Source organism: Erithacus rubecula, assembly GCF_903797595.1.
Source record: "Erithacus rubecula genome assembly, chromosome: 15".
Taxonomy (NCBI): domain Eukaryota; kingdom Metazoa; phylum Chordata; class Aves; order Passeriformes; family Muscicapidae; genus Erithacus; species Erithacus rubecula.
The window spans coordinates 9,121,434-9,193,522 of NC_136667.1; the positions used below are offsets into that span (position 1 = coordinate 9,121,434).

General features: G+C 38.2%; 1 long non-coding RNA gene across 1 annotated transcript; it reads left to right on the top strand.

Moving 5' to 3' along the window:
- The first annotated feature begins 24,329 nt into the window (after nucleotides 1-24,329).
- Nucleotides 24,330-29,300, top strand: LOC306808224. Its single transcript, XR_013775927.1, has 4 exons — nucleotides 24,330-24,383; nucleotides 28,007-28,170; nucleotides 28,350-28,472; nucleotides 28,997-29,300. It is a non-coding gene; the product is annotated as an uncharacterized lncRNA (long non-coding RNA).
- Nucleotides 29,301-72,089: the final 42,789 nt, after the last annotated feature.

Here is a 72,089-nt window from a genome sequence, read left to right on the forward strand (position 1 = left end):
GATTGTGATGGGAAGATACATTTGATAGCAGACAAGGGCTTCATCTTCAGTCTGAAATTTAAGGCATATTTTTTCTAAGAGATCTAACAAGTCTTTTGGTCCATAAAGGAGGGCAACCCTCCATGTCTGCACAGTACTACTTGATTTTAAGCAGGATAGCTTATTTGGAAATGTACAGCGGCCAAATGAATAGAAATTAGGTTTATACGAGAATTTTAAAATGTTTTAAGGCAGAGTTACTTTTTCAAATCCTGAACAAGTCTTCAGCTCTTAATTCTGTTTTCCAGGGTCTTCAATTGTTAAAGATGGCAGTTCTCATTAAAATTTTTCAAACCATTGACCATTAGTGTCTGAAATTAACAAAATGCAGTATTCATGGGTAGCTTCAACATTATATGCCAAGCTTCAGTTTAAAAATGCCTTTTGGAAACAAAATTATGCTTTTACATAACATTATTTACTCTTTTAGTATTCAAAATACTATTTTTACCATTTAGTGATAGCAAAGTAGTAATTTACTTTAAAGAGAGACTATGCCAGCTATCATAATCTTTTAATTAAAACTTAATGATTCCTAATGCAGAAAATTATTTTTTGGCATTATTTTACTGACTACAAATACCTAACATTTATATGTTGAAGGTCAGTGAACAACTCTGTGTACAGTGAGCACACACACATAGTCTATAGCTGGAGACCTTTTTGAAAATCTTTTGAGTCATCTCTGGATAAAATACATTTTCTCAAACCTTCCCACATCTTTTGGAAGAGTTTGAAAGCCCACTAAAGTACTGTGCCCAGATTTACCCAAAGAGAAGAGAGGATTATCCAAACTGCTGCACAAAGATTTTCTTTCCTTCTTATATAATGCAAGCATAAAGTGGGAATCTTTGAAGGCTTATGTATGGAAAAGGACAGTGATCCTATCTGTCTGTACACTGGAATAGCCACTGTTTACACACTTTTAAAAAAATTTTATTTTCACAGATAAGAGATACCTTCTTCTTTGTGGGGGCTTGGTTTGCTCTTTAAAGCCTCATCTCTTTCAGCTGGAGAAATCCCGAGTCCTTTGCAGGGGGAAATTGCCATTTTTTTTGTCAAGCAGAAGTGCATGTGACATAACATTTAGCACCTGCTTTAAAGTATCCTGGCAAACTTCTCAATGATTTACTGTGAGGTTAATGTCCCATGTTGTGGCTGCTGGGGCTTGGGTTTTGCCCCAGGCTGCCACAACAAGCCTGGATAAAACGTTCTGTATGGATCAGCTTTTCCTGGCTGCTTCAGGCAGACATCAGCCACAAGGTCCTTGGATGCAAGCAGTGCCTAAAGCTTAGGCTATCAGCTCTTTTGTGAGATTCATCTTTGCTTGCCCGACCTTCTTAGCCAGCTAAGAGAAAAAAGCTGCACAGAGGTTCTGCAGGCAGCTTTATTTCTACAAAGGGGTCTGGCAGCAGTCCGAGTACATAAGATATTAAAGGGGCTTTTATAGGGTTAGGGGGCCTTAGAAAATGAACCAATAATATCAAGGATTGAAAACTGTCTAACTACTTAAAGGTTTTAGGTGAGAAGTGACCAATTACTTAAAGGATTGAGAAAAGGACCAATTAAAGCACAAAGAGAACACGGGGGTCTGCAGAGGGGCTGAAAATATTTCTAGCATTAGTCATTCTATGGAAGCAATTTCTTATCTAAGGAATGGATTTCCAGGGAAGCCCTGTCAGGGTATTCAGTACTTCCACACCATGTTGAGTTGGACAATAGGCAGCTGTGGCTTTTATGTGATTCTCAGTTTGCTTGTATTTCTTCCACCTTTTTCTTTAGTTTTTGTCATTAGCTATGGCACTCATCCTAAATCAATAGTCATCCAGTGTTCTCTGGAGCAGATTGTGCTGAGGTGTTGTCTGCATGTTTGAAGTGCATTTTTGATGCTCTCTGGTGGTGAAGTTGCTTCTCAGTGGTCCCAGGAACAAATCTATGTCTAGAGTACTCTAGAGTCCCAGCACTGTTGGCTGTTCTTATTTTACAAGTGTGAGAGGGATTGGAGTGAGAAGATGAGGAGATAAAGCATTCATTGCCCCAGATGTTTGCCCCTTGCCTATGCAAGGTGTACTGCTGTCACTGGCTGGGTCAGGCTGTGCTGGGGGAGGCTCCTCTGCATCTCAGTCTAATCTCTGGCTGGTTAAACTGGTGGGCTGGAGAAGCTGACAAGAATTTAAACAGTAACAAATGACAGCTGCAGTTGCACAGCTGGTAAATGAGAGGCTTGCCTGTTCCCAGCCTGCTGTAGGTTCTTAAATAGAGAGAATCACTGATTTTGAGGTCTTTTTATTTCATTTTCTTGTTTGAATAGATCAAGATAATGGGATAGTCTGGCTGGCTTTGTTATCACAGAGTGAAGTTAATGGTGACAAAAATAGGTGAAGAATGGTCTGAAGATTTTCCTGACACCCAGGAGATATTACTAGCCCTTGCTGTAACCCTTGCCACTGTAACCCGACTTTCCTATTTTAAAACTGGAATAGGAATCTGTGAATATACAGCACTTCCTTTTCTGGTTGTATGGACACATACTAGTCCTGAGAGGCTGAAACATTTCCTGCTACATTTCATTGCTTCTGACATTTACCTTTGTTGTCTAAAAGTAGGGCTTGTTGTGTGCTGTGAAATGTGATCTGTGCAGTTGGTGGGATTATTCTCTGTGAAGAGGTTACAGGAGCGTTCTGAGATATTTTCTGCTAGAAATGTAAGGGTTTAGTAAAAAGATGTGTGCTTCTTGGAATTACTGCTTAGATACAACCTCTTGCATGGATACAGTTTCAGTAGCAGAAATACTTACACCAGTTTTTCCCAGCTCAGAAGTGGCTTCATAGTTTGGGATGTCCTTCACCCATCAAATTGAGCTTTACAAGACTAAGTTTCAAAATAAAGTGCCAAGTCCAGCTTTTTGAAAAGAACCCAGAATGTGTAGAGTTTTTTTCTGGAGCTGTCAAAAGGGATAAGATTGTTTGGTCAGAGTTATTATCTGGTAGTTTTATTCTATTTGGCTGTTGTGCTGGGTTTAGGGTAATTAATGATTTTTTACTATTACATTAGGGCACCCAGAAGCTGAGATGATTTTCTGTGATCTTTAGATTAAAATAAATAACTAAATAAAATATGTTTTGCTATCTTATTTGGAAATTTTTAAATTGATATTAATTGTAAAGTATAGGAATTTTTTATTTTTTTTTGTTACTTAGGGTGTTATTTTATTGGTTTTGAAAATGCATATCCTTCATAAATGTTGTTGGAGAAATGCTAAATTATTATTGTTGTGCAGCAGAAGTATTAAAGTTTTCTTTTTTCTATTATTTTATAAGCATGTAAAAACCTCCACACTTAGCCAACTGTGCTGCTTAGGTAAATTAAAGACTGACTAACATATATAACATCAAACTCTGAAGCACGACAAAAGAAAATTTACTAGCAATCTTGCCTTGACATGGTTTACCTGCCAGAAAAAAAATCCTTTCTGAGTTTCATCCCACACAAAGATTTATTTTTCTACTTAGGAGTCTGTACTTATTGTAAATAGAGCATTCAGTAGCTCTGCTCAGGATTTCAGCTTTATGTAGGTGTCAGACTGGTTTGTCATGGATTTTGTTTTTAATGCTGGATGCATTTTGCTGGGTTTTGCTTCCAGCTTTCTCTACTGGGCTGACACCTCCCTGTTGATAAGTCAGGTATTGTTCTAGGTGGGACAGAGGGGGTTCTGAAAAGAAAAAAGAGTGAACCACAACCCAAAGTAGTCTGGTGCACTCAAATACAGAATAGACTTGGATTGGATTCCCTGTTCTCATCAATAATTACTCTTCCTAATGTTCCATTTCCAGTAGGAGAGATTGTGAAGGCTACCCCCATAATAATAGCCCTGTGCCTGGGAACCAACTGGAGTGTGTGAAACAGCAGGAACTGGAGCCAGAGGCCTGAGTTGGTAACTTGGGAGCAATTAATCCCTGCTCTCTGTGCCCAAACATTTTAGCCAGAGAAAGTTTTACAACTGACTTTAACTTAAACAAAAACATCACAGCAAAGCCTTTTAGTTAAATAACAGATTTCTAACAGCAGCATCATTTCATTCTCACTAACCTCTAGCTTTACCTATTGCCAATGTGGCAGCATGGTGCTGCACAATGCAACATAAAATCATTTCCTGGTGACATGCAGGGCTTTTCAGACCCCTCTGTTTAATGTCAGGTGTAGGAAAATTCACGTGCTCAAGTTTTGAACCTCTGAAACCTGCCAGAACCAGAAATATGAGATCAGTGCCTCTTGTGACAGCTATGTTTGCACTCTTGATGAAGGACTCTATTGAAAAGAGATGGAGATTGTCACACTACTCTGGGAACATTTGTTTTTTCTTTTGATTCCTGCAGATTAGAGCAAAGATGTTGAATTAATATTCTTCTATACTCTTCCACTATTTATGTTGCATGCAGGTTTAAACTCTAGCTACTCAAGCTTCAGAATGGTTTTTTTGTGAAAGATTTCATATCTTTATTTTGGGGGTAGTCAAGCAACAATTGATTTTTAAACAGCTGAAAAAATTTTGGAAAAAATACCAATGAATTTTTAAATAGAATATTCAACTGCATTAAGTTTTGGTTTTGTAAGAAAATAAATATAAAGATGGGTATAAAATAACAGAAAATTGAAACAATAAAAAGAGAAATAATAATTTATTTATTTTTAGAAATTATTTTTCAGATGGGATTTTCAAGATTTTTAAGATGAAAAAAAAAAAAAAAATTTTTAATGAATATGAATTTACAGCTGCTTTGGATTTGTCAGTATGTATTTTGTAATGGGATAACTGGACCAACAAAGAAGTTAAAACTAGCAACTTGACTGAGCAAAATTATTCAATTTTTCTGAAATTTCTGAACTTTTCCTGTTTTCCAATAGACTATTTATTTACAAATATTTATACAGATCCTGTCTGAATTTTATAACATTGCATACATAACACAGAAATTATTTCTGTAATCTCCCAGTTATTATCAAGAAAGTAAACTGATAAACACACTCATGAACACTGCTCAACACAGGAACTTGGCTTTGAAATAAAGGCAAAGAGTATTCACCCTCTGTTGTGTTCATTTCTTATACATGTGTGGCATATTAATATATGGGATGTCATGGAAATTTAGAGTTCTGAAACTTCTCTTGAAGTACAAGGACTGTACTGAAATGTTTTGGTTGTTTACACTTTCAAAGCTATTTTCACAGTTCAGAACTTATTTTTATCCAAATTGTTGTTTAGGTTTACCTGTTTTTTGGAAGCCTTGGGGGGGTGGTAACAGTCCAATGCTCAGTGTACTTGGTGTGTGTGAATAGCAGCATCTGCTCTGGAGAAGACTATATATAACATGCAATTTCACATTCCCATTTGTGGAAAGATGTTGACTCTTCCTGTCTTTTTACTTGACTCACAGCCAGTTGATTGAATGAAAAAGCACTTGATAAAACCTTTTCAGTTTATACTTCTGCTTGTTGGAAATACTGAAGTGAGTGCTAGCTTTAAAGTCTTGAATTTAATGAAAAGCTATTGCTCAAAGCACCTTGTTTTGAGCATCATTAGTTTTTCATAATTTTTTACACAATCTTTGGTCTTTTTAATACATTATGACTAAGCAGTCAGGCTCCAGTTGAAGTGGAATAATCCAGTATACAGTTGAAATGTGCTGCCTAAAAGGAATCAAGATAGTTGTGTCAAGTATTCTGAGCTGAAATAAAACTAGGATCACTGCCCAAAGGACTTGGCTAGTCCAAACATACCACAAATTAGTCATGATGGCAATATCTACCAGCTGTATTTATTTAAAAGCAGGACAAAGCTTATGCATAATTTCACCAGGTATCTGTCTTGCCCAGTGTCCTGTTTCTGGCAGCAGCCAGAGTGAATGACTAGGAGAAAAGTACCCAACAGAGCAAACATACTGTGATGTCTCACTAAATATTTTCTCAGCCTCCAACACTTCTGAGTGAAAGTATTTTCTATGCCAGAGGGTAGTGACATTGTACTCAATAGCTCTAGGAGCCTGCTCTTTCATGAGATTGTCCCGATTTCCCTTGAGCTCAGATCCATTTTCAGCATCGTTATCTTCTGCAGTAAGGCTTGCAAAATCAAATCCCTTATGAACTTTGTGTTTGCCTTTCCCTTCTGGTTTTTGTCTGAAGTTCCTAAACTTTTTTCTTTTTTTGATGGACATTGAAATCTCTACACCATTAATGATTTTGCAGACTTCTTTCTCAGCTTTCTCTGTCCTTTCCTCTCTGACAGGTTTAGCAGCTGTTCCTAACTTTGCCCATTGCTGTCATACTTTCCTGAGCTGCTTCTAGATCTTCTATATCATTTGTGAAATGCTAAGCGAGTGAGAGGGGACCAGAATTACACATATTATATAATTTTGTAATGTAATTTTTCATTTTAACTTCCAGACCCACTTTCTGAGTGGGCATGTTTAACTATGCAGTCCTCATTCTACACATGATCTTTGACCTGTTTTCCTGCATATGTCTTGCTTGATTTTTATGCATTTCTTCCCTTGCCATTTGAATGTGGCCTTAATGGAGCTCTTCAGTCAGCCCTCATTTTCACTGCACTTAAAGACAAGTAAATAAGGTGTTTTTATTATTTTCATTTTTGAGGCTGACTCAAAGACCCTATGTACCAGAGTGTAGCACGTACATAAGACTGAGTTGGAAGTTCATAACCCTGGATTCCATGCTTTTAGTGGTTTGCCAAATGCAGTCTTACATCCATATAACACTTAGACTGGACCTAATCTACAGTTTATTTCTCATATGTATCAGATAAGTTTTCCCTGAATGTATTTATTTTCATGAACATGTAGAAATGCATTTCTTTAAGTGTATCCTAAATGTGAATAACCACAGGATAGAGCATCACTTTTTTGTTTCTTTTTTTTTTTCTTCTTCTTCTTGTATACCTTTGTACTGATTAGGTTTTGGGAACATTTCTGCATTCTGTTATGCTGTCCTCTAGCTTCTATCTTCCCTGAGTTAAGAAAGTAGGTAACTGTTGTGTTCTTTACAGGCAAATGGGATTCTATGACCTACCTCTGCTACAGAGATTTAAAGACATATTCTTCAGCTCTGAGCATATTCTTTAAAGAAAAATCTAAATGCTAGTGTTTTATTAATGACATCCTCCTACATTGCCTGGGTAAGCTGGTCTTCTAAAGCATTACATTAGCACTCAGCAGCTTATTTTTTGAAAATGAACTCCCTTTGAGTTTCTCAGAAACAGTCATTTGTCAATGATTTGGATTTAATTTTTGACTATTTGCATATTAGCTTTTCTGACTCAAGTGAAAGTAGGAAGCACTGCTTGTCATACCTAAAAGCCTCATCTCAGCAAAAATCTCCCACTGGAATTCTAGAACAAAGGATTTCTAAAAAAGACTGCTGTGCCCTGGGGTGACTGAGTGCTTATCTGCTGCTAACCTCCCCCCCATCCCCCCCAAATTATAAATCAACAGAAGAGACTATATTAGACTGTTCTATACTTTACATTTAATTTAACTCTATTCCTGGCATTTCCATTGGAGAATTTGAGGCTTCATTTCCACTGTCTAATCAGAGTGATTGAAGAGTGAACTTTTTTAGTCTTCACACAGTCCAAGTGCTCATGTAAAGATCTTACTCTGAACATGTGGGTACAGGTACAGGGCCTGCATACAGAACCTTCACCTGAAAACATCTGGAGACAGGGTCTTGAAAATGTCCCTATACTGGAGATTTTCTTTTCCTCATTCAGCACTGGAGGCACTGAATTCACAGCTTTGTAACACTGTAATGCTGCACATTTGGGGTATGATTTGAGTCAGGTTGAGTAAGAGCATTGAAATAAGTATTGCAGCACTTAGAGAGGCAAAACAGAAACAAAATGTCATTGGTGATATTCCTCTTCATGCATTTTGTTAGCTAAGGTCTCATTTTTCCTGAAAGCAGGCCCTTTCTTTAAGGAAACATCTTTTGTCTTGTGGAGTAAGAGTTAGTGATTGCTGTTAGAGCCCAGATAAAATCTGCTATTGAATATGCTGTGTGAAGTAGCCAAATCTTAGTCCTGCCGTGATAGAATGATTACAATTCCATAAAGGCAGCTTTCTCCTTGAATTGATGCAGATAGCAAAAGTCAGTTCAGTCTCTCAGAGTTTGGGGATTTTTGTGGTTTTTGTTTTTTGGCCAAGGTAAAATTCAGATGAGCAATGTCTAAATTCTTTCTATGTGAATTGCTATTATCTCAATTAAAGTCTCAGCTTTAGAAAGGGAAGTCAGTAGGAATACTCACATTTCAAAATAATCCTGCTTCAGTCATTTCCCAGATAGGTTAGGGAATGCTCAGTACCTTGTCAGCTGGCTCCTGTTGATTCCTAAAATGCTTACAGTCTAGAACGTTTCACCACAAAGGATCAATTCATAAATGAAGTAGTGCCCACACTTGAATTTAGAATTCTTCTTAGCAATGTTTTGGTTGCAGTGGGTGCATCAGCTCTGATGAGCTCAGATTATATGAGAGCAGAGAAGGTGACCTTGAAGGTCAGCTATGCCTTTGCTTCCAGGAGAGATCCAGTTACATGTGTTGGACATGTTGCCTCTAGTACTTCCTTTGCATGGCACTGTGCTGACTTTCCCCATGGAATTTCAGCATCCAGGCAGCTGTCCAGGCTCCCTGTGTGCTCAGGGTGACTCACTGCATCTGTCTGCACTGACATGGGACTGGGCATGACCAGCTGAACTTTTAGTTCATTACATTAGATTTGCATTGTCATCAGTCAGACTTTTTGTACTTGTTCTGGTGGAAGCAAATTAAGAAAAACTATATTTCTTATTTCAGCTGCAGTGTGTGACAGTGATTCCTCAAGTCTGTGGGGTCACGGAGGTGCTTTTGTTGTTTTTATGTTTTTCCTTCACTGATACAAATTACCCAGTGGAGAAGTTAGACCTGTTCATTAGACCCAAGGCTGGGTTTTTGGCCAGTTTGCTTTGCATGTGTCTCTGTGATAATAAAGCCTCTGTAATAATTAGACAATCAAGAATCAGGGTCCTACAAATATGAATTTATAAATTATCTGATGTATAAATTATACTAATAAGCCCATCTTCTTTATGGGCTTTAACATTTGTTTTAAAAACGTAGAATGTAGTCTCTCCTGAAACAGAGAATTTGCTTTACATTATGATTTGGGAATGCTTGCACTTCTATTTAGAGAATACTCTTGACTTGAAACTGAAACACAGAGGCTGAAAGTGCTGGCCCAGAAAGGGAAATGAGGCAAAAGATGCCTAGAGATCCAACTGCTTTGTTGTAGGTTAACAATTATAAAACTTCTGACAAATGTGTAAAGTTATATTCAGGGATATTTCTTTCTTTAATAGGCATTGCTCCATTGAGGAGACAATTGTATTGGTCTCCTCCATTTATTTTGTTCTGTTTCAGCATTCTCAATAGCTTAGAGTGTATGCATTTATTTCACTTTTTCTTATTGGAGATGACATGAATATTAGCTTAATCCAGCAATTTGTAACATTTTAAGGCACAGAAATCCACTGAATCAATCACTTTGTATGTATATCGCAGCATCAGGCCTGTAAAAGAAAAATGTAAAATTCTAGAATCTGCCTGATGCAAATCAATTTTAACACTAAGAAGAAAGTTAATTTTTCTTCCCTGGAAACAATCTCACAACATTTAGAACACTTCTACTTGAAAATAAAAAGAGAAAAAAGATCATCTTAAAATCCCATGCTGATGTATGAATTTCCCTCTGTGTGAAATCATTTTAATTTGGCCTAATGTGGTTTTGTGTAGCAGTACAATCAGATGTAGCAGTAGCTTCACATGTAGCAGTAGCTGCCTCAGTGTTTCTTATTGATATTGTAGTGAAATTAAATACCACCACTTAAAACATTGCAGGTTCTGGGCTGGAATTTATTTCTTAACATTCAACCAGGTTGGTGAACCTCATTAAATGAAATCCTTGGCAATTAAATTGTCAGAGCAACAACTTGTTCCACAGTGTCCAAATGACTGAAGGGGCGTTTGGACACTGGAACTGATTAAAATGTTGGGATTAGTTTGCTACATTAATTTGTGGAGAATACCCAAGTTTGAGTCAGTGACTCTACAATTTAGTACAATGTTATGGATAGTGATGTTACTGTATAGAATCTAACAAGGTTTTCTGTGCTGCTTTAGAGAAAAAAAAAAGCTGGTTATGTTCATTAAGGGTATTTTATGATCTGTGTGACTAAGAAGATATATCAGAGGCATGTCAGTAACTCTGGAATAAAAGCCCTAAGGATAGGCACTACTGATGGGCAGGGAGCACTGACACAAGAGATTGGTGTGCCTCTTTTCCAGGGCTGGTTTCAGGATAATAGGAAGTGTGCTTTAGACAATCTGTTCAGGCTCCATGTCATTGTTTGCTGATGTGCTGGTTTAGCACTAGAAACAACCCACAGAAGTGATTTTCTTCTGAGAGGAGCAGCTAGAGCTTCCTCTGTGTCCAACAAAAAGCTGATCAGTGACCAGTTCTGAGAACTGACAACTTGTTAAACCACTGAGAGAGCTGGACACTCCTCCCTGGATATGCATTATAAAACAAGCCTGGGAAATGCCCCTTCTGCTGCTTTCAGCACAGGCACAAGAAAGGTGCCAGGTGGAGCAGCAGAGCAGGAGAAAGCAGTGACAAGAAACACTGGACCAAATAACTACCTGGGGAAGTGACTTCAGCACTCTTTATGAACCAAGAAGAGTCAAAAGTTTGTGTGTGACACTATCCTGCAGGATAACAGGATTTAGAAGACAAAACTCTTCCATCAGAATGAAGTAATGGAATATTTCTTTTCCTATTTAGGAAATTTTTGAAGATAAATTATCACATTACAAAGTAGAAAGTTTTTAAAAACAAAAATTAGTGTGATAAAAGACCTCCTTAAAAAATTAAAAATTTCCAAGTAAAATATTTGCCTTTGTTTATAGTTTATTATGTTTCTATTCCTTGTCCGAACCATTGGCTTCCTTATGCTGAAAGATGCTAATTTCAGCAGCCTTTTAGAGCATTTCTAAAGCAAATTAATTAGCTGGCTTCTAAATGTCAAAGTTTCTTGCACTTTCAGCATCTAGATAACTTACTGACATTACAGCCCTGAGAGAGAATTAAGCCTATGGGAAGGCAATTGATAAAACAAAGAATATTTGAAGGAGCAAACTATGCTTTCTCCAGGAAAAAAAAAGTATTTGAAAAAAGGCCAATGCATAAATTTAGTCAGTGCTTCCTTGCACTCATGCTGCATACTCAGTTATGTAGCTAGATAATTTCTATCATATGTTACAAAAAGAAATTTCCTCAGAAGTTTGTGTACCATCTGTCTGTTTTAGGAATCACCTGCATTTTTTCTCATGTGAATATTTGAATTTTGATTATAAGGGTAATTACTTGACTAGAAATGAGGAAGGCAAGGAAAAATTGCCAAGTTTTCATTTGAAGCTGCATTATTTCAGTTGACTGAATATTTTTTTGCCTTATTGTGGAAGTTTTCTGTTTTGGGAAACGGGTTGTAAGAGTTTCATTTTCTTCAAATAAAATTTAGAATTTAGTGGTGTTACCAGATATCTGGAAAGGAGCTGACTTTTTCAGTCAATATGGTGCTTTTGGAAGAAAAACAGAACAAATATATCATCCCTGTATCTTGCCTATGTTCCTGATAAAATCTCATATTCTTTTTCAGGAAGAATGATTTCTTCCAGGCAATAAAGGTTTTTCAGTCTGCCTCTCCAGATCAATCTCCCTTGGTGATATTAGGTGGGATGCTGAATTCTATAAGATAAACTTTTCTTCATAGAGAGTGATACTTCAAGTTACTGCTTTGTTTCAGAGAAATGAAGAGTCACCAAATTATCACTTTAGTAATATCTAGCTCAAAGATGCTCCAAATTCTTTATAATACAAGAATAAAAGCTTAAATTAAAATGTGAGATTTTGTATGTTATTGATCTCATATCTCAAGACACAATTGAAAGTATTCCATGAGTGGATGCATTATTTTGAAAAATACTTTACAATTACAAACCAAATTTTCAAAGAAATGTGGTTCATAAATATTTAAATGATGTTACATTTGAGGGAAACAGTAAGTGGCAGCAGTATCTTTGTGTCACATATTTGACATGTGGTAACTGACAAACACACACATCACTCTGCAATTGCTATCCAGCAGAGAATAATTTGATTAAACAGTAGTTTGTCAGGTGTTAGAAAGGGAGGTTGGGGATCATTCACCCCAAATTCATTGGTCCCCCATTATTTTCTGGTTTCAATCACACCCAGTCAGAAACAATCCTGTTTAGGCCTTTGGATTGCAATGGTTTGGGTGTAGTTTCACACATGAGCTCCAGCAAATATGTTTCCTACCCGAGAATGCCTGGAAGGCACTTGGGACAGGGGAAAGGGCTGTACCTCTGAGGTGATTTCTGAGCCCCGCTCTTGATCCTTTCCTTAGGTAGGCAGGGGTCACTAAGGGCTGAAATCCATTCTGCTACTTTGCAGTGGCCAGATGGAGAGACACAAACTCCCTTCCCTGCTATGGAGTTGTTTCATTTTACCCTGTGTGTCTTTTATCAATGCTTTCAAATATGTTGTCTGATTTGATCTGTTTATTTGTATTTCATTATAGGCTCAAGTAAAGAGTTTTTAAAGAAGCTGAATAAGGGGATGTAAAAAATGGAGGGATTGACCAGCCTCTCTCTGTCCTCCTCTAATTGCTGTCTACATCAGAAGGGTAAGGTGATGAACTTGTCTCTTTGGCTGTAAGTTGAAACAAAATTCTATCACCTGTAGTTTTTGCTGCCACATTAACATTAAGTTCTCATGTGGTATAGGTCATTATCCAAAAGGGTGTGGTGTAAAAAATCCTAAACTGAGTGGTGTTACCTTGGTGCACCTTTAGAAAAGTCCTGGTAAAAAGGGGCTGAATTCAGGTGTTGTTATCTGACTTTTTGAAATTCTGCACCAGGTAAAAATTTCCTGAACTCAACTTGTGTTTTTTTGGAGTGAGGGGAGGAAAGGATGTTCATTATATCCTTCCCTGTGAGGGTCTGGCTGTGACTCAGGAAGATAAGAGCCAGGGAACAAATTTCTACAGCAGAACTCACATCTGCAGGTGTTTAAATTTACAGTCCTGGTTTAAGGTTCTTTCATGGGTGTTTTAAGGTCTAAAGTGTGCTAATAATAGGATAAAGTACATATAAATGTAGGTTGTCATCTGTCAGATGTCTCTCTTTTGAGCTTCTTCATCTTTCAGTATTAATAAGTTATCACAATATCTGACCAAATATCTTTTGATTTCTGGCTATTTTTGAACAATATTATATTAAGGCATCTAGGATAGAAGTAGAGCCTAAAAAAGCCTTCTTCCCAGAAAAAAAGAAATCTGAATTTTTAAATTTTTAAGTTAATTAGTATGTATTCAATTATTTAAACTTCTAATTAGTGAAGTTAAATCTTTAGAAATCTTGATTACAGCTGTCAACAATCATTCTGCATGTATATTGACAATTCCAGCTTCTCTCATCTATGTCTATTTTACATTGTATTTTTAACTATGCTGCAGTTCATTGAGTGCTGTGAGCACTCTCCCACAGAGCTCTAATTGCCTGGCTTCTGCAGCTACCATATCAGCTCATCAGTGTTAATGCAGCAGAAAGCAAGCACCCTTGTGTCTCTACAAAGCCAGTTTAAGATATTTCTAGAATATACTTTTGAATTGCTTTTTCTTCATCTTATTTTAGATAACACTTTAACTTAAATAAAACTGCCTGTGGGGCATTGTAGATTGATCAAAAAGGGTTGTATTGTTCTATTCATTTTAATTCATGGTGCTGCAATAAATCATTTTCTGCCTATTTCATTTGCATTTTCCAAGTTCTTAATTTAGTTTCAGCATAGGATTGTCACAAATGGAGGAGTCAGAGATGTGAGCTGAAGAGTGGCAGAACAACATTTATTGAAGTGGTACATATAGCAGAAAGGATTTTGGCTGAAATATGGAATTAGAAGCTTTTAAAATGAAGCTAAGGATTTCAATTTCCTTCCAGACTGTATGAATCAACAGAAATGTAAAATGAGGGCTGCAATGTGGGGTGGAAGATTAGAAGACACATGGTGTGTCAGGTGCATGTTTATTAGTAAGATTTTGACCTGCAGTACTCTGATGAAAATCCTGTGTATCTTCACATAAATGCTCATCTTTAGCCTATGCCCTTGGAAGAGCTCACAGGGAAGATTTCTTATTGTTCTTCATACAGCTTTTCTTCTGAAATGGAGCATAAAAGTTTTCTTTGGTTGTAATTACAGAAAGCAGTTAACTACTTTTCCTCTGCAAAACAGAACAATGATATTCTTTAAATAGGTGCATTTACTGAAGAACTAATATATTAAGCAAGCTGAAGATTTACCTTTTTCTTCTTCCCTTTAATACAAATGTGTAACTTTGCAATCCTGTAATTATGGCTTCTCATTTTTGGCATACAAATTGTTGGCAAATGGTTTTTCATTTGTTCTTTTGTGCTGAAATGTAGAACCTAGAAAATTGTCTTCTTCCTATGTATATACAACATTATTTGATTTCTGGGCATCTTAACTTCTAGCATGTTATCTCTGCAAAAGTATGAACTACTGGAATTTTTTCTCAAAGAAATGGATGAAAGGAAAGATTTCTTAAATTTGGCCTGTTAATTTTTTTAACACATTTTCTAAAGATTTTTTTTTTTTTTTTTTTATATCCTAGGGTTGTTCGTGGGAAGATGTTTTCTGGATGTAGATGTCTAGCTGATAATCACAGACACATCAAGGTTGGAAGACACCTTCAAGATCATCCAGTCCACAGTGAACCCAGCACCCCAATAACCCCCCTAAACCATATCCCCAAGTGACACATCCAGACACCTCCTGAACACTTCAGAGACAGTGACTCCACCACTCCCTGGGACACTGGTTCCAATGACTTGCCACTCCTTCAGTCAGTGAAAAACCTTTTTCTAATAGATACTAGATTAGATATTAGATATTAGATATTAGATATTAGATATTAGAAACTGCTCCCTGGCAAAGGCATTATGCACGAATGTGCCTTCATATGAATCTGGGTCAATTAAAAATTAACAATTTGGACTCAAAATTTGCTGCCAAAATCTTTAACTTAGAATTCAAGGAAACCACACTTAGAAGGGAATTAGGTCAGAAGCAAATGTTTATTTCTATGAAACCTTCAAAAAATTCAGTAGATGTCATGTGACTTAGTCTCCAGGTGAAATGCTAGAAACAGGCATGAAGTTTGTGGGATCTGTTTGGCAAACAGAATCAAAGGTTTGCTGTTCATCAGAAAGAAGCCACAGGTCTGTCTTGTTCAGAGAAAGCAATATTTCAGTGGGGTTGGGTGGTGGAGGATGCTATTTCATATCAGAGTTGCAGTGCTCTGCAATAGTATGCAGCTACAGGGTGTCAAATTTCTGCATTATAAACTGCTAAAATTCTAAAGTTTTCATGAGAATGAGGAACCAGCAGACACTCCCAAGTTCAAGACAAGGCAAGTCTTCTGAATATGGGCAGACAATGACCCATTTTAGCCATGGAAGAACAAATATGCAGAAAGTAATTGTATCAATTATTATTAGATTATTTTGCTAGAAAGACCTTTGTCCTGATGTATAAATAGAAAATAATTCATCAGTTATAATATAATTTGGCAATTTATAGCTGGCAGCCTATAACTTCAGAAGTGTCTGCTGTCTTTTTGTGATGGCTCATTTGCCTTGGCTATGGAATGTGAGATCTCAGAGGTCTGAATTTTTTAAAGCTTGTAAAATGACAAAAATTAAGTTCCTGGTAGCTTTATTTCTTAGTTTTTATGGAGAATATAAATTTATTTCTAATATTAAAATGCCCTAAAGTGGACATAGTTCACTTAATCTATCATTCACAACAAATGTAATAACTAAATATTAGATATTTTTGGTGTTCAAATTATTGCAGAGCTAAAAAATGCAGAATCCATTTTATAAAATGATGAGAAATGTTTATTTTGCTGCATGTCATAGGTCAATTTAGATAGTTTTAGTTCTTAGTAGAGATGTATTGATTTTCATGCTTCCCCTATTAGTTAGAATGACATATACAAGATACCAAGTGTGAATAGCAGCTAAGGTTCATATATCACAGTCCCAATGCCAACAAAGACTATTTTAACACTCAGAAATAATGGAAACAGAATTTAATAAAGGCCAATATTCAAATACCAACTTAATTGAGAAGCACAAAAATGATTGCTTTTTCTCTAAAATGTTTCTTTATTGAAGATGTGTCTGAGTGCAGTTGCTTTGATAGCTTGAGTAGAGATCTATTACCATTCTATTGCCTGCCAATCATGAATTAGACCAAATAATGCTATTTTTTGCTCTCCCCCACCTCTGAGCCCAGCAAACAGACCAGCTTACCCATCTTGTGTTTAAGGATATCTTCTGCAGCTGATCACACAGACAGATGTGCCAGTGAGTCCAATGAGCTAAAGCCCTTCTTGCCTTCTAACTCACTTATTTCAGCAAGAAAAACCTCCAGACTTTGTACTAAAGGAAGAGCTCAAGGTTGGGATATTTTACATAGACTGTCTGACAAAACTGGAAAGATTCAGGATTTCTTTTTTGGACTAGTGTGGGTAAGAGGAACTGCTGGTTTTCAGCTGCTTCCTTTGTGACCATATATACTTTGACTTAAAAAAAATCATTTAGAAGGCCAGTATTTAAGGGCAAATGTAAAATATGTCAAGAGATCCTTTGACATAGTAACTGTATTATTTTATTTTATTTCCTCATTTAATGTGTCTATGCATTTATACGTATGTATCAAAATGCACAGATACATACATATGACTTATATCAGTACTATTCTTTCAGACTGATGCTGATTATCTTTCATGTATCCATTTGCTTTTATGCATCTTGTTATTCAATACTGTAACTCCAAGAGGTCTGAGAGCAAAACATTTTAAAGATTGGCCATGACATAAGCAGGCAATGGGGAGCAGCCAGCTCACTGCATCTCACAGAGTGAGAACTGTTTTAGTCTTAGAAAAATAAAGGTAGGAAAATCCCCTTATTTCCAAAAGAGCACAACAGTTTCAAAGGACAGACAGAGAAATGAGGAGGCTGTTGGTAGTGATTAGGAGGAACAGACAGTGGCTTTTTTCTGGAATTCACAGTCTGCACTGGTGTAGAGGAGCAGCGGGCAGGTGCCATGTGAGTGCTGTGATTTACAGGAACAAAGCAATTGTCCCTTGTGAAACAACACCAGAGATCTACAAGCCTGGTGCCTGTTCTCTCCATCTCCATTTTGTCTGTAGTTGTTAATAGTCCTTGGGCTGTGTATTCAGTCATTGTATTTTCTTTTATTTTCTTAGAAGGTAGGAGTTTTCTGAACATAGTAGACATATGCAGGTGTGCTTTAGGGTCAGGACTGGACATGGGGATAGTAAAGTTAACACTGAAGGCTGGCTGCTGGCAGCATTCCCATTAGGCTCCAGTTCCTTCCTGCTTCTGCATGTGCAGTCTTGCCCTGAAGGGTTACTTTAGGTCAGGACATGGTTAGGAAGACAAGAAGGTGCAGAGTTTGGCTGCCCAGAAACATCTGAAAGCTTCAGAAAAGGATCCCAGAGGTCAGCATGGTTTAACATGATGCTGCAAGGAGCAGGGCCCTTTGTTTGATGGGGATTGCTGTGATTTAGATGATTAGTGGTGGGTAAAGCAGAGGCTGCTAATGCCTGTAACCTGCAACTACTGATCAAGACTGCTTCTGACTGGTGTGTCCCAGTGGGGTCCTGAGCATGTGCATGGGCTGCTTTCAGCACCAGGGCTGTAGATGTCAATGTTGGGGTTAACTTGGAGCTAGACCTCACCTTGTGAACACATGCAAGTGTTTGCTGTTTTCAGGAAGTGCTAATGCAGTGAAGCATTGGCTCTGATGTATTGCTCTTCTGCCCACACACCACACATTTTCTGTGCTCATGTATGATTTACATGGAGTTTTAACACAGTTATACTTAGAGATTAGTAAAATTGCAAATTGAATGTCTCAGTGCTTGCTGGGGTTTTCTTAGTTCAGAGAGAGACATTAATGGCTGGCTTCTTTCTACTCTTGTTTTCTACCTAGTTTACATTAATGTTCTTGTTTACTTAGCTTTTGGATGTTGTAGTATTTCCTCTATGGCAATCTTGTTTACTTAGCTTAGCTTTTGGGTGTTGTAGCCTTTCCTCTATGGCAGTCTCATCTGGGAATCATCTTATTCTTGTCCTTCTCCCCCCACCCCTTTATTTTGTTGGGTTTTGTTTGTTGGGTGCTTGGATTTTGGTTTTTTGGAATGGGCATGAAATGGTTACATTTCAGAATCTACTGCAAACTCCCTTCTTGCTACAGTCTGCTGTAGGAAGGGTTCACACATTAGACTCCTGTTCTTCCATGCTTTGTGTGCTACTGTATTGCTGTGGCTGTTTGTCTTCTAGTTGGTGTTTGTTAGCTTTAGAGTTTGGAGAAGTACAGCACTTGTGGTTTGAACTTTTAGACTGGGAACGTGAGGTCTGCTTTTAGATTCTCAGTCCTATAGTTTCAATGAAAATGCAGCAAACTTGGGAAATCTTCAACTTGCTTTGGGTGTAGAAGAAATACTGAAATGCTTTGAGTGGGTTGTTTGCTGTGAAGTAGGCACTCTAGAATAAAATGGACTTATGAATAATTCATAAGAAAAATTGATTGGTACAGCCCGAGAAAATTTACACTAAAACTTAAACTAAACAAAATCCAGCAATTTTTTTCTTTATTTTTCTTCTGGAATTTCAGTGCTTGTGGAGACAAGAGAACACTGGAAATTGATTGATTGGTTGATTGATTTGATAGTTCCCTGTTATACAGGGAGTGTTTTCTTATGGTGCTCCCATCTGAAATGTGGTAATGTCTTTTAAGTATATGGACTAGCAAAAGTATAAGCTAGTGCTAAGAAAAACAGCCTAGCCAGAATTCCCCAGAAATAGGGATGCTAAGTAGCAAATTGATGCAGGTGAGTCTGGAAGAACATATCAATCCCAACATATAAGTGCTCTTTAAATAAGCAATGAAATTCAGCATTTATGTTTAAGGGAAAAAACAATAAAGAAAAATATATACTTAATAAAGTGTAAGCTTTCTGAAATAAAAAAGTATTTATGAATTTATTTTGAAATTTTTAATCAATCCTAAGTATCTATTGGATTAAGAAAAAGACTCCTGGAAAAAAATGGCCTGGAAGATGTCTAAAACTGTACCATTTTCTCCTTTAAGAGAAAGAAGCAATTTATCTCTTCTCAGAAAACAGACTCCAATTATAGATTTTGTACATGTTACACTCAATATGCAGAAATCTGATCAGATCAAAAGCCTGCTCACAGGGTACACCACTTCAGAATTACTTTGGAACAACAGCTTGCAATCTTTATGTAAATTCAAACGTGTCTCTCTATCTTGTTCTTCCAGTGTTTGGTGTAGCATGAAAAACTGCACACATCGTCTCTTTTGAAGGGAAATGACTGATGCAATTTTAATAAAGGTTACTAACAGAGTCTTGTGAATCAGGTTCTATGAAATAGTAAGAGCTAGGTGGCAAACAATTTTACCTTTCAACACTGCAATTTCTCCTAGCAGAGGAAAATCTGCTTGTGGAGTGTGACCTCTTCCCCATAGTAGTTCAGAAGGCATTAAAATGCTTCTGATTCAGAATTTGAAGATTAGTTTATTATAGCTGATTTCAAATACCAAGTGGAATAAATTACTTTTAAAGCTTCGTAACACATTTTCAATGCCATCCTTGAAACTTGTACCTCCCTTTTGGTTTTGTCCCTCTGGCCTGAAAGTCAGATAGGGCTTGTGGGGGCTCAGGGAAAAATGTGCTGGTCTGAATAGAGGCACTGAGATGAATTTGAAGGTGGGTAGGGGTGAGAAAGTTAAGGAAGGTCTTCTATGAAATCACCCATGGATATGTCCCAGTCCCCCAGTCAGATCAAATTAACTAAAAGGGCAGTATGTGAAAAGTGATGCTTTTTACCTTTTGGTATTACAATTCTTAAATATGTGAATTGTTATCTGGGGTACACAGCAAAACTCCACTGAGTTAGGTGGACTCTCATTTTCAGTTACTAGGAAAAGAGGAAAATTGTCCAACCTGATAAAAAAATTTAGGAAAGATGCGAAAATGGTGGAAAGAAACCACTAATAATAGAACAGAAGTGGATACAGAGGTATCCACTATCCCTACATCCATACAGCATGAGGACTGCAGTATTTCTTTCATTGATCAGATATCTTTTGGGGATGCTATAAAACTATTAATTCTACAGTTTCCCCAAAGGTTGCTGTAATGAATGAGCTCACCCACAGGTGTTTGCTGTGGTTGTTCCATGCTGAGGTGCAGTTCAGGGCACAGCCTGAGCTCTGTGTCACTGAAGGTTCAGTTGCCAGGGAAGAAAAACGTCACTGTGATACAAGGGAGGATGATCTGTGTGACTCAGGGAACACTAAAAGAAGTTTCTTTGAATTTGTTTTCACTCCAGAAATTCTGCAGGAATAAGAAATATTGGTAGGGTGTTTTAGCTTCATGGGAGCTAAAGTACTTGTAGGCCATGTGTGTGAGAGGGTGACTTTGTACATGTCACATACATAGTCCAGAAAAAGCAAAACTGCATCTCCTGTTTGTGCAGTGATCCTTGTGATTTGCATCCTGTGGGCAGCACTTGTTCAGAAGTGGCACTGGTTGGGCTACCAGACATTGCTTATTTGTAGCCACAGGCTGGGTGCTGCTCAGCTGGAAGCCCAGTGCCTGTGGATGTTGCAGTGGGATTTTGGCAAATGCCACTGCACTCACTCTGCGGTCACTACCTGGCTGGTTCATTTGTAACTGCAACCCAGTATGTTCATACTGAATTGCAGTTATCTCTGTGACTATCAAAATGCTATCCCCAACCCTGATTAAAAGTGATTCTACTCTTGCAGAGTGGCAGTCCTGCTGTCAAACTTCTCAATTTACAGAGAGAAGTTTGCATCCCATTGTATAAATTCCATAGGCTTAAATTGCAAAATAATCTAAGTCATTGCTGAGATGTGTTTTTATCCAAGTGCATAGATACTTGGGAGAAATGAAGAGATCTTAATTAATGCAAAATGTTGTATATTCTCAGTAATTATGTTTATAATCTCCTATACCAGCTTGCATTCTTTTTAATTTTTTTCTTTAGGCTTGTCAGGAGGCTTTGAATTTATTTTAATGGTAGTTATTTTCTCAATCCTCTCTAAACCACTATTGTTTGAAGTGTGCTCCTCTCCAGCTTTCTTTCTGAATCATCAATTTATATTTTCATTTTCATCTGGTTTTGACCATTTATGCAGTGCTTTGGGAATTCAGAAGTGTAGCTGAGGAAAAGTGTAATGTAAAAGAAAAACAAATCAGTGTTGCCACTTCAGGCTTCTTTTGTTCTTGTTTGAGTCTCTAATACCTCTGCTCTGATGCTGCTACTAGGAGTGGAAAGTATCATAATCAACGAGAAATCAGGCTCTGAAGCATTCAGGTAGGAACACAACCTAAACAAAAGCTATCACTGAAGCAAGTAAGAAAACCTGCTCTGTGGCATTGGGAATTGTTCCTTTTGTTGTTTGCAGATAATCCCAGCCACTGCATTCATGCCCAGCATCCCCACACTTCTGGACTTGAGCATCCTTTGTCAGCCCTTTCATGATCATCTCTGGGGCTGTCAAAAGGCCAAACGTTTTGTAAAATGTTTGCTACTTTTGTTTTCTTCATTGTCTCCCTTTCCTTTTACCTTCTTTTTCTCTACACTGATTGCAAGTGAAGAAAAAGAAGCAACATGTTTTCTTCTGCAAACATCACTGCAGACAGGAGAGCAAACAGGAGCCTCTTTAGAAAGCTGGTAGGTAAATGATAAACCTTCACGAGGAGCTATTTTGGTACAAAAATGCTTCATAAATAAGCAATATCATAGTGCTCTTTATGCTACAGAAGCCTTTGTGCATTTGTCTTTGCTTCCCATGCAAAGCTGTGCAATGTTTGCTGTAATTCCTGCTGCAGTGCTGGGCATGGCTGGGCCGTGGGAGAACCATCTTCAGTCTCAGTGGCAGCAGGAATCCTCAGCAGAAGCGAGCTGCTTACAGTGCAAATGGCAATCAGCTGCAAAACCTTCTCTTTGGAAAGATAATAAAAATCAATAATGGGCCTTCTAATGTAGAAAGGACAGCAAGAGGCAGACATTTAATTTAGTTAAAAAGTAATCGGAAAAGAAAGAGCCAGACTAAATAACCTGTATAATTAAAGAGTTTAAAGGAACTTCCAACTGGAGTGTGCTGCTTTTATGTGTGTGGGAAGTAGGAAATATATATGTATATATACTGAGCTGAATTTAATTTTCTTCTGGCATTACCATAGCCTTCAGCAAAGAAAGTTCTGCTCTTGACAGTGATGCAAATATTACAGCAATTCAAAGATTATTGTTATTTAGAAAAATCGATGAGTCCTTTAAATGCTCTAAAGACTGAAAGAAACCGGAAAACTCACATAGAAGAAAAAGAAGGCAGAGAATGGGCAATGAATAATACACTTGCTGTGAATTGGTAGAGCAAGAGGAAAAACTGGCAGACAGATTGTGACTTTCTGAAATGTCATTTCTCTTAAACACATTTCTCATTCTTCTAAATATCTCACTGTGAGGCAGTTTTGGACTTGCATGCACCCATGCTTGCAAATAGAAATGAGTAAGAGTCTGGCTCACATCCCCTCCCACAGTAACCACACCATGAGTCTGGGTTGTGAGGAATCAGTGAAATGATGTACCAGTTTTCACTGGTCTCCAAAAACATGGGCAGGGCTTACCCCCACTGTCCACTCTCCATGCTGGGTGTGGGAGCAGCTGCTGGGCACGTACCAGGCTTTGGGTAGCACATTTCCAGTAGGGTGGATGGGCAGGAGCATTTTGCATTTTGATTGGCTGCCATTCATTCATTTGCAATTTTCTGATTAGATGTGGTAAATTAAAGTCTTTCAGAACTCTGCCAGGTTCTCCTGCTGTGGGCTGATCTGTGCCTCCCTTGCTTCCAGCCATGTCCAGCTACTGAGGGCTCACAGCCTTTGCCAGAGAATTCAGAGTTTTGTTGCCTAATAGGGTTAGCATTTTTGCTAGGATATTTCTGAAAGAGATGAAGTCTAGCAAAAACCCTTCCCAGGGAAGATCTTTTAATTTTTGTGTTGTTTCATCATTAGTATGTGAAACAGGTTTTTTTAAATTGTCAGTCTCATACACAAAGCAGAAAGATTAATAAATCTTGAAGAAAGCACCAGGATATAAAGTGCAAAAACATCTAAAAGCAAAACTCAGCTGCTGCTCCACACTAGCAGTGCTTTAGTAACTTGGCTGAGAGTGGAAGATTTCTCAGAAATATGACTATTTTAGTTTTGCAAGCTTTTTCTAATTCCTCCAAATTACAGAGGAACGCTTCTGTTAGAGGGCATCTCTCAGCTGTAGCACTTTAATATAAAGTACTGGTCTTATATTTAATAAACCAAATTCAAGTCTGAGAGAAAGGTTCCCAGGACCATTCCCATGATCCCTTCTGATCACTGATGAGACGGATGGAATTTAGAAGTCGTGACGGTTTGTTCCAGCTTGTCATATTTTGTGTCAGTTTCTCAGGTACTTCTTCTGAACCATCCACAGTGTTTTCTCACTCAATCTGTTCTCACTCAATCTTCATGTTCTTCCTGCCATAATTACAAGCTGTTTATGACAAATTGCTGTGCAAAGTAGCAATTTTTTCATGTTTACCACCACCACTTAGTTCACTGGAGTGACTGTTTGGAGAGGAAAAAGAAAAGTTGAATGAATGTAGACTATACAAAACCCAGCTTTGCCATGACAGCAGATGCTGCTGATGGATTTTAATTTTCAATAGAATCATAGAACTGTTCAGACTGAAAAAGACCTCTAATATCATCAAGTCCAGCTATTAATCCAACACTGCCAAGGCCACCACTAAGTACTACATCTGCATGCTTTTTGAACACATCCAGGGATGGTGATTCCACCATTTCCATGGCAGCCTGCTCCAACACTTAACCACCTTTATGACCCTGCTGTGATTTGCAGTCTCCCTCCATGACATCCTGGTTTGCCCTAGCAGACAGGGCCCCTGTTTCCTCAGTGTGAGGATGCACAAGACTCCTGATGAGGTGAGCCAGTCACTGGTATCCCACTCACTGTGCTGATGCCTTTTTGTCTTGAAATTGAGGCTGTTCTTCTATATGACTCCTGCTATGTGTTGCTCCTGAAGCCAGTGCATGAACATCTCTATCTTCCTGATATCTTTCTCCTCCAGGAGCAGGCTTGTTACCTGCATTGAGATGAGACTGCTGAGCAGTGCTCCTGCTGGTACTCTCAGCCTCCCCTTCCCAAGTTCCTTCAAACTGACAGCCCTGGCTTCAAGCCAGTGTTTCTCCCTCCCAGTTCTCTACAGGCACACTGCTTCCTCCCTTGGAATGGTCTTGCACATTGGGGTTTGATGGAGTGAGCTGGGCTGTTCCCTACCCACTACAGTTTTCAGCATGTCTCTCCTGTGGTTGTGTAATCACTTTATCCTGTGTCCAAGCAACATTCATGTCTCTAGGCATGAAGCTGGGAAACCTTTGGCTTTGTCTGGCTGCATCCACACCTGGCTGTGCAGCTCTGCTCCCATCACGCTGGGCTGTCCTCCCCAAGCACGTTCCTCCTGCTCTGCTCTGCCCAGAACCTCTTTGCCTGGGCAGCCAGCCCTCAGTGCCTTTGATCTGCTGTCAAACACCTCAGCTTTAAAACTAAAGTGTGCAAACAACAGGGCAACCCTAACAATGTGCTGGGGACCCCTTAAAATGCTCTGGGGACCTACTTTTGTAATTGCCTTCATTTCTGCAATATGGTCTTCTGCTCCATAGCAGAGGATTAGGACTTGTATATGCAAATTCCATCCTAACTTTACATTAAAAAAAATTTAGAACAATTTTGGAGCTTTGAATTCCCGGGTTCAAATTGCAATATTTAATTTGAACTGAAGTATGTACTGTGATAGGCTCTGTAATAAGCAAGTGACTGGACTGTTCTGGGTTTCCTTGACAGTCTAGCTGCTCTCACCAGGTGTGTGCTGCAGGCCCAGTTGGGTCCAGCTCTGGGAGTTTCCTGTAATCCTAAAATTGAACCTCTTTTGGTGCCCAGGAATTAGCTAATCCCAGTTTGGAGCATCCTACAGGTTACTTAGACCACTTCATATTTTATAGAGTCCTTAAGAAGGACAGCAAAGAAGGGCTGATTGCACAGCAATGATGAGCAGGAGCCCCCTCTGTTCAGTCCTGTCACACTCCTGTGCTGTGCAGGAAAGATGTGATCAGAGATCCACGGCAAGCAGAATGCATTCACCTTTCCACAGACCTTTATGGTAAAACATTTGTGGAAAAGGCAGGCAGATTGGGACAGAAGTGGGAAAAGGCAGTGTGTCCTGGTTTGGGACAAATTCGGAAGGGAATTTCCGAAGGGTTGTTTTCCTAAAGGACAAGATTCAGTGGCTCTTCGGGAGATAAACCTCTTCCTTCGGGAATTAAACCTCCGGCGAGAAAAGTGGAAAAAACCTGTTTATTTAACAAGTATTTACAAACAGGAAAAAATTAATAATTGTAAACAGTAAAACCTCTCGTCGTTCTGAAGAGATGGCAGATTCAGAAAGGGTCCTTGCCCTGGGTGTAGCTCGGCTTGCTCAATCTCTGTCAGTCCCTCGGCGCTGGGAATGCCGCCCGGCCCCGGTGCCTGCGAGCTCCCGGCGTTTTCCTGGGTTTTCGGTCCAGAGCAGGGCTCATCAATGACAAGAAAAAGAAAAGCCACAGTCCGGGGAACTTCTCTGCCTCCGCTAGCTGAAAAAACTAACTAAAAGCAAAGGAGAGCTCTCTCCTGCTGTCCCTGCTGCAGACAACACAGAGAGTGAGAAGGATGCGGGGGAGCGAGTGCAGTTTCTGCAAACAAACTCCGCGCCTCTTCTCCCCCCTTGTCGCTCTCGGAACCAACCTTAAAGGAGCAGAACGTATTTCTGGGTTAAACAGACGGATGGGGATCCAATTCAGAATCACAGAGTCACCCCAGGACACAGCGGGAGGAGCTTCTTCCAGTGCTAGAAGTGGAAAGAAGTAAAGACTGCAGTGATCATGGAGCATGAGGATGGGTAAATGCAAGGACAGAACAGACCTTTGTGGTGCAGACTTGTGAGCTGGGGAGTGGGCAGGTGCTGCTTCGAGCTGGGAGGGGAAATAGGATTAATTGGATTGAGGGGACTGTGAAAAAAGCAGAAAATCAGCAGCACTGGGTAGTCAGAGGGCTTGTGCAGCAGGGACATATGTTGCTTTGCTCAGTGAGTTAAGAGTAGTGAGAGATGCAGGGAGGGAAGTCAGGGAGCGAGGTGGAAGGGGAAAGCTCCGAACAGATGCATCTCCTTTCCATGGGAAAGGGTTGTGTGGGTGGGGAACAAGCTTGCCTGGATCTGGCGTCTTGGTTCTTATGTTTTGTTGCCAGTCATTTAATTTTAGAAAGAAACATGACTTGGAGGAGAAATTTGACTTGTAGGTTACTCTGCTGGATTTGGGGATTCCTGTTGTGGTTTTGTTTTAGCACCAGACTTGGTAATTCATATCACTGAAGCTTAGAATCCCGGATTGGAAGGGACCTTAAGGGTCATCTTGTCCAACAGCACAGCCCAGATAAGATGGTTCAGTACCTTGTCCAGCCAAATCTGAAGTGTCCAATGGTGGGGAATCCTGCAAACTAGACCTATCATGGATGCTTGTGCGAAATTTCCCTTAATTTCTGTCATTACCTTGCTAGAAAACTGGTACTTCGATTCTTAGTCCACTTAGATACTCTCTAAAATGTAGATTTATTATTAGCTGGGGTTCCAGTGTAGGGATCTAAGCCAAATAATGGAGTTTATATACATTTGAGGACTTAAAAGTGAGTTGCAGTTTTATGCTGACAGCTGTCGTGACTGATATGACTCAGATATGAAGGAATAGTAGTATCAAAAATAGATTGGATTTTGTGCAAACAAGATTTTGATATGGTTTAGCCTGATAGCTGTTTTATAATGAAGTTAAAATAAACGCAGAGTTATCCAAATGTGAATAGGGTTCTTAATACGTACTTTAAGGTAGAGAGGATGAAAGTTCATTTTAGCAGTACTTTAGGTATTGTGTATTTTTATTTTATTATAAATTAAATTATGTAAAAACACCTACAACCTTGGACTTTATTGCCTTTTTATGTACTATACTAAATAAGCAGAATATTTTTATTAGAAATGCTTAGTTTAAAAGGAACCTGAAGGTGAGAGTGGAAGCTGGATATCTTCATTTTAATGGCAGTAAGGAGATTTTGCTCCCTTTATAGTCACAGTGAGAAATTAATTTCTCAGAGTCAATAGACCTGGGATAATTCAGTGAGCAAAAAGGGGCAGAAAATAATTCCTCATATATCTTGGTGAAAGTTTTGGGGTTTTTAATTTGTATTTTTAAAGAAGCCGTTTTTAAAAAACAATGGGAAATAATCCATGTTGTGGGGGCTGCAGAATATTTATAAATGTAACTGCTTTTGTTACCAGGGAACCTGTCTGACTCAGCTAAGCTTAGCATTTCAGCAGCTTGTTCTTTCCTCTCATTCCTGTTGTTCTCCATATGATTTTAGGCACATAATGACCTAATGTACTTTATCAAAGCAGGAAGGGATTGTCATGGATTTCTTTAAGTTTTGATAAGTGTACCAAATTTTTGTATCTTATTTCCTCCGGGATTGCAGGAGGAGGCAAATGCCCTGTGCTTTACTCCAGTGAAAATTACTGATATTTCTGCCGAACTACACCATCAGCTCACACATCAAGGGTATGGATCAAATACATCAGGACAGCAGATGGAGCAAGCAGGACCTTTGCAGAGCTTGGCAGTTTTGGAATATCTCTAATTGTAGATAGCACCTTCCTTGTTGTGTCCTATTTCCAGTCTAAAGCAGAGACATGTCCCAGAGGGCATTTGGCTCAGTTTGATCTGAGCTGCAGTTCAATGCTCATTATCCCCATTCATCGTCTTCTCCAAAGCACAAACAGCCAGCACAATCAATGTTAAATTTCTACTGCTGCCCTTAGCAAAGGTGCTCCTCACATCTTTGGTGAGCAGATTGCAGAGCAGGGATGGGGCTCCATCCACTCTACAACTCTCCATTCTCCTGGATTTGGTCACAGAGCAGTGCCTCCCTCCCAAGAGTAAAGGTACTTGTTGTTCTGCAAATTATTTCATAGCGTCGAAGCTTACACCATGTGATCTGAGTTTTCCTTTTATTGTTGAAACTTCTGTACTATGTATCTCATAAGCCACAGTGGCTTATACTCAATTTATGTGTGTAATAGTAGAAAACTTTTAAAAAATCTTGTTAAGTTTTAGACACTGGTGGTCACAAAGAAAATATTCCATTTTCATTTAAATTCATAACAGTTTTTAGCTGAAAGAGCAGCTAGTTTACAGTTGGTGTCCATAGAAGACTTTTAATTAAAGTTGTATCAATTAAAGTTCAGGGTAAATCTTGAAATACAGCATTGTTCAATTTTCTTATACAGTCAGTAGACCTATAGAAACTGTAGCTAATTCCCTAATGGTCTCTGGTTGTTTCCATAGCAGTGTTCGTCTAATTGTCTATATTTACATCTTTCTTAGCACTACAATAGCTTCAAAAGCGCTTTTTTTTTTTTTTTAAGACACTTTTTAGAGCTACTTTACTTCCCCATTTTGGTTTTAGAAAGCTACAGGAAAGCAGACAGTTGTTTTATTTTGAGTCCAGTTATGCAGCACCTGATCAGAAACTGTAAGAAAGCTTAGAAACCTAAACACTCACCTCTAAATGGAGCTTATTACCTTTTGCTGCTCTGAACTTCATTCCCTTTGAAGAATAACTTTTCCTGTTGTCTTTACCATGCAGCTGCCAATTCTGCATTCTTCAGGCAGCAGCCTCTGTGCTGAATTGCAGAAAATGTGTCTTTGAGGAAGTCTTCCCTGTTGAATCTCTTCTGAAGCTTTTATCCAGGCTTTCTCCAAAACTTAAAAAAATATATCTCATTTTGCTTTAAATTTTGTCTCTCTCTGGCATCCTCCTACAATCATTTCAACTTAATCTGTGCAATTAACCCCATGCAGTAAATCTCTAAATAGAATAGGCTTCTATTCCACAACATTGTAAATATGGAGGAGATTTCCAGAAAATTCTGGTAAGGACTTTACCTTAAAATTTTATTAAACCGTCAAAAAAAAATTGTCTTGCTACCATGTTTTCAGGTCTTGTGCTTTACTTAGAAATACTGAAATTTATAACATGGAGCCTTTGGCTAACAAGCCTCTGCTGTTGGCACAGCCTGTAAAGCCTTTCCAGAAGCTTTCTTCCTCTTGGGTTATTTCCTTACTGAGCTTGCAAGTACAAAAGCAGTGATCTGAGCTAATTTCAAGATTTGGAGATTAATTGATTATTTTGGGTATACAATTCAATGTAGTCTTTAAAAATGCAGCAAGAGGCTTTTTGAATTTATTACTTTTTTTGACTTTTCAGTTGCTTTAAAAGACTGGGCTCCTTCAGACTGAATTCTACACTGAAAATAGCAAAATTTAATTAACACTTGTACTGCTTCTTGTTGCGATGCAAAGATTTAATTGACTCAATCTATTGAAATAAAATAGAGGACAGGTGGTCACCTGAAGCAGCAGATCAAATGACTGGGCTGTGTCCATGAATGGCCTGTCTTGGGAAGATGTAAAAAGAGCTGGAAAATGTGTGTGAGGACTGCCCTGAGGGGTGAGTTGAGAACTCAGCTCAGGCTCTGATATCCAACAGGTTCTCTGGGCTGAGATTGGATGTTTCTGGGGCCAGTATAAAGGAGTTTTAATGGAAAAAGGAGTTTTAAACTGAAAAATCACATTAAATCATATTAAAGTTTTAAGATATTTTGGAAATTTAGAGCATTGAGAAACAGAAAATATGTTCTGTGTGCATATTCTGTATAATTATGAATCTAAGCATTGTCAGTCATGGGCAATTATTTAATTTAATATAGAAAATTGAGCTTATAAACAGTATAACCTGTAGTAATGGCTTCATTACTGGAAGACCTTTTTCTGAAATTAAAGGTTAGTTTTCAAAATTATAGCTCTGCAAAATGACATGTTTCCACTGATATTTTCACTGTGTTATGCCCTGTTGGTATTGGTGACTTGTGTCTATCCTCCCAGCAATCACCACATTAAGCAGGGCATGATGCACAGGGAGAGATGTTAAAAATTAAATAATGAATGCTCTTAAAACTAGAGGACTTTACCAAAGTCTGGTGAAGAATCTGAGATTTTTGTAGTCCACAAATTCCAGCAGGCATTAGCACTTAGGGTGAGGTCCAAACTAATGGTAATATTGGTTTTACTGGTAAAAGTTGATTCCAAATATGGTAAAAATAACTATGAATTTAACATCTTGGTGGTTTATGTGTGATTTACCCCTGAGGCAGAAGGTGCTTGTTCTTTGCCATGTGTTATTGTGATTAATGTGCATCTCTGTAAAACGTTGTGTGTAAAAATGGAGCTGAGAACTTGTTAGGCTTTGTCTTGCCTTGTACTGCACTGAAGCTCCTTGTAACCCTTTGTCTTTATACAATGAGAGAGAAACCTCTTAGCTGCTTGAAATTGGTTTAAACCCCAGTGAAAACAAAGTAAGGGAAAAATAATTTTAAAGGATCAAGTACATACAAAATTCTTGAATTAAACTGGCCAACAGAGGTTGTACTGTATGAAACTACCAGTTTTGGTTACTCTGTTCCTTTAATTTTCTTACATCCAAGCTTGGCTTGTGAAAGAAATTCATGAGAATAATTTTCTTGCCACATGTTAGCCATTTTAAATTGACAGCAACATCAGTGCAATTTATCTTCAGTACACGTTTCCTCATCAGAGTTGTTCTGCTGCTAATAGGTAAAATTAAGTTGTATCCAAAGTATTTTTAAACTGTTCACTAATTTTCAAACCTTTTATATGTAATTAATAGTCATTGTACTATAAGAAACCTTCAAAACTTAGCTTGTGAGTCATGGACCATGGCTGTGCTTGAGGATGCTGAGAAGTAAATAACTCCAATAAACATTTAATTTAGATTTAGTAATTGATACAGAAATGTTTAGGGATGTTAAGCTGTATACTGCAGGAAGGGAAAACTATTAACTGAAGCAATGCAGTTAGTTTAGCAGAAATTAAGATCTGAAATGTGAATATTAATTAAAATTCTGATTTCCAATTCTGAACTAAACTAATTAGGTTCTTATTTAAATGCTTGAAATATTTTCACCATATTATATAACTTGAGTTTTTAAATTCTTTTTTAATAAATATAGTTTTTATAAAAGGAACTTGCTATAATAAAATGCTAGGTTACTAATGTGTAAGAGGGTGGTGGGTATAAAATAAAATGAAATACCTTTCTGCATATTCCACAGTACATTCTGTTGTTTTCTTAAATCCACAAATAGAGCTGAATTTATCTTGAGGCATGAACCCCAGCTTCAGCAAGAAAATACCTGAACCCTGGTTTAATTTTTTGAGGAAATCTATGAGCTTTAGGACTGTTAATAGTTTCTGCTGCTCAGAAGCAAAGGCAGAGGAGAGAATCTTACATGTTTGCAGGATTGGTTGAGAAAGTGAAGTAAAGAGTTATGGAGTGGATTTTTCAGAGCAGGGTCTTAAGAGAAAGAAACAGCAAGCATGTGAAACATTTATTGTGGGCTGTAGGAACATGGAGAGTCAGAAGGCTCAGCAGATATTATCGAGTTGCTTCTGATTTTCCACCACCTTCACTGAATGGAATGACAAGCCAGGGAGCAGGGCAATGGTTGAGGGTGGGAATCTTAAGGTCTTTTAAAGCAAGAAGACAGATTTAGAATGGGTTCCTGACACAGATTTCAAACCTGAAATATGTTTCTGGCTGCTGAAACTCATTCCCCTAACACATCTGTCCCTACTGAGTAGCTGCTGTGAGTAGCTGCTGCTACTCACTTTAATAGACTCTTTGTGCTCATGCAGGATGCATTTCTGGACACAGAAATTAACATTGACTTCCTGAGAAGAGAGAAGTGTCATATAACTCACCTGTCTGATTAACTATGCATTACTCCAGATCTAGCCTCTCCTTTATTTAATGGATCCTAGAATGCAGGTCTGAAAAATTGTCATGCACAACTTCATTTGGTGATGGGTTCTTCATTGTTGGAGGTTCTGTTGATTCCTTCAAGGGCTTCTCCAGGAGTTAGAATCTACACTGATTTATACAAGCTGAGTCTCCCCATGCATATTTGCTTTGAGAGTCATGTCAGTTTTTGAGAGGTGTTACAACTATTAGTACTTAAAACTGGAGTTCATAAGTTATTTATTTTATTTACTTCTCAGCCATTATTCTAACAATGTAGTGTTAAGAGCTGCAGATAAAACAGCAACTGTTATCCCTTGCAATTGTTTTCATATTGTAGATTTAGTGTCCTGCAGAACACTAAGAACTCCTTTTAATTTCTAGAGATTCAGAAAAACATTAAAAACTTATTTCCAGAATTTAGGTAGATGGGCAGCACTTCAGACCTACTACTGGTCAAATAATACATACTAACTATTCCTGATGTTAATAGACCAGAGCCAGAGGGACTCCATTGATCTCAATGAAGTAGTTTAGCTAAAGATGGTCTATGTTCATTAAAATAACAGAAAATCACACAATAGATTTTTTTTCTTGCCTACAGTCACTTGTTACTGCAAGGTGGTTTGTTCTACAAAACTGTGATCCAGACCCTTAATATATCACTGCTCAATGGTCTTGAATCTTGACTTTCAGTTCAAGCTGTTTAAAATATACTCCATGAAATCTAGTTCTTAATTGAAGTTTGCATTTCAAACATTTGCAGAGTTTGTGTGCATTTCTTAATGTCTTTTAATAAATGAGTGCCAGTGCCTTCATACATCTCACACTGGTGCCAACAAAGAGCAGTTATTAGTATTCCATAGCTACACTCAGAAAATATGAAGGGGTGGCTTATAGTTTGTGTGTGGAGTTTTAAATGAAGAAAGAACTCTGTGAATATCAAAGAGAGCTGGAGAGGAATAAAAGAATTTGGAGCTGGAAACAACATCTTTTCTCTTGTGCTCTTCTATTTTTATCATCAATACATGCACATACTGTTTTTGCAGATACATGAAAAACAAGTGTAAAAATGTTATTTCGGGACTATATGAATTTTTGCATTTGCAAATCTTGAATGATCCTCTTCACTGCAGTGTATCTGTTTCTGGATATGTAAAAAGAGATAATTTGCTACATATACAATGTGGAGATAGATGTGAGCCCACAAGCCTTCTGATCTGGATTTTTTATTTGTATGTAGAATATTCAAAGATATTCCTTGAGTTGGTTTTCTCAGGGATGGAGGTTTTTCCCCAGTATAGGAGCAGTTCCAGACAAGGCACACATTTCTGCCTCTTATTCAGGGCTGGCAGAAATGGAAAATTTCCCGACACACAATCCTTTTGGTCCTGTGTTTTCTGAACAATCTGGAAATCTTTGTTAGCTCAAATAACAGTATTTTGATGATGCCTAGTGAAAAATTTTTGTTCTAACATTAGGCTTTTTTGCAAATTTTCACCTTCTACTGGCTTGATGAAAGTAAAGCTACAGGTTTGGGAGCCACACATGATTTTATTGCAGTCCTTACAGCAACCATCACTGTTGGTCCTCGCAGAGAAGCTGCAGTGACAAACAGAGGTGTGTATTCATAGCTCTTTCTTGCTTTTGATATGGATTCCACTAATTTGTACTAAGGTGTGAAAGCACTGAAAGAATACTGATGAAAGGAGTCTGCTTAATTAAATGTAATTGAATTTTATTTGTGCAGAGCAGGCACCACAAGAATGCAAGCAATACCTTCTGAAAAGGTGGGTGACACATTGTGGTTGTGGCACTACTTGATGCAAATAGCAAGGAATGGGAGAACACATTAGGTAAAACACTTCTGGCCTGAAAAACACTTTTCTTTGGTGTGCAGGGCTGGAAGCAGGTACCTATGTCTGATCTCATTTCCTGAATTGGGTGCTGGGCCAAAGAGGTTAAAGTGCAGATTTTGGCAGTTACAGTATCCATACCTGAGAGAAAAATGAGCACGTGTTTCTCTTTCTGCTGGAGGGTGGAATGCTGTCCTAGCTTGAACCTTTCTAAAGTACAAGGAATGTTTCCTGGAAAATGTCAAATACTGTTTTAAATTGTGTTTTGCTTGAAGGAGGCAACTTTTTCTCAGAGGACAAGAAAACCCTGTTTCACTGAGCACTTGGATGTATCAGGAACAGTAATATGCTATATTTAGTGGTGCATCTACCTTGATATAAATATGATGTGTGCAATTGCACATGATAAATCCTGTGCTGGTTCACTGATCAGAATATGCTCTATTTTCTGTGAAGCAAAGGTGGTTTTTCTCCCCGAAGGCCATGGCATGCTCTGGAGGTCTGGGACTGTGTCCTGGTTTTGTCTGGGACAGATTAAATTGTCTTCTCAGTAACTGGTGAGTGAGAGGTTGTGTGGTACTTGGAGTTCAATCACTCTGGACTGCTGACGGGAGTGTGTTCTTGTGTCACCCAAGCACCCTTTTCCCTGAGCTAGGCTTCTTCCTACACACTGAGGGATTTGAGGCAATTTTAAATCCCCTCTGTGTTAGTGCAGCCTAAAGGGGAGCTGATTAGGCTTTGAACATCTGCTGAAATACAGCTCCCACTGCTGTGTGCTCCCAAGCTGAGCTCCTGCTCCTTGCTGGTGCTCTGGGTGGGCTCTGCCTGGCTGTGTGTGAGTGCAGGGAATGTTCCCAGCTGAGCTGCAGCTCCCACCATGCTGGGGTCACTGCCTCATTGCCTCAAAACTGAGCATTTCCTATTTTCCTGCAGCTGAGGCTGTCTGTGGAAATCTGTGTTCTTCCCACAGATACCCCAGGCCTCTAAAATTGACTTTGGCCATTTGGAATTTCCCCTGGACTCTTTCTGGAGCAGTAATCTCCATGTTTTTATAGATGCCACCCAGTGGGCATTTTCTTTTGTGATTGCAATTTTATTAAACTGTTATTGTAATATGATTCAATAATACAGTGGAGACACCATCTATCTACTCAGAAATGTGCCAAATATATTCTGACAGGACCATCACTCAGCAGTGCCCTGGTCACATCCTCTTGTTCAGGCCTTGGTCATCTGGGCCTATTCCATGTCTATTACTTGCAATAGTTCCTGATGTTTTCTGGTATCCTGTTCTGTATGTTAAATCATTGTTTTTTCCTCTTCAAAGTCTGTTCTCCAGCTTCCTTATTGAAAAACCCCTATCTAGGTTATATATTAAATATAAACAAAGATGCCACAATGTAAAAATTCAATTATTCTTCCTCTTTTTGAATTAACCACACAATTCCAGTGAATATTGTTGTGCAATAATTTAAGCAGCCATCAGTAGCTAGTGGGAGAAAACCATAAAACTATAATGAATGGGGTTCCTTGAGCATCTTGAAGTTGAAAATCATCACAACAATCTTTGCTAATAGTGTTATTTTAGGTGCTCAACAAGGCTTGCAAACTTCCTTCCAAGTAGTTCAGTATCTCAAATTGCTTGGACTCCAAAGATTTCACTTCTCATCAGGGCCTGTTTTGCTCTTTTGTTTGATTAAGTTCTGTGTTTGCAAAAGGAGTGACTGCCAATTTTGCTAGTCCTGGAAGTTTTAAAATCATGTTTGTACAGTGTGTCACAGCACTTTGTAAGGCTGAGTTATCTGAAAGTTACAACTTGTCCTTTTTTTTCACAAATAGTGTCTCAGATATTAGAAAATCTGAACTACACCATGAGCTAAATATGCAGAGCCTAAAAGCACTAATGGAAATTTTCCACAGATGCACATTGGTCCTAAAAGTAGACATTTCTGAACTGGAGGTCTGTTTGAATGAAAGGACAGAGGACATCCTGGCTGTATTTAAACAGCTCCTCTTGATAAAGGAAAGTACTGAGAAAAGAAAAGTAGGGGAAAACCAGTTTCAGCATTCAGATTTTTGGATTAAATACATTGCTGTTGATGGCCAGTATGATATAAATGGCATAAAAGTCATTTAAGCAGCCATTGCTGGGTTCTCCAAATCTTTTAGAAAATGAGAGAGGAATGGCAGTGAATTACAGTGATATAAAACCTTGCCTAGCTTTTCTGATGTTTATTTTTTGGAAGAAGAGAAACACAACACCTGTTTTCATTCATTCTACAATGCAATCTCATTGTGCATGCAGGAACAGCATATATGGTGATGTGTGATGATGATACAACTTCACATGCAGTAAAATGCTGGCTAGCCTGGAAAACCATCACAGAAATGTGAAAAAATCTAGCTAGCCAACCAATATGGTATGTCCAAAAGGAGACTTCAAAAAAATCTTCAGAGTTATATTTTGCATATTTTTATCCTTTGTATCTCTGTTTTTCTGTTTTATTTACATTTTATGCAATGTCTCCTATTTTGCTTTCAGCTTATCACAATATTCTTAAGCACAGCTGCTTCATGGTTAGATGGAAGGCTGGAACAAATTTCCCATTGCAGTTTCTTGTGGGTGTCTGTAGTTTGAAATCAGCAAAACCTTCCTCATTCCAGCAGCATTGACTGATTCAATTTCAATGCATCTCTTTTCCATGTATGAACTGTATCACCAATATGCAGAAGGTCAGCTCACTAGAGCAAGGAATATTAATGGTGCATTTCAATTCTTTTTTGTGTTTTGCATCTAAATGACAACACTGCTGTTGATGCATCACTTCACAGTCATATCTAATGTATTTTCTCTGAGTTACATCTAACCTGAAGGCTATTTGTCTCTGTTAGCAAGTATTAAACAATCAGTGGTAGCTTGCTCTGCCCACCTTTCCCTCCCAACTGCAAGTTCATACTAAAAGCATCCTTATTAACTGCAGCACTTAAACTCAGCACTTTAATTCTTGCTGATCAGTGATATTCATATCAAATTTGTGACCAAGCAGCAAAAAATCCAAATGGAACTTCTGTGGTATGCAAAACCCACTCATATTTGAAGAGGGAAACTTCTCTGAAGAGAAGCCAGGAGTTGTCAAAGAGGGAGTGCTGAATGCTCTCTGTCAGCCCAGCACCAGCCCTCTGCTTGAAAAAAATAATTCAAAATAGTGCAGTGCAGTGGAGAGTCTGAGAGAGCTGTAATAGGGAGTTTTCAGTGCCATTCTACAGCACTCTGTAAATCAATTAAAAGTAGAAAGCAGGCTAATCTCTCCATTCTGAAATATCTTGAGGTATTTTTGCCACATCTTTTCCTGACTGTTCTACAGAAAACTGGGTATGACTGTGCCATACAAAAAAGAAAGAGAAAAGAGCCTACAAGTTTTCTCCAGGGGTATTTCAAAGAGCTAATCCTAGTATCAGATTGAAAAAGCTCTGCTCTACAATTTGAATGTTTTGAAATGTAAATTGAATCATTGAAATAATTTAACTTTATCTGATTACTAATATTATAATAAGGAATTTGAGAAAATTGACAATTAAATTTCTTTACACCTTTCTTTCAGAATAGCTTTTACTCTCAGAATATGTGTTTCTTTAAATATCCTTAATTATCAATAATAAAATGTGGACTTTCCTGAACATTACAGATTGCCTCAATAGCTGTGGAATAGTGGTAGCTGTTGCATTGTTTTGCAATGAAAAAGTGGCCCATAGTTTTATTGCAAGTAGTTAGTTTAAAGAAAAAACACTTGTATTACCAAAACTCCTGCTATTTTGTCTTGGGTCTCTATAGATTTTTTTTAATCTCTTCAATCATTTTCATTTACTTCTTTAGCAAAAATACATGTCCCAATGGCTTAGAACATATTTTTTTGTTCTTCACTTCCTACATTGTAGCTTCTGTCCTTTTGTTTTATCAGTTTGTTTTTCTTGTATCTCACATTTTTTTATTGAAAAAGAATACATCTTTGTAATGAGTTATACCTTCTTTCACTAGCAACCCTGTGCTCACTCCAACTTTCACATTTAAAGACAATTAATCTGCTTCACTTTTCTTCTATAGCGAAGCTAAATCTTAATTATCTTTTCTTTTTCTGTATCTAGCCATGCATACAAATGTTACTGGTCACCATATATGTACTACTGAATTTATTTTTAATCCCAAATTGTATTCTTCACAATAAATACAACATCTGAAATAATTAACTTGTTTTTATGTGGACACATGTCAAATGCTGAGACACCTGTCTTATCGATCTTGGTTTCCTTCAGTCCAGAATTTCTGATTTATGACACTACATTGGAGCTATGCAAGCTTATATTTTCCTTTTATGCCTTCCTTATTCAGGCTGGATTCCCAAAGATAACATGCAAGTGTCAGGCATGAAATTTTACAATCCTCCTGTATTCCTTTCTTCATGAATTTGTAGCATGCTATAAAAGCCAAGCTGCTTAAAAGGATTTTAGATTTTAGCCAAGCTTTCACCTCCTAAGTGTATAAGCCTTTATAAATGTATCCTTAAATTTGCAGTTGAAAACAGTTCCTAATAAGAAAACTATCTACATTTTTTCCTCCACAGCAATGTTACTACTTCCTTTAAAATAAAATAAATTCCTTTGAGAGGAATTTTTGAAAACAAAGTCTAGAAGAAATGGCACTACCTCAAGCACATCATCAAATAAATCTGTCTAAAAAGACTTAAAGCAGTCTAATATTACATTAAACTATTTAACTTCAAACAAGAGCATCTAGTGTTTCAATAGGAAGTCTTCCAGAATCCTCAGTAGCAAAGAGAGCACAAGCTCCCAAAAGGTTCCTTTGAATTTTATTTTTTATATGAAAAGAGGAATGTATGGTCTGGCAAATTTCATCTGAGCAGAGCAAGGTGTTGTTCTGGGCTGCAGCCCTGTATGGATGCAGCAGTGCAATTCCTTTACCCTATCAGAAGGGGATTTTGGTGAACCAGTAGCTTATTTTATAGCTTTTTAACCTGTGCAATTTGTGGAACAGCCACACTCAAAACATGCTGATTTGACAAGTCAAGGAAATACATCACCAGTACTTCTCTGGAGAACAAAGGGTGTTGTTGGATATCCCTCTTAGGTATTTCAAGGTATTCTGATCATTTCTGAGGTGGGCTCTCATGCCATGACATTATGCCTGTGCTGTGAAATGCACTTTGTGCCCTGCTGGAAGCAACATTGATGTCCTTGCTACTACAAAGGGATACACAAGTCATGCAGAAAACAGATTTGCACTTAAACCACGTATGAAAGATGGACAGAGGTTTAAAATGTCACACGTTGGTGAATTTCTTAAGTTCTATAAGTTTTTGCTCTAGCAGATTTAATGATATGCCTGTTTATATTAGCTGTAGATAAGAACTTTCTGGAGAAATTCTAATCCTCCCTACTTAATCCTTCTCCAACTTCTGCCTACAGAGCTTTTTTTATTATTCCCTTCACCTGGAAAAGAAATACTTGCTACTTCATACTTCTCATTACCTTCAATAAAACATTCTTTTTTCAGTCTTCCCTGCAGAGTTTCCTTGCCAATGGGTGCTGTACTACACCCACCTTTGCCTGAACTGCTGGCACCAGCTTCTGCAGAACTTGAGGACAGATGGTATTTTTTATCTGATTTTTGTGTATTCTCAGAAACATTTATGGGTCTCTGTCAGGTTAATAAAATGTTTGTTATTAATATTGCATTGGTTTTGCCCCCTTTCCAACCAGAAGAATATTTCAAAAGGTGTTTTCTTGCTTTGGTGCTACTGGAATCAGGAGATTACAGAAAAATCAAAATGATTTTATAAGAATTATTTAGGTTTTCACCTTTTTTATGCTTTTCTTCATTTCTTAGCTCTTGCTTCTGCTCAGGCAGATTTCTCATTTTAATCAGATTGCTCTATCCATCCCAATTTTGTGTTGTGCTTTGCATTGTGTCTCTTAGCAGCACCTCATTCCAGGAACCAGATTTCTGAAAATGGAAAAGCTGAACAATAAGCAGCTGATGTATTGGGTCTGGATCCTTCCTGGGAGCCCCAGGGAACCTGGCCAGAGCACAGGTCCTGCAGAAGTTGAATACATCATTTTATGTCCCAGAGTAAGGTCCCCAGGAAGCTTAAGTCATTCTTAGGCTATGTATAGCTTTTATTCTATGACAGAGGGGATTATTTTTGCACAGACCTCTTTTGCCTTGCATGGAAGGAGGAAAAATTGCTTACTGTGGTCAGAACACTATTCTGCTTTTACATGGGAAGCAAGCTCTTTAGTTTTTTTGACATTATTTCCTTTTCTTCTGAGGAATTTGCATTTTATAGAGACAGCAGTCAACAGGGAGGGCATGCTGCTCCCAGTTTGCTGCCATTTACAAAATCAAGGGCAGCAGTGGTCCAAAGCCTCTGGACAGGCAGCTCTTCACTATTGCAATCCAAATGAATTGTGAAAGCAGAATCTAGCTTAGTCCCCGTGGAGAAGGATGGCAAATTGTGTATTCCTGCACAACATATGTTTAGAGGTTCCTCTTTCCTTTCTCTATCAGGCTTTTTCCTTCCATCTGTGACCCCAAGCATTCTGCTCCTTTGTCTCAAACCACTGCTTGGCTACAGCCTCACTCTCTTTTCTTCAAAGTGCCTGCTTTGATCTCCCTGAGCAGAGAGCCAGCAGAGCTGACAAAGGCAGAGGTTTGCCTTTTCTTGCTAGATTGTTAGCCAAGAGCAGAGAGAAACATTGTACAACCTGTCAATGCCATTTAAAAAACCTTATTATTGTAAATTGCCACAGAGGGCTCGTCCAGTGGAGCAGAAGTCCTCCCAGAACCTGTTCTTGGGGCTGCTCCCCTCTCATCTCAGAGGAACCCTTGCTGAGGCTTCCCCCACAAATATTGCAGGGTATAAAATTAGCCTGCTGATTTTAGGAAAACTGCTTGAAATAAAGCAGTTATTGCCAGTTTGATGAAGTTCCACTCAATTTAACTTACCACAAAAATACCGTATTTGGTATTTTCACAATATTTCATATTTGACCATTTCTGTAAGGAGAAATTATTTCCTGAGGGCCACCTCATGCTCTTGCAGTCCAGCCCACAGAAAAACCCTTCTCAGCATCTTCTGCCAAACTGAAGAAGGCAAAGAGTCAGCCACCTCTTAATATTAATATTTTTAACATAACACCCGCCCCTCTTGGTTTTCACTCTGTGATCAGGATTCCCTCAATCCTGGGTAAAAGCTGAGTAAGGACCTTGGGTATTGCCTGTGGGTGCTTGGAGGCTCTGCTGGCATCAGGAATGGGATGAGTTGCTCTGAGATGAGCTCGTTCCCTGGTATTTCCTCCTGTCAGAGCCCCAGATGTGCTGCATTTCATTAGGTGTAGCTGTGGGCACACTGCCATCCAGCTCTGCTGCTGACTTATCCCACCACTGCTGAAGGCCAAATAATCATAATCATTTCAAGTTGATAGCACACTACATTTCCCCAGGGAATGCTATTCAAATTAAATCAGTCATACCAACAATAATTTTATAATTATATAAAGGGAGCCCTCTACTTCAGTAATTTTTCTGAAAAAAAATGTGCATTCTATCAAATGGTTATTGCTTCTTCCAGATTTTTTTCTCCCCACAAATCTTGATACTCTCTTTTTTTATGTGAAAAAACCCGTTATTCTGATAATTAGCTGCTTAAGTGCAATCAGTGTCAAAATAAAAACAAATGTAAATTTCAGAATTTATCACTAATGTAGGCACTGGCTGCCACAAGATGATTTTTTGTTGTTGATGGCAATAAGTCATTGATTAGCCTCATTTTGAAATGACTGAAGGCCAGATTAATTATTCCAGTCACACTCAGTGGAGAACTAAATTTTCTCATGAAATTGCCATGATTGATATTTCTTGGTCCATCTCAGGCTCTGCAGCTCCAAGTTCAGCAAGGAGCTCTATTTTGAATGTCCAGAGTGATTTCCTGGTGTCACTTGAATGTTGTAGGAGCAGATGGGCAGAAGGCTTGGAGAAAAGCTGAGCCTGAGGGATCTGTTGGGGTAAGCTGGGTCACAGACTCAGAGTCATGGAATTGTTTGGGTTCTAAGGGACCCTAAGGCCCATCAAGTTCCAGGGATTGGGAGTGAGGAGGACAGCTGATCTCTGTGCAAGTGGGTTATTCAAATATAATGCTGCTCCTGCCTTTTTGTATTAATTCTCCCATTTTCTACAGCAGAGCAATAATTAGACTAGAAAAATAACCTCATTTCTTCTACTGCAAGCAGATTGCTGAACATTTATGATGCTCTGAGTCAGATAAGGAAAACCAGTTTAGGAGTAGGATGAGGCCTCTTTTTTAGGCTAGATCAAATTGATTGCAAAAGAACTGGAGCTAAAAGTGCTCCACCTTTTTAGAATGGGATGATTTATATCTCCTTTATGAACAGGAGATAAAATGTTCTGCTTCTTATACTCTCCACAGAAATAAAACAGAACTAAAAATAAGTCCTAATGCAGACAAGTTTAAAATAGAGCTCACAGCAGAGAAGTATTCATGAGCAAATGAGTTAATGATTTCTGACTGGTTGGGGCATATACCGAAATATTAAACATAACCTTTCCTAAGTGTGTGTGGTTTTATCCCACTACTAACAATGAGTAGTATCAAATGGTGGGAATTGTGAAATCCTTCCCTGGATGAGGCTGAATCAGGGTTTGAGGCATAACTTCAGTAGCATGAAAGTGAACTTTGTATGTCCCTTCATCACTCATTTTCCTGTAGACTACCTAAATGCATATATATATATGCAATGACTGATTACTTTAAGCTGGTCAGGAAAGTTCTCCCAAGAGAAGTGAAATCTGAATGGTCAAACTCTAGTAATTAATTTGATTTTCAATCACAGGAGATGTCTGGATTTTATGCTTGTCTTTTATAGCAAGTGTTCCTGTTATCATCAAGGTCCAGTGAAAAGCTCAAGTTCAGGAGATTTCTGGTGGGCAGGATAGCAGTGAAATTCTTGATCTAACTGTGACTGTGGTTTTGTTCTGATTTTTTTTTTCTATCTTTAGAAAATAATTCAAAACTGTCCATTTCAGCTGATTTACAAAGAAATGCTTCAGCTCATTTCACTTTTGCTCATCAGGAATGTGCATCCTTTGCCTCCCATCAAAGAAAAAGGTCTTTTCCATCACTAATTTACACAACTTCTCAAAATGAAATAAAATTACTTGTCCACTGAAAAATATGGGTCTCATTCCCAGCAACTGATTCATCAAAGTGCACATTGCTACTTCTTCTGTATTAGTCTCCTTCCATCCCAAACCACATTAATGTAGCATATTGATGTAATTAGTCTTTTAACACCTACAGGGACACTGCACATGTCACACTGTGCCTCATCAGTGGAATAGAGGTTACAGGAAGAGTTGTATCAAAGACCATGTGCATTATGTATGTACATGATCTTATAGTCTTATTTTGGTGCTATTTTTTGGCCCTTGAATTTACATCTGGCCTTAGCCTGTGGCTGCACCTGCAGTGCTGCATAGCTGTGGGCAAGGACAGTGCTCAGCTCTCATTGGGAAGGTGGTACCTTTTTCTTCTGACTTTGATAACATATCACAGGGTTCTTGCTGTGCTGCTGCTGACTGGCAGATAACAATGTGGGCAGAGAAGCTGCAGCTCACCTGAGCTCCTGCTGTGGTTTTGCCCCATCCAGTGTATGGCCATCCATGCAGCAGTGAGCAGTGGCCACCCTCATGTCAGGAGATAACTTTTGGCTTGGGCTGTCATTGCAGACATGCCTTGTTATTCATGAAATGCACTAATTAGGCATTTTCTTAATTGTATGATTACAATTTCCTCATCTTAGTGATTTTCCTGTGATTCATCTCATGTGATATCAGTTTATTGCTTCTTCTGAATAAGTATTTGAAATACTTTCTTTTAAATTTTGAGTATTAGTCTAGTACAGGTTTCACAGTGTTTCCTTTCCCCAGAACAGTGACTGAACTTAAACAGGAGCCTTCATTGTCATTATGGAGATATTGTTTCCTTCTTTGGCCATGTCTGGCCGTGAAGTTTGAGACCAAAATTTCAGTCTTTAGAAAATGATGATTTCACTCAGCTGGGATTCTCTTGTGCACTAGTTTTTCCTCAGTCAACCCCCCGCTGCTTCTTTCTCCACAGGGCATGCTACCATTTGTTGGATCTGCCTCTGACCTTTAATAAACTAATTTCTATTCCCTAATATAATTTCTTCCTCTTCAGTCTTTTCAACTCCTGGTTGCCCCCTCCTCTGCATAGTCAACTAGTTTTTTTCCTTTCTTTCTCCTTTTTTTTTTGGTCTTATTTTTATCATGTAAGTGATGGGAGCAAAAGGAGCTGTGTGATACTGCTTGTACTGATTAAATTAGAACTAGAGTATCTACTGCTTAGGGCAACCTTTAACAGCTTGGTAATGTGATAAACTGGAAACAGACAGACCAGTAAAATTTCCTTCTTTGCCTAAATTCTGTTTTCTGCGTACATTAACTACGTCACTACTATCCCCTGTGCTGGCAGCACTGCTTGGCATTAATTTAGATTAAAGAACTCATGAGACAAAGAAATACTGACAAGTTTGGAGTGGACTATGACCAACCCATGTGCATTTATAGGAGAAAGAAAGGCAGCTATGAATAAATAGCCTTTCAGAAGTTATGCCTTTACTGCCTTGTCTCTGGGCACTGTTGCCCCAACTTTACTGCTGCTCTTTGAGATCAGTCTTTGAAGTCTGTTGTTCAAATGACCAGTTTTCCAATTTCTTAAAATTACTTTTGTTAATATTGTTGCTAATGATAACACAGTTCACAGAGGACTCATGGGTAAGAATGCAAAGGCACAAAAACCACATCCTCTCTTAGTGATTAAAGACCAGGACTCTGGGACATTAAATGTCAGATGACAGGAGAAAAGTTATCAAATGGGAAGAGTGTTTTAAATATTCTCTAAGCGTTATAATTAAACAATAATTGCAACATATGCATGTTTGCCACTTTTGCTCACTGGACTTGTATGTGGTAAAGCAATGGCATTGCCAGAATACCCCAGAGTCTGCAGAAAATGAATGAAGCAGTTCTAGATTAATGTCAGGGTGACTGACCTGCACCTGGGTCTGGGGGATAACACATTCTGTTTGGAATTTTTGGTCTAGGGAAGTGAAGTTTTGGTTTTAGATCAAGTCTTAGAGGGCATCTCCTACATCACACAGTTAATGACAGAGAAACCTTTGTCATTAAAATAGTTGTGCTGCTTTACAGAACTGGGATGTCACCCTACAAGCCTTTATTGCTGGTCCTAAGGAATAAATAAACAACTAAAATATGCAATTTTCATTCTCAAAATTATAGGTGAAAAGAAAAATCTTGATAACATTGAAATATGCAGTAGATATTTGAAGTACATCATCAGTGTCAATGAGCACAAAAGCCCAGGAGGAAATCTGGCATTTTGTCAAAATCTAAGTTATTAAAATACCATTCTGATGCTGACCTTTTGATTTCTTCATTAGATGCATACAAAGTGAACAGCTCAGTTTCAAAAATAGTATTTTGAAATTTAGAATGTCAGTATCTTAAAATGAAGTGTTTTCACTAAAATTTGGCTAACTTGCTTTGGTATTGTTGACTGGTATTTTTTAATCTTTTTTCATTACTTATATTCACTCCAGTTTGGACCTCCAAAAGTTTGCATTCTGAAATTCCTTGCAGACTAAAGGTTTAATTGTCCAAAATCCTGCATACATATATTACATCTGGCACCTCCTGTGGTACTAAAACCTGTCTAAATATACAGAAAGATTATTTGTCTTTAGTGTCACATAATTTGAGATTTTTCAATACTCAGACTTCCTGAGTGGCAGTTGATCAGTGTTTGCTGGGCTTTTGGAGCCCCTTCTATATTAGAAATATGTTTTTTCTATCCAATCTCTACTGCTTGAAGCTCCAGTGGAAAGAAACCATCAGCTACTGAACTGCTACTTTGGGAAAAAATGAGCCAAGGTTCATTTGTATATTTTTCTTCATTTACCCTAAACCAGATTTTGGTGCTTTTAAGATGAAATACCTTTTTTATGGTGGAAATATAAAGAAGATAGTATTTTCTTACTATCTGGGATTCTGGGTGGGGTTTACTATCTGAAGAAGATGGGGTTCATATATTTCATGACAATTTGAACAATGAAGGGCTGTTTTGACATCTGTGGGAGCATCTACAAGATAACACTATAAGTTCTCACATCCAACCTTCCAATTTAATTTCAAAATGACAATAATGTAATCTTACTGCAAATAGGAACAGTTGGTTCCTTAAATGAAAATGATTGGTAATTGCAATTTAATTTTTTATTAGAAATATAATTAATTTTTCCCCAAGTAATTTACAATACTGCCTGTGTATTCAGGTGTTGCTACTGTCAGAGACTAATGAATATTTGAACACCTTTTTCTTTGATGGGACAGCAATAGCTAAATCCCAAACCACAGGTTTTTGTTAGGAGCATCTGTGTTCGAGTTATTTTCTGATACTTAGGGAAGAGACAGGAGACAGAAGATGTTTCTCATTCACTCCCAGCCACTTGTTGGCCTGGGCTGTTCTCAGCAGAGCTGCTGATGGAGAAAAGCAGTGACCAGCTAAAGCACTGAGGCTTGGTCCTACCTTCCCATCCTCAGAAAAATAGATTCAGTGAAACTCATGGATTATTCCTATGAGTAGGAAAGTGACTAAATTTATGGGTAAAAAACTTTGCTTAGGAAATATTGCTGTTTGGTTTTGATTACTATGTTATGGTCCAAATCTCATCCTGGCTCTGCTGAAGCTGTTGAAGGTCATTGGCTTGTGTTGAAGGCAGCAATGGGGACTGCCACTGAAATCTTCCCTGTGTTTCAGTGTCAAATATGTGGTTATTATCATAGCACTATTCTATTCATTATCTGAATGGGCAGAGTGACAAATGTGCAAACAGGGATATATAAATATGGCTAAATTTACAGAATGTGTCCTAACCCACTTGTATTGTACAGGTCAGCGACAGTTGAATTCTGAGGGACCTTCCTTGTTTTTTGTTCCTCTCCTTGATTTCCCATACTCTCATAGTGAAGTAAAACAAGATTTAAATCCCAAACACTGTTTGGATGGAAGGGTATACTCTACCCATGTTAAAAGACACTCATTTAGAGGTGATACAGACCCAAACTGTGCTTATGAGCAATAAACTAAGAGAAAAACTGGAGATCTGTAAGTCTGCTAGAACCACAGGAAGTTCCACTGATGCAGAGACATGTGCTTGACAGTATTTTTGCATGTAAAACACAAAGCAGAAGGTCCAGCCTGGTGCTCTCCACCTGCTTGGAGCAGTGCTACAGTGCAATCCCAGCTTGTTTCAGTGCTGGACAGTGCTTCAGCCACAGAGCTACTGCTTTGTAGTACATTTCCTAGCACATTTTTACTGTTATCCATCCTAACATTTTAATAATGAAAGTATGTCTTCCATTCCAATATCTCACATTGTTTTTGAAGTGCTGTAGATAAATACTAGGGGACTAATTTGCAGAGTTTTGCACATATACTCTTCATTACATTTTATTTGTTCAACTTCCAACAACAACCTACAGCTTTATAGTAAGAGTGATAAAAATGTATTGTGTATTTCATGTCATTATTTGTATGACTCAGTACCTGTAAATGCAACTGATATGAGTGAGGAATGAAATTGCACAGTTGCTCTGAAAACAAGGCTGCTTGTATGACTAAATGGCAATTTGGTTATGTGACATCAGGGGACATTTCACATATTTTGTTCCAGCATGTCACATCAAGTCATTAGCAACAATTACAATTCCTTTTTAAAATCAGTAAAGTTGCAATATTTTCAAGCATATGTATCCTTATTCCCCCACCCACCTCTATTTCTTTTTTTCCCTGTAATCTCAGCACAAGCTTTCTGATTTTTGTTCTTATGTGCTCCCTACAGGAGCTGGGTAAGTCTCAGAACCAAAGAGTTCTTGTTTAGCTCCTCTCTGGAGCCTGGACCAGATGGTACAAAAGAACAAACATCCCCAAGGAGCTGCATAAAAAGTCTGTGGAGGCCTGGGACACAGCAGAGCTGTACTACCTAAAACATTTGCATAAATCTTCCTGCAGTTCCATTAAACAATGGCTGTGGCTGGGAGGAAATAAAAGTTTTGGAGTGCTTCTAGCTGGGGGTTTCTTTCATTTGATTTTTAGAACAAGCAGTGCAATATCCTAAAGAGGTCAGAGAAATGTCCTGGAAGGCTTGGCAGGATTGTCAACCAGGGCCAATCAAGAAATTAAACTTGATGAACCTCTTATCTTCTAAAATTAATGTTTTTCAGCTCAATTTGTGTAATGTCTTTTCATCCCTAGAAAATTGAATTGTCCTTTATTGAAAATAAAATGAAGTAAATTCGTTTTCAATCTATTAAGTTTATGGAATTACAACAATTAAAGGGCCATAGAAAAAAGTTCTGCTAAATTGTAAGCACATTTTATGTGTTTAAATTAACAAAGCTTTACAACACATGTTGAGAGATGCCTAATTTTAAACTTGTTTCAAATTATCTACATAGATCAGTTGAGTTAGAGCCAGACCCAATGAGTCCTGATTAACTGGACAGCACATTAGGTAAATGAGCCCCCTAAACACCTTCCTCATTACCTGTGGCTCCTTTGATTAAGTGGCAGAACTGTTCTTTAGAGAAGAGGATGATTCCATTGTGATCTAAGGTTGGCCTCTGTTGTAAAATTTTGCATCAAGTAACATGAGCTGTGTTGGAAAGGATGAGCAGGAAAGGCTTGGGAAGTCCTAAAGAAGGGAAGGTTTGGAATGCAAAGTGTATGATTTGGGCTTGGGAGAAAGATCTTGACTTTGCTCTTAGCAATCCTGCAGAAGGCTGGGGCCTTACTCCTAGAAATGTGATTCTGTCATGAATAATCAGGTGGTATTTGTGGAGTATTGTGTGAAATTCCTTACAGACCTGTGGTAGATGATTCACATTTGTTACTTTTAACTTTCATTGTTTTTCCTCACTAAGGAAAAAACACTGAGATAATGTGATTAGTAATTAAGAGCATCCTTAAGGAGGTAGCTTTTAATTCCTCTTGAAAAACAAAGTATTTTGGGAATTTCTTTAGGTACAAAACAAAGATAAGGTTATGTGGGTATTCAGACTTTCTTTCTTTCAGACTTTCTTTCACAAACCACAACGAATAAAAACTTTTTTTTTTTTTAGTTGTGTACTGGTATGACCAGAATTCCTGTATCTGTTTTGAATGACTTAATTTGTTTTCATATGGAGATAATCAGTCAATAAAAATGCATTCATCTGGTCTGCAACCTACTTCCAGTCCTCATTTGCTCCTACTGCATAGATCTGCATGCCAAGCATCATTTTGGTGAATTTTTGAGATACAAAAATACTTCACTTTAGTTGCCACCCAAATGATTACAATGCATGTATGCACATGAAAGAACACTGTGAATCACTTGCCTATTCAGCTCTTCTCCAGTTCTCAGTCCCAGCAGCACTGACAATGATAACACAACAGTACTTTTGGTCCCAAATTCTGGTTTATCTACAAGGAATTACTACTTCTGTGTCTGTTTAAGCTTTCTCAGTTGTAAAAAGAAAATCAATATTCATTTGATGTTTGCAGCTGGAACCTACACTAGGTAGAAATGTAACAATATTGCTGTTGTCAGCATAAGTCCAGAACTGAGCTGACAAACAGAAATTCAGAGGAATGACTGAAAAAGCTTGTTAGTATGCCTGCTCTTAACCCAAGGAAGAAGTGAGCATTTGAACATTATCAAAAATGCTTTTCAAGCATAGGGTTTGATTACACAGCTCTTGGTTCAAGAAGATTTTAAAAAAAAAATCTATATATAAAGAATTTATTAAATGTAATAGTTGGAAGGGGAGCCTTAAAATGCACAATAATGTTTTTTAACACTTTTTCCTCATTTTCTTCATTAAAGTATTTCATTTGACTGAAAGTGAGAGTGTGTTCTCCTCTGCTGTTTTTGCTTTTCTCTTCTTGCTTGCCTTCCTAAAAAGAGAGAACCTTCAGTTCCTGTCTTTGATCAAGCCTTACTCTTTTTCTGAGAATATCAGAATTCTGGGCCCTCAAGTTAAATTTTTTGAGGCTTTGCTTTCTTTAAAGTACAAATATATTTCTAACTGAAGAGTCCTGTTTTCAAAAGTGCACAATATCCTTGGAAAGAAGATTTTAGAACATTTGTAAAGAGGGTTTGGCCTCTTACCAGGTTGAAAAATTCAACTTCCTTAAATATAGATACAGTATTTCAGTGTCTATTGTAAGCACAGAGTCATGGAAAATTAATTCCTTGATAATAAGGAAACACCTAAAAATCACTGGGCAGAATCTGTCACAGGCTGTGTCAGAGAGATTGGCATGGGAGAGATATTCCATTCTTAGCCTGCAGAGCCAATCTGCAGGTTCATTTTCCTACAAAAGCCAGATTGCTTGTGAAGGTATTCCTTCAGTAATTTGTCTGTCCTTCTCGTATCAAAGACTGCATAAGACTGCAATAGCAAAAATGAAAATGTAGTTAAAATAGATATGCAGTGTAGAAAACAATAGTAACTTGCAAGAATGGAACTCCTTCCTAGTGAAGCCATGTCCTTGACCTGGAAGGGATCCTGCCTGAGCTACCATAGCTCTTGGCTGTGGACAAAATGAGAAGCAGAGGCACAGCCCTTAGAAACTCACCTGGGAGAGCTCAACCCTCCAGGAGCAGCATCATCCTGGCTGGCAGTGCTCCTGTGAGCCTTGGGAAGCAGCAGCTCTCAGGGGGAGAACAAAGAACTGGAGTGAGAGGCAAGAAAAGCTTCTGCCAAAATACCTGCTAGGTTTCCCTGATCTTTGAAAACATGAAAGTGAGGAAAGCTGCCCATTCATCAGTTCATGGGAAAAGCATGGGAAAGGACATTTGTAGTTAGGGATTTCTTAAAATCAAAGCCATGGAATTTTAAAAGCATAAAGGTAAGGTAAGGGTTAGTGTGTGTGAAATCATTTGTGCTAATTGTAGAAACAGTGACCAAATTAATCAGACCCAGATGGCAATATTGCTGAAGTTTTCAAATTCTATCTCTGATTTGCAAGCTAATGCTTTCATTGCAAAGACTTGGCTTTTTGGTCATTGTTTTAATTCTCCAGTTTTAGTTTTGTTCAGATCAAATGCATTGGATATATTTAGCAAAATGTTCTTACAGAGATTTAAAAATATGAGGGTTCTTCAAACAAACTTTATGCACAGTTGCCAGAAGCCCACTCTACTGGCTAAATTGTCAGGTAACTTTATTTCCTGTGAGGAGGAAGTTTGATATAGATGTAGTCGTAAGATGATTCATATATTTCTTGCTCATCTCCCAACTGCTTCCCTCCTACATAAAATGCAAGATGCAGTTTCTCCTACAGATATCTGTGCAAGTCAGTCTCACACACATTTTATTTCTGTACACAGATAGGTGAACAATCCAGATATGAACAGATTAAAATAGTTTGACAAGGAATACCGTTCATAGAATTTTAATTGATCCAGTAAATCATCTGCATTTCTGCTCACATAAACCAAAGAACTCAAATAAGATCCTTGAGATTATTTTATTCGATATTTTTTAAATGTATGGGTTTGTGCCACCTTTTGAGGATTATTACATGCCAGTCTCCTAAATATAAGCAGAATCTCTTTCTCTTTCAAAGGAACATAAGCATTTTGAAAACACAGAATAGTCCTGAATTGATTTACAATGATTAGAAATGCTGTTCATATAGCCTGCTTTTTGGCAATGTGCAGGTGTAGTATCTGATGTGTAAATACTGTATTCTGAGCACAAGGGGTTCAGTTCTGCCAGCTCTTCCATCCAGACAGTTCCATTAAGATAAATAAAAAATTCTCAGGTGGGATTAAACTTTGCTACAGTATACATAAATATTTTCTCAAACTAAGAAGACAATGAGTAGACTTTTTCTTCAAATGTATGAAAAAGAAGGGAGGTATTTGTTCTTTTTCCCATAAAAACTCAGGTTTTTAATGTGTATGTAATTTAGTAACATGTCTGTAAAGATAGGAAGGACAACAATTGTGTAAAAACAAGCCCCCAAATAATATTTTAGTATTCAAGAATGGAATGCATGACACTGAGATACATTTATCCTTTAAATTGGCTTGCAGTGAAATTGGGAATCATCTAATATAATGACAAAAAGCTCCTCCAAAGGATAAAGTGATTCAGCTGACAAACTGGCAATTACTCACACAGACTTTTCAAGTCTGTCTTTAAATAAAACATTAGTTAAAACATTATGTTATATGCCTCGTGTCATCTGCAGCAAGATGAATGCTGCATTACCTTCTATCAGTTACTTTCAATTAAAAATATTTAAAAGCATGTTGATGTAGCTGGAAATGCACAGGCTTTAGATTTTTGGAACAGTGAGATTTACTTTTTGATGATGACTAGCAAAGGCTAATGAAATGGGTATATTAGTTAATTTGAAGGCTACAGAGTTTTATTCATTCATAGGAAATCTACATCCAATATATACTTCATAACCACCGTTGATCATAACTGTAATTGCAGAGCCAAATAAAGCCAGATTGGGTGGCCTCCACTTGCCTCATTGTTTTCTGCCCCATGCACTGGTTAGATATTTACAGCAGTTGTGATTCTGTGGTTGCTCTTTTCAGCAAACAAGCTCTAGGATAACCAGGCACCATGGCCAATGAATATTACCAGGAGGCATTAATCCAGTCAGTTTAGCATAATTTATTAGGCAGCACACAAACTAATAATCTGTTCCTGTGTTAAATATTACAGCAGTGAGGAAGAGAAAGATCCCATTTTTTAAGCTGAAAGAATGTTCAAGGCAGGGTTTGTTGAAAGAGGCCATATATTTAACTTAGTTGATTTTTATGGTTTGAAATAAGATTTGCACACAGCTTCTTGTACTTAGAACCAGTGTCCCTGAAAAAGAGAGCTAAAGAATACCATATGTACCTGAAAACTTTCCTTTTTCTCCCCTCAGGGGCACCTCTTGGGGCAGTAACAGTTCTGTATGAGGCCTTTGGACCTCACTTTGCTGGTGTCTTTAGACTGATACAGCAACAACTGTACTGTTAAAGCTGTGTGTGCATCCATGTTACATGTCAATGTCCTGTGGATATGTAAGGTTTGGCAGAGGATTGATAGCAAGCACCCTATCATCTGCTAAAATCAATGGATTGCATGCTACTAAATCCTTAGGACAATTTAATATTTGGGTGTGAATGCCTTGCTTACCAAGGACATTCTGCTAGAAACTAGCCAAAATTATATCTCAAAAACAATTAAAGTAAGAAAAATGTATCTTAGTCATCACACATGAAATAGATATGAATTTCTAACCTCTATGAGAAACATTGGGCACAATTCTGTGAGGAGCACTTGGAGTTTGTGGTGTTTTTTAATCTTAAAGCACAGTGAGTGGAAAGTCTTTATTAGGACCCAGCAGTCTGTGCCATTTATTTCCATTTACAGGGGCTGCTGCCATAAAGTGTCATCCTCACCCACCTGCCAGAAAGCCCCAACCCCATAACAAAAGGGTGGCCCTGCTTTCTAGCAGCAGCTCTCTCCATAGACATCAGGGCAGGAATCTCTGTTTTTGATTGCCTGGTTAGTCCCTCAACAAAGAATTGGCATATTTGAGATTTGGGACAAAATGAAAATGGAATGAAACCTCACCTTGTGGAATTTTTAAGGGAACAGAAGCTGGACTTTAGATGCTTGAGTTTCCTCTAGTCCTGGAAACCTTCTTCTTGTTTTTAAAGGCCCAATATAAACTGAGGAAGGAGTGATTTTTACAGAGTTGTGGCAGCTTACAGAAGAGCTGAATGATAGGACAAGGGAGGGTGGCTTTAAACTGAAACAGGAGGGTTTAGATTAGCTTTTATAAAGAAATTCTTTACTCTGAGTTTGGTGAGGCCCCAGCACAGGGCACCCAGGGGTGCAGGGGGTTGGAACTGGTTCCTTCCCAAACCATTCTGTGCTTCTATGATTAGTGAATAAAGTTACAGCTACAGAAAATTAATTCTCCCTTGACTCTCTTGAATGTATTTTTGGGCCTAAAACCATGTACTAGTACTGAGCAAAGACGAGATAAAATTGTGACATTAGAAACTTTGTCTATTCTCCCAGTGTTTTATAGAAGTTTTCAAACATTTAAATTACCTGTCAGAACTTCAGAATTTCAACTTCCTTCATGTTTATTAATTTATAATTGCTTTAGATCACCTACATGGGATAAATTAGTATTCTTTGAATTTTTAATATCTTTTCAAGATTGATATTTATAATGTGTTTGTAACATTCTGTTTGAATGCCATTAAGCCATGTGGTAACAAAATAATGTAGTATATCTGCTACAGCATGTTCAATAATGTATATGATTGTTTCTCTGAGAAAGAAAGAAGCCTTAGGTGTTGAGAGGCTCTAAGCAGGAGGCTGTGCTGACAGAAGGGAATTTGGGATAGCAGGGTTCCTTGAAGGTCCTCAAGAACAAGACCAGAATTCATTTGTAACATGTTTATTATAAATGAAGTTAGTTGCTGCCTTGAGATAGCAATTACTCCCATTAAAAAAAAATTCTCAAGAATAGTAAATAGAAACTCATGAGCAAAATTAAATTGTGAAGTAAACCATCAAAGGTGATATGTGTCCAGATTAACTCTTAAGAAAACATCAGAGGTTTTAAAAAAATACATATATATTTTTATATATATAAAATCTGCTCTCCCTCTCCTCTTATTTCCCTTCTTTGTGTCTCTTTTTGGCTGCTGACTGTAATGTCTGCACATACATCCTAATGTCTATGGGGCTCTGTATGGGTTGTAATAAATAATTCTATCTCCAACTGATGTTCCTAGTAATGACAGCTTCTGAAATATAGTCAGTAATCTGACATATAAATCTTCCTTTGGAATCTTGGCAAATTCTACTTCTCTTCTAGATTTGTCAGCTGCCTTTCAGATTCATGGTCTCTGTGGTTTGGTTGACATATCTTTCAAACCACATGGGATATCAAAGTTTCCCTTGTTTGATCCCATTAGAATCTTGTTAAGAAACCCCAGGGGTCTTCAAGAGGCCACAGAATAACAGACTGCACACCCCAGAGCCTGGTGCTCTTGAGCTGCTCATTATTCCTGCATGGGTTTCAGGAAAGTGACTATGAAGCTCTCTCATCTGGGAACAGTGCTAATCCAGATAAAAATTAGAGGATTCTTGCTTGCAAGGTCACCAAACTTAAAAAACATGTCATAAACTATACTGACCCTTCCAACAAATTTTTATTCTTCTTTTTGAGGGGGAGGAGTGCTGTTAGTAGGTGGTGATGTTTGTTTGGGTTTTGGTTTTGGGGTGTTTTTGGGGTTTTTTTTGTTTTGTTTTGTTTCTGAGTTTTTGTTTGTTTGTGTTTGTTTGTTTGTTTTGTTTCATGTTATTAAGCCATTGTGGCAGATCTGAGTGGTTGCTCATTTTATACTTCTGGTTCCCAACTAAACACAGTGTTCTAACAGCCCACCTAGCACACTGTCTTATCTAAAATGCTAAGGAGACTGATACAACGTGTGAAAACAAAGTTGAAGTAGGTAAATCCAACATGTGAATCTTTTGTCCATTTTTCCTTATACAGGAATTCTTCTCATGATGCCAAACAAAATATCCCCCAGTGTTTCCAGGCAATGTTTAGGATTAAACAGAACAATCAAACTTGATTAGCAAATTTTGTCAGTCACATGACTCCAAATGTTTTTGTGAGAGTTAGAGAGTACATTTAAATTATTTAGATGGTTTTCATTTCTTAGCAGGAGCTAGACCTTTGTTTATGATAAGTCAACATACCTGTATCTACTGGGACTCTTGTTCTACATCTCAAATTAATTCAGCTCTTTGTAATTTGCTTGACAGACAGAGGTGCACGTAAAAAATGGGTTTCTCTGTTCATTTGCATCAGGGCTGATGTGCTTCCATGCAAAGCAACCACTGGAAATGCTTTAATTTGATGTTATTGTTTCATTGAGGGTAAGGATTTGGAAAAAAGGGCTCCTTTGGCACTGTAACAAAAGGTTTACCAGATCATGCTGTAAGTTTAAGTGTAGGTAGCATAAAGATTCTTTTACCTCATTGATCCTAATCAGATACCTTCTTCAATTTTATAAAATAGGTCTGTGCCAGAGTGATACAAAGAGTGTTGTTCTCCTGTGGTTCCTTATCTTTGGTTCTTTATCTCGAGTCTCTTATCTGAACATGCATTTGATTTTTCCCCACTGAAAAGCCCAATAATTTTAGAGCTGAAAGCAAATCCTTCCAAATAAAAGGTTTTGGCCCCAGTAAATCCAGAACTGGATAGTAAAATACCAAGGAATAACAGCAAATAATACATGAAGCTTTGGAATATTTGGCCTAGAGCCAAAATATACGGGAGTGACAAAGACAAGGTGAAATAAAAGGAAAGCCTTTGTCATCTGCTGTGGCACTTGGGGAAATTTGGAATAATTTTGTGTATTTTTACTGGCCAAGGGACAAGGGATCCATGTCTTCTTGCAGTTCCCTGCATGTACCATTTCATTTCACAGTTTTACTAATGTGATCTTAAATAATCTAGAAGGAAGAAAAGGGCAGCCTGTTTACAGAAAAAGGGCTTTGTGTGCTGATGTTCATAAAGTGGCACCAGCACCATTGGATGGACAGTGTGGGGACATGTATAACCTCTGGATATTTTAAGGAAAGTATCAGGCCACAAGAATAAAATTTGAAGGCAAAAAAAAATCCAAGCTTGCAAATAACTTATTCAAATAATATGGGATAGATTATTGAGTCTTTCTAGGTAAATCTTCTTCTGATAGAATGGAACAAGGGAAGAAAAGCCAGGATTTAGGCTCCTGAGAGTGAGCTATAAATGTGCTATAAAAATGGGATAGTTGTATGTGATTCTTTACTGTTCTTACTGGGCTGAATATGCATTAAATTAAGAATTCTGTGGGTTTGTAACACATCAGGCTGAAAGCTTATTTCTGTGTGCTGCAATAACCAGGTAAAAATGCAGTTACACATATAAATATATGCTAATTGCTATCAGCAGTCGTGTTTTGAAGATCATGCATTTTTATGCATAACAAGCTGCTAAAATATCCTTACTAGTTATTTCTGCATCCTAGCAGCCTTATTGGAAAAGCACTAGCAAAAAGGTATTCCATTTTAGGATCTCCACCAAGGCTTTGGTAAAAAGTGCAAGAGGGATGTGACAGACATTGCATTGACATAAAGCTCAGAATACTTATTGCCTTCTGCTTCCCAGGGAAGCAGCCACTCAGGCAAAAAGCAAAAAGAGACTGGGATCTGTTATCAGCCCTCTCGGGCAGAGCTGTGATACAGAGTGCTCTGCTTAATATTGCTTATCACTAAATTTGTGTGTGATAACTGAAGCATGAACAATATCCAAGTGAGAAGCAAACTAGATCTATAGCTGCATAGTCAAGCCTATCAAAATATATTGCTGAGCTCCTACAGCCAAACAGTTCTGCAGAATATCAGTTGAAATAGGGTGTTCCAGCTCACTGGGCCTCCACTCACCATATGCTTGTTCAGCCTTACCTGTAATAGCAAATAGCAATGTTCCAAAGGTAGGATGCAATAAAAATTAGGAAGGGATGTTGGAGTGAACCTGCATGATATTGAAAACTGATGGGCTTTGTAACTTGCTTTGTCCCACTGAGTTGAGGGGAGATGATGATGATGATGTCTCAGAGTCTTGCTGAAATCACTCACATGAGTGAGGAGTGTATATTACTCTTAGAAATCTGTATTTGCAAAGCCATGCTGTGGAGATTACCCTGAAGAAAATTCACTCTTGTCTGTGTCCTCATTCTATGAGAGAAGGAAGAGAGAAAATGATGGTGATGCTCTCTGGCTTATCTGTTTAAACAAGAAATGTTCTCTCTTCAAAGCTTATCCTTTACAGGAGGAATAATCTGTATTTTGACCCATGTACAGGCAAATATTTTCCCTAAGAACATGGGATACAGCATGGCATTTCCTGACAGTCCCTGCATCCTTCATGCAGCTGTGTTAGCTGTGGGTTACAAGCCTTACACTGGTGAAGAGCATGAAGATGCTGTCTGCTTTTAAAGCAGATCCTAAGGGTCATTGTGATTTTTTTTCTGTTTCTAGTGTGAGGAAACACTAAGCAAAATGCCGAAAGGAAAATGGTAATGTCTTGATTTATAATAATGTGTCAAATGCATAATTTTTTTTTTTTTACATGGTCACATGTAACTACAAACTATTTTTCTGGGAATTATTGCACAAGTACTACAATTAGACTATTGGGAGGAAACACATGCAGTTTATAATTCCCTGTTCTTTTGGTAGCAAAAAGTCTATGACTACTCTTAGAGAAAGTAATTGAAAAGTTTAGCTAGATGGAATGTGTATTAATGTAACATTTTTCCTATATATAATGTTAAAAAAATACTCAAAAAGTTTCAAGGCTCAAAGACTGAGGTACAAACAGGACCAGCAACACCTAACAGTTTCAACAGTTTTTTTCTTAGGAGGGGGAGGATGTTTAGTTTTAATTCCAGCAAAAAAAACTTATAAGCAAAGAGATATCACTGTGTGTTGACCTCACTTCCCTTTTTATCTGATCCTGCAATTGCAATTTTATCTGAGTGGATGGGTCCCAGCACCTTCTGAAAACCTTGGTGGGTAGCTGGTGCTGCTTCCAGAAAGGCTGGAACTGAGCTGCCACTGAAGGGTTAAAAATTGAAGGAACAGAATCCCAAGGCAAAGGGAGCAGGGGTGTTGTGTTCCCTTGGTGTCTGCTGCAGTCAGTGCACTGTACCACCCGTGTCTCTTGCTGTGAGTTAAACATCATTTTGCCACTGGCAGATAATCTCCACAAAGATTCTTGTCTGCTGCCAGTGGCTTGGGAATCCAGCTGGGCACAGAGTCCAGGCAGGATTGTCATGAGCTCCCTGTGAGATCTGTTCAGTAAATGGAGTTTTATGCCCAATGTTGATCTGGTTAAACAAGATCTCAGGCTGTACAGATGTAGTGTTAGACAGTTCATTTTCCCAAAAAAATGTTTTTCTTTTTTTATTCCAAAAATAAATGTTTTTTTGATTAATCTTGATGCTAAGGACATTTTTTTCCTCTTTAAATATACCCTTGTAATACTGAGGGCAATAACAAGCTGGTGCCAAGTGCAGGTCAAATAAATGGGCAATTGCTAAGGGAAAATACTAGCAACTGCTATAAAATAATATGTCATTAACAGCATCTTATTTTGACCATAAATGGAAATAATTATTCTTTTATTATTATTTCAGAAGATCAGGACAGGTTATTGGGACAGGATGAGATAGGAAATTGTTCAATTTAATTATACTTTCTTCACATTAGAAAATCTGGCAATGCTATTTTCCTTTTTAAAGCACAATTTGTCATTTCTGTCCAAATAATTAGTTTGAGCAGCATGTAAATGCTCTTGTGATAGCAGTTGCAACTTCATCTTTCTAATGAGTGTGTGTATAAACCAGTGCATGTGCATGGGAATAAACTTGTTGAGTAACTGGTAGTGCAAAAAAGCATCCAAAGTTTCTAACAGAGCTCTGTAGGCCATGGCATGAATTTCATGCTTGGTGAAAATCCTGTATGTCTCAAACTATTTTGATAACCAGAATAAAGTGATGAATATTGTTCACACTAATTAAACATATTATCCAAATATTGTGTTGGATTATGAATACTCTTATGTCTTTGCTGCTTTTCATTTCTGTGTTGTGAAAAGGCTTACAGAGCAAGAGATGTGTTAAGGGGAAAGAATTAGAAAATAATTTGAAAATTTTAAAGAAAACATTCCATATAGTTGTTTTTTCTTAAGAACAAATTACAATGCATTTAAGAGAAAATGTCAGTCAAAATAACAAAAACAATATTAATAATGACCCCTTAAAGATTTGTAAGCAGACAGGTTAATCTTTTTTTTTCCAATACACCTGTCTGAACTCCAGCACAAAGTAATTAATTACAGGTTCTGGTACAGAAATGCCTCACATACCATCTCTGGATGTCTGCCTTTTCATAACATACTAATTAGTCCTTTTTATACTGTGACTTTGTTAAAACACAGGGGGTGGTAGAACAATGTTGACATTTCAAAGGGCTGGACTTACATTCCCTGATAATCCATTGGAGTCACAAAAACTGCTTTTCTTAATTACCATACAAAAGCAACACGTTTTCCAAGCTGCCTTGCTCTAGAGATGTATTAATAAGCCCTAGCTTATTTAACTGGTGGGGGTTTTGTCTCTGAGTAGTCTGGGGATGTTTATTTACTGGGAAAAGCTGCTACATCCCACTATTGCTTCTTCCAGGCTGTGCTGACCCTACATTACAGAGGGACTGCACAAGTCTGCCCTGACTTCACCCTTCCTGCTGATGTCCAGTTGCTCCCCCAGTCTGGGTAACTGAGTTTCTGTCCAGATCCTCCAGGACCAGAATATTCCAGAATTAACAGGTTTTGGAGACTTGGCCAACTTATTCCCCTACCTTCTCTGACTCCACTTATGCATGAGAAGTTTTCTACTGACATCTTCACTAAGAAAAAAAAAAAAAAAAAAAAAAAGTCAATTTGACATTTGAAGTAGAGAAGTTTTTATAAAAAGGGAGGAAAGAGAATGTGTCATTTCCAGCCTTTGAGAGCATCCACTCCTTAATGCTGAAGAATGTATATTAACTGTGAAAACCTGATCTGAGATCCCCTCAGTGCATTTTCCTGTAGAGAGTTTCTGCAGGTGGGGAGTTTATTTTTCATACTATTTCCTGAGGGCACTATGATTTGTGTTTCATAAGTTCACTGACTTCCTCTGTACCAAGAGTAAAAGCTGTTTTCTAGAAAGGGAGGGATGTTGTTGAGAGTCTGGTTGATTGCATTTCATTCATCCAAGTTGTAAAATAAAAACTGTTAGACATGGTGGTGCAGCTAGGGCTGCATATATTAGACAAATACAAGACAAAGCCAAGCATGTTATAACTTCCAAAATAAAAAAATCTCAAATAGCAATCCATAAATTATATTAAATCTATGAAGGCATTATGTGTTTATGTAATATTAGATTAACTGTTGAAGTATAAATGTTGCTTTAAATTTTTTAAAATTTCTTTAATTTTATCTGTTAGACATACAGACATTGAAAAATCCCTTATAAAATGGGTTTTGTTATGGCCTGAAGATGCAGCTTATCACAGCTAAGTAGAATATTGCATTGATCTCTCCTGTAGATAAGGAGACTGCCAGGGAGTACCTGCCTTGCCACATGAAAAATTGCTGAGCACAATTCAAACATACTGGGGAGTTTCATATTTGTTTTGAACTGAACTGTAATAAAAAGGGCAAACCCTGTGTTAGCAGATACATGGGCAAGAGGAGCCTGCTGGGGAACAGGGGAGGGTCTGGAAATGTGCTGAGGGTCTGCATGGATCAGGTTTTGAGTGAGGAGGGGAGGCTCCTGCTGCACTGATCACTAAAGGCATGGAGCTCAAGGGCCCCTGACTCTTCAGTGCATGCCAGGGGCAGAGCAGCTTGGTTTGCTTCTGCCCCCATCCTGCCAGGGGGCTGGTGCAGGGAGTGGGACACTGAGCACACACCCTTGGAGCCAGGGTGAGCCTGGTGTTCCTGGCAGAGGATGCTCCTTGCTGAGAATGTTATTTAAAGAGCATCAAGGGACTGAGCGAGTACACTTGTCTTACTGTGTTAGATGAAGAGCTATTACCAAAAATAAAGTATGTTGGCACATTGTGAAATGGTAGCACTTAAAAGATGAGCAGGATTTGTGTTCCAAAGAGTCATCATCAGGTACAAGTGCATGCATATGGTGTGCCCAAGTGGCTGCTTAGTCATTCAAGAGGAAAGTGGAGGAGATGGAATTACCCATAGCAAAAGAAGACTTTGCCCAGCCCTTCTCCTTGCTGGGAGAGACTGCAGTTCTTGATTCAGCCCCTGGTCTTGCCTGGCAGGATGTTTGGTAGTGCTCATCTCCAGCACTGGTGGTGCTGTATGCAATTGGGAGTAAGATGTGGTGGACACTCACCCTTTCCCCAGGAGCAGACACTGCTGGGGCAGACAGAGAGCTGTACTAGAAATGAGTTGGGCATTCTGTGAATTCTTTTGTGTTTGATCATTGCAGTCCACATAATATAATATATCCCTAATACTTGCTACTTGCTTCTTCTTCCTCTGTTTATTTTTCCTCTCAGTAAGCTCTTCCTCCTATGGTATTCTGCTCCATGCAATTAAGGTGTAAGGCTTATCCTGTGCATGCTTTGTGGCAGGCTGTATGGAACACTTTCAGCAATCTTTTCTTTAAAATACATTAGTAAAGTAGACTAATGATATCTGATCTTGGTCTACAGCAAATATAACAATTTTCCTTCAAACCTTCCAGCTCCTACATGTTCCCTGCCCTGCTGTTGTTGGTACTTTCATCACCCACTGAGTGTGAGCCAAAATACAGAGACTATTATGCAAATAGTTAATGTTAAAGTGAATTGGATGGCTTGTTGTGCTTATTTATGTAACCTCTAAGTGTTGTCTATGCACTGCAAGCTGCAGGGCAAACAGCCAGGTTCTGCTCCCACGGTGTCATAGGAGTTCATGTTTGCAATAGCACTGTATCCCAAATTACAGATGTACTCTGAACCCAGGCTGTGCTGTAACAAAGGAACCTGGGATACTGCCTCTGGTAAGGAAACAATGGCTGTGGAAGAGTGCACAGAAAAAAAGCTTTTCTTCAATAAGTACATATGTTTTTTTGTTGGGAATCTGGAGATGTTAAGCAAGAGAGAAGTTTAGTCTGACCAAACAGCCAGTTTTGAATGATAGTGCAGCCTTTGGAATATACAGTTTTACATTACAGATTTGTGCTTTGAAATTAAAACAAGATGTGTGGAAATACACATTGTCAACATGTCAGCCTAGCCGACACCTTACAGCTGGCAATGAATACTGATTACCTTCTCCATGGCAGACAATTCTTCTATCTAATATAATTTCATTAAAACAAAGCTGAAATGAAATTCTGTTTGATTCAAATTTTAAAGGAATTTCTTGGATAAATCAGACTAGAAACACATGCTTTCCTTTAAAGAACAAAACAAACATAGAAGAATATATTTCATTTGAACATCAATTTTTTTTCACAAACTAAAGCAAGTTTTGCAAAGGAATTGTTTCCTGGCTGCTGATGGAACAGTAATGCCAGCTTTTGGGGGGACCAGTCAACACCTATCCACTGTTACCTCTCTCATATGTATTTTACATTTATTCTGTGTTGCTCTAAATGTGATATATTTGCTGCAACAGGTGTAAGTACTAGTAATAAAGATTTTGTGATAATTTAAATGTTAGAGACCTGAGTTACACCAGCAGGCTTTCAACAGATCTGCTCAGTTTTTCCATTTCACTGGAAGTTGAGCACACTGAAATGTCTGAATTGGAAACACAACTGCTCATAATTGAAGCAGGGTGCCCAGTTGCCCTGACCCTGAGGGGCCCCCTTGCCTTGCCCTCTGTGCCTCACAGAGCCCTGTGGTGCTCACTGTGCCCAGGCCATGGCAGATGGAGACCATCAGTGAAAAGATGTTCTGCAGGTGTTGTGTCCCTGGCCTGTCCCATGCAGCCTGGGAAGGCCAGTTCTTCCAAAAGGCAGCAAGTGAGAACATCTGTGGGCTTCTTGTGGAAGCTCCCAGGATTCTGGAAGAAGTTTGCTAAACCTGAACTATTCTATAAAACAGCTGTTCTCATTGAACTTGTAAAAAATTTCTCTTGTCTCCTTGAAATTTTCCGCACTGTCTTCCTGAAGTTCTTTATGTTTCTGATACACAAGGAAGTCTGATTTTTGGGATATCTGTCTTGAAAGACTTACTTATGTCACCTCATCAATTAAGGCATTAAAAACCATGTTTCATCTTTGGAGAGGGGAGTCTATCCCCACTGTGTGAAACACATACTTTAAATTGTCTTTATCTCTGGGAACTTTGTCTAAATGAATAGTCGTAGCTGGAGACTTTGGTCCTTAATCTGACTTAATAAAATCCAGCCATTGTTTATTGGCTTCATTTGTCAGAGAGGTGATGGAAGGGGCACATCCCAGATTGCTCTCTCTAATCTGAGACCTCGTATATTGTCCATTATCAGAACAAAAAGAGAAAGAAAATCCTTTGCACATACCTCTTTGAGAGCTTCAGAAATAAGATTTCAACAGTGCTGAGAATTTTTATGACAACATAATTAGAGCTTACACCAGATTGTAAAAACTCAATTTGTTAAAAATTGTGTAAGCTGATTTAGGGTCAAACTCACACTTCCTATTCAGGCTTTCCCCTGAATTTCCATTGATCTCAATGGCATAATTCAAGTTCTCTATTTCTAGCAACTCCGTGCTTCTTTCCTTGCTGTTCCAATGAACAATCTTCCTTCTTGCAAAGTGTATTTCAGAGACATATATTGAAAAGATGTTACTGATGCAGTTAACTGAGCAAATAGGATCTGCTGTGCTTGTGATGATGACTTTGACATTCACTTGATGCAACAAAGATGTGAAGGTCAGCTCCCACTTCGATAATCTCTTGTAATGTAGCCTTGTGTCAACAAAGCCACAGGTGTGGACATAGAGATAAGATGATAATTTTAAGTCTATTTTGTGTTCTCTCTTATTTTTCTCACAGTAATGTTTAAAAGTTCAAACCTCTAGTAAATAGGATAGTGAATCTGTGTTTTCTATCTCTTTTCCTTTCTAAAATGGTGTCATGGGGTTGTTTCTCAGCAAGTCCTGATCAAATTGGCTGAATTTACGAATACAAAGATGTGTTTTTCTACCTGACAGCTGCATCTAACCTCACACTTGCATCTGAAAGCCAGGATGTATTTGATGTGGTATAGAGGACCACCTATAGAGGCCCACCATGGCAATAATGTTATGGATTCAGTTCAGTTAACTGAATTGCTCTTGTGGGAGGGTTATTAGTGCATATACCATTTGGAGGAGCAGATTCTTACTCTGCAATCTCGTTTCTAGGTCAAAAACCATGGGTAGGCCCCAGCAATGATTCCTGAGTTATGTTCCCTCTCAAATCCTCTAAAGAGGAAGTATCATGAAAACTTGCTTTTCAAGCATCAAATATTGGATTCCAGACTAATGCAAGTAATGTATCATTGAATAAGAATTTTCTTGAGTCTCAGTAGTGTGGGGAGGCACACTTCACATAGTTATTACTATGTTATAGTAATCCTATATAGACTCCACCTGCCCCCAAGTTCCTGTGGGCTGCTGCAAACATGGGTGAAGCAATATTTCCTCATAATGGGGTTTATAATCCTGATAGCATAAAGTAATCAATGGATAGAAGAAAGTCAATGTGTCCTTTTTTACTGAGGAAGAGAACTGGAGGAAAAAATCAAAACTGGATTAAGATCAGATTGGTGGACAGAAGATTAAGAAATGACCTTTGATTTTCCTTGCAGTTGTACAGAGGCTGCCCAGCAGGCTTCCTGCTAAAAACTACTAGAGAAGTCTTAGCAGTGCCAGTACTATTGCAGTGTTATTCTAGACCTTTGGTGAGGGTAACACCCAGGAAGCTTTCCAGGCTGAGGGGTCTAGAATCAGCCACAGGCAGCTTTGATGCAAATTCCCTTTGGTGAACATCTAGAAAGTTTTTCCAAGCTCATTCTGTCTTTTTTCAGGGTGGGCAGCAATCATAATGTGCTTCACTGGCAGTTTCCTTCACTGAAAAGGGAAAGGTGACTCACAGGAGTTTCAATATCCCATTTTATTCATATCTCACATAACAGAGAACTCACAGACATATTTTTGAAAGAGACAGGGAGACCATAATTACCACCTTCTAGAATCAGATGCAAAACCATACTTCTGCATACAAGATACTTTTCTTAGCACACAGAGTTGTTTCATTACCTAAGAGTTCACAACTTTCCAGAACCTGACATTGTAGGGAACAGAGATGACAAATATAGCTTGTAAGCTTTTAACAAGACAAGTAATCTTTTATACCAGGATTGCTGTAGTATCTTCTTAGAATGGACTTTTCCAGTAAATTGCTATTGCCACCCATTTTTAACACAGCTGAATTCAGCTCTCCTTCTCTAGGAGACTTCAGATCTAAATTCTGCATCTTATTTAAAGCATTGAGACCTGGCCCTGTAAAAAGCTGGACCACTTCAATCTGTGTGAAGTCATTGCCTACAGGCAGAGCTTAGTGTGTCCCACCCCTTGGCCCTTGTCTCACTGCAGGAGTCTCAAACTCTCTGTGCTTCTCTATGTTTCCTTTTAACAAAATCCCACAGGAAAAGGTGTAACACTGTAAGACTAACACAACATCTGCAGACCAAAACCTGCTTTCGTCTCGTGCTCTCCAAGGAGTAGATGGCATCTTCTCATCCACACTCAGGTGTTTCCCACCCTTCTGGGTCCCTCTGACTCCCAAAAACTACCATTAATCCCTGTAATACCAAATTACCAGGGCATGCACTTCTAGAGGTCAGCTCTAGGTAAGATGAACTTTTGGCTGCCAAGCCCTCTGCTTGCAGGGTAGGTTCATGTTTCTCTATCTATTCTTGAAGAACCATCCTGTTTGAGAGCTGCCAAGAAAAATTTCAAATTCAAGTTTTCTAATTCATTAGTTACTAATATTTTTTCTTCTTTTATTTTTTTGTCCAGCAGACTACACTGGCAATAAGAAAAGAAAGCCAGTTTGAGACATTTAGCTGAGTTTTGTTGAGGTTTCTCTGGAGGTGAAGGGTGCAAGGAGAAATTCTCCAGCTCCATCTGTGTGATATAAGGTCACTTAGATTAGCATAGACATCCATTCTCTGTTGCTGCTGTGGGAAACACAATCTATTCATTGCAGTGGGCACTGAGCAAGGGCTGCCAGCTCTGCCTTGGTGCTTCTGCCACTGCTCCCTGTCCCAGTGCCTGCCCTGGGCACACGAGTCACACTTCCAAGCAATGACAAAAATCTAGCATTTTTGGTAAGTGATGAAAGCCTTAATAACTGTAAACCTCAGTAAATGTTTGAAGGAAAATAGTCACCAATTTCTCTCTTTGTGTGAATAGATGAGAATGACATTGTAAACTGCATAGCCAGGCTGCAGCAATCTTGATGTAATTCCCAACACGGTTGGGAGCTTTTCATCTGATTTTTGGGCCTCTGGCTTGACATGCCCTGTGCCTCTGCTCCTGCTTTGAAATGGGATAATGATATTCCCTTTTTCTACCTTCTGACCACTGCAATTACAGGGTTGGATGCCAGTGGCACATTAAGTGTTTCTACAGTACTTAATAGATCTTTGGTGTTGCATAAAAAATCAAGCTGCTTTAAATCAGCAGCTTACATAGAAAGCGAGTGAGTAAACCATCATATGTTTTCTGAATAGCTGGTAGAAAATATATGAAATTATTTTGAATATTTTTTAAAGTCTAGTTTGTAAACTTCATTTGTGATGATAAATGGGTTTTTATACACCACCATTTCTGTGAAGTGAGCATTTGTTCTGTATGTGATTTTTTAAAAAAATCTCTTCACAATAATAGACATATTGTAATCCATGTCACAACCTCATAAAAACATCATCTGAATTTGCTTGATAAAGTCAGTTTTTCTTTTTCACTTACATTGCAATCTTTCTCTTTAAGAAAATACTTTACATCATGTTGTCATGACAACAGAATATGGTCTAAGGTTGAAATGCTGACATTTTTCCCAGTGTTCATAATGCACCCTCTTCTCACTCCTCCCTTCTTGGCCAGTTCTGAGGATGTCTACAAATAAATGTAAATCTGCAACAGAGAATGGATTTAGAAAAATGGAATGGAAAAGGCTGACTGCTGTATTTTTCTTTTTCTGTGTTTGTGAGTCTGTGTGAGTGGGCAATCATTTTAAAGCTTGGGGACACTATTGTACCAACATCTGTATTATAATGCAAAGACACACAAATACAAGGGCATTTTCTATATCATCAAAACACATCTAAATTGTCTCTCAACCAAAAGTGTCTGTGCTGAAATTCATGTTCAAGCAGTCTTGGGTCTGTTCCAAAGAATGTCAGGGAAAAAGAGGTAGCCTGTGAGGAACTTGAAAGCATAGTAGACCTAGAACAGGCTATAAATAATAAGTAAATTCTATCTTGTCTTATCCTCTGGAGATGTTAATAAAATTGAATACACAAATAAGGGAGTTCTGCAGTCCTCATAGTATTCAGATGCCATCCAGGCATTTCCTCCCTTACCAAAGACAACAGGCAATGGTGAATTACAGCTGTACCAATTCCACAGTAAGTGGAGGCCATAGAAGGGGAAACATGGAATCAGTGTAAACAGTAACATTTATGAAAATGTTTAATTCATGCAGCTTCCCTGATTCACTCAGAAAAATAAGACCTAAAGGTGACCTGTTAGTTCAAATTTACAGACATAATTCCCTATATTAGTGAAAACAGTCACACCAATTTGCCTCTCCTTTCCTTTTCCGAATAACATATTAATTTTTAAAAGTTTAAAAGAACAATTTAAAGCTTCTTAAACCTTTTTGAAGAGTTGCATATTCTTCTTAATATTTGAAAAGATGTTTGTAGGTAAAGTGAGTTCTTGTAATGGACATTGGAAACAGCTGGTGAAAAGGTTTAAAAGAAAAAACTCACAGGATATGACTGGTGAGCCTACATGTGAATAAATGCTGATGTTGGAAATATGCTTTTTTTCAAGCTCTAAGAATATAGATGAACTTATGGATATAGTTCTGCATGTGAGCTAGGCAGAGCAGATTGTTTCACATCTGCTTCCTGCAGGGTCTTTTATCATCTTCTGGAACATCTGGTACAAGCAACTGTTAGGATATTGGATGATAACATACTGTGAATATGGTCCACCTTGGCCATACTTTGTTTCTTCACAAAATATTGTGAATAGGAAAGTCTAACAGTGACTGCACAAGCATAAAAGAAGTGTTGTGGCTTTGGGGAGAAGCTGAAGTAGCAAAGTAGAAGAGTAAACAATGGACTGGTGCAATCCACGGACAATATTCTCTGATTCAGCAGCTTGTGAAGTGGTTAATTGGCATCGATTGTGCTGTTAGTTAAACAAGAATATTTGTGTTTATATGCAGGATGCAGACAAGGTTAGAACTTCCTTGCTTTATGGCCTATTCAGACATTGAAGCACCACTTGAAATCTCTGAGCAAGAGAACTCAGAAAATAAAAATAGTCATAATAATGTATTTTGTCTACTTGTTTAGTTCATAAAAGTACACCTGTAGAAGAAAATGGATGAATAACTCAGAACAAAACTTTCAGCTACATGAAAAAAACAATAGATTTGAAGGTTTTGCACTAGTACTGAATGAAATCCAGAATATCTAATGAAAATGAGATGACCTGAGCAGCTTCATAGTGAGGGAATTGTGAGGCTGGGGTTTGTGGACTCAGAGCTGTTCTTACAATCAAATGCAGCATGCTCAGTACCTCTGTTCTAGATGAGATTTGACCTCTAGGTTTGATTTTTATTAGCTAGTGACAATTCTCTACTTTTCACCCGAGAAAACTTCAGATTAAAATTTTATTAAACAGGATGTGGGTCTCTGAAAACTTTCAATCCCAACTAATTAGCTTTTTTGGATAGGAAAAACTTAATTAAAAAAATCCCCAACCAGCTGCAGGTATAAGCCCTCTTATTTCACAACATAGGTGAGCCTTTCTTCCTCTCAGCATACAACTTTCCAATCCAATGCTACATCAGCAGGAAGACTGGTGTACATGTGTGTGTGTGAGTTTAACAGTGAAGATAGATTAGCTCATCTAATGAGTGTAGCTGAGCTTAATTAAAATTAATAGTGAATTTAAAAATGAGAAAATAATTATGGCACCAAGTAAAACAGCAAGAAAGATGAAGAAAGCAATTGTAGATTACAAAACTGCAGTTGGAAGCTGCCAGAAGACCTGCCTTTGGCTTGCTAAATGGAATAAGAGATTGTAGAATCCTTTAGGTCCAAAAGTACTTCTAATATCTAAGAATAATCAAAGCAGTCATTTAACCTGTCTCTGATGTCAAGCATAAAAGTTTGTCCACTTAGGAATTGATGTGTTTGACAGTCCTCTCTGGTGAGTCAGAAGACAAGGCAATAGAACCAAAGGGGTGACTTCCCTTGACATTTTTGTGTAAGGCCTGAATGTAATCCAGAGGTCCAGCCATAAGAATCCACCTACAAAGTGTAGAACAGTCAGTTTTCTCCTCGAAATCCTTTCCACAATAAAACTAGAAGAGCTCACAGGAGGACAGCTTGGGAAATATCCCCAGAGTGTTACACTCTGATGGAACCCTGCTGCAGATTATGGATTACTGCTTTGGTGCCTCGGGTTTCTCCTTCAGCTAAGACAGCATTCAGACCTCCCACATATTTCCAGTTTTAGCTGATAATGTATCAACAGGATGACAATGAAGAGCACTGCTCTAAGAGTAAGTTTTATCTTTCTTTCTCTCCTATTCTGGGCATTAGTCTGGTTGTGACAGGTCATTCCTTTGAAGCATCGTGAGTGACAAGCATTTAGCTGAGGTGCTCGTATCAAGATTCAAGCTGTTAAAAGTCTCTGTCAATCACCAAAAGTGAGTCTTTCTCCTTCTGCTTATCTCTCTTTACAATTTCCTCAGGATCATAATTTTGTCCCAGTAGTTCATTCCACCACATTTTACTAAATATGGACACTTGTGCAGATGACTGTGTGAAGCATTTTAAAAGCTTCAGCTAAGGCACTTTAAGAGAGCAGAGTTATTTCACATTCTCTCTGTTCTGGTTTTTGTCTCAGAGAATTCTCCTTGATAATTTGTAATCTAAATCAAAATTCTTGAGAAAGCTGTGGCATGTCAGGCTTAGTGAGCTGTGAGGAGCCCTTGTGTCTTGAATCTTGTGCACAGCCAGAGAATCTGGGAATTCACTTTTAATATTATCTTCCTTCTCTAAACTTGAAGAAGGTTGGGATGATTCCTGTCCATTGAAGTTCTTTAACAGAATTGTAGCATTTCCTGAAAGAAAGAGGAATGAAAAGCCTTTAATTCTCTTAGATGCATTGCTGATTTGTTCAGCTGGAGGAGATTTACATTCAGTGCTGGTTCAGTGTCTCTCCATTCAGTTAAGAGTAACCTTAGTGGTATTTCTAGAGGGCAAACTTGCTCCCATGCTCAGCTTCTCTGCCAGTCAACTCATTTATTTTAGTTTCCATCTTTTGAATAAAACCAGGTCTGAATTAAGTGAGCCAGTATGTCTAACTAATAATGCCTGATTGGAACACAGTATGTGATGACTACAGATATTCTTTCTTTGCAGGACATTATGTGTTACTACTGGAGGATGTCTCCCCCTTCCAGAAATCATACCTGGTGACTTGGAACTGATGGTCTAATATCCCACCAAAGGTGAATAGGACTAAGGGATGCAGCACATTTTAAATGATCCCCTCTGATAAAACACCTGAAAACCAGCTATGCTTCACCAGAGATATCACAAAAGTCAATAATTTTATGCTATAGCCTTCTCATTTTAATTTGATGCTTAACTTCATGATCTTGTAATTTAGATGGGCACTTTATTACATTTTCATTAGTGGGGAGCTGTAGGTAG